The sequence below is a fragment of the Symphalangus syndactylus genome, chromosome 14 (assembly GCF_028878055.3).
Source record: "Symphalangus syndactylus isolate Jambi chromosome 14, NHGRI_mSymSyn1-v2.1_pri, whole genome shotgun sequence".
NCBI lineage: Eukaryota > Metazoa > Chordata > Mammalia > Primates > Hylobatidae > Symphalangus > Symphalangus syndactylus.
The window spans coordinates 40,741,728-40,798,836 of NC_072436.2; the positions used below are offsets into that span (position 1 = coordinate 40,741,728).

The 57,109-nt window shown below is 45.1% G+C and overlaps 1 protein-coding gene across 1 annotated transcript; it reads right to left on the reverse strand.

Moving 5' to 3' along the window:
* Positions 1-30,934: 30,934 nt before the first annotated feature.
* SLC20A1 (solute carrier family 20 member 1) lies at positions 30,935-48,876 on the reverse strand. Its single transcript, XM_055243112.2, has 11 exons — positions 48,657-48,876; positions 47,628-48,227; positions 47,326-47,466; positions 47,052-47,137; positions 41,984-42,080; positions 37,549-37,668; positions 35,665-35,934; positions 34,998-35,556; positions 34,209-34,394; positions 33,553-33,637; positions 30,935-31,893 (listed from the first exon to the last, which is right to left on the reverse strand). The coding sequence occupies exons 2-11, from the start codon at positions 47,959-47,961 to the stop codon at positions 31,732-31,734; spliced, it is 2,040 nt and encodes a 679-aa protein (XP_055099087.1). The 5' UTR covers positions 47,962-48,227; positions 48,657-48,876; the 3' UTR covers positions 30,935-31,731.
* Positions 48,877-57,109: the final 8,233 nt, after the last annotated feature.

The following is a 57,109-nucleotide window of genomic DNA, read 5'->3' on the forward strand; positions in this document are numbered from 1 at the left end:
GTTGCAGTGAGCTGAGCGACCACAGCGTGAGACTCCATCTCAATCGATCAATCAAATAGATAAATAGATAAATAAATAAATGCATTAACCATTTGTTTAAAATCAGTGGAGGCCTTCCAGGAGGAGGAAAGAACCAGTAAACCTTAAAGCTTAGGTGCCTTCTGAACATGACAGCCTAGGGACAGCTGCTCACGCCCAGACCATGGCCATACTCCCCTCACATTCACAACGTGTCCTAGTCCCTGTCAGGGCAGGCACTGAGAGGTGATGATGTGGGGTCTACTGAAGGCCTCACGGGCATTCCAGTGTCTAGAACATGGTTTCATTTGAAAACTTCTGGGTGTACAAAACCCAGCACCACCTCCCGCACCCATCCCACCCCTACTGGCAGCAGCCTAGGGTCTAAAGAGTTCAGAAAGGGCCCAGCATGGGGCTGACCTGAAGCCGGGTGAATTTCCAATGACAGCTGGGCCAGATGGCTTGTTAAATAGGACACCGTGGGCCGGGCACGGTGGCTCATGCCTGTGATCCCAGCACCTAGGGAGGCCAAGGTGGCGGATCACTTGAGGTCAGGAGTTCAAGACCAGCCTGACCAACATAGCGAAACCCTATCTCTACTAAAAATACAAAAATTAGCTGGGCGTGGTAGTGCGTGCCTGTAATCCCAGCTACTCAGGGGGCTGAGGCAGGAGAATTGCTTGAACCCAGGAGACGGAGCTTGCAGTGAGCCGAGATCGCACCGTTGCACCCCACCCTGGGTGACAGAGGGAGATTCCATCTGCAAAAAAAAACAGGACACCCTGTCTGCCCTTTCTGGTCACATGAGTCTTTCAGAGCATGAGCAGTTCTCTCCTGGGACCACCTCATTTATCTATTTACCTACTACCAATTTTATCGCCAGGTTTGCTCTCACTCTGTGCAGCAACTACAGATGCACAGCAACGGGCACCTCAGCACCTGCTCTGTGCTCCTGCCTCGTTTCCATGGAGACATGGCTGGGGGCTTTGGGGACAGGGAGGTGTGTGTAGGGGGTGCCTGGGGAGCGCAGGGAGGAGCAGGGGTGCTGGCACTCCACTCCTTTCCCGCCCCCTCCAGCCTCACTTCTGGGTCATTCCTTCCCTGGCCCACTTCGACCCATTCTCTAGACAGCAGCAGAGACCTGGTATGGATGAGAGAATTGGTGTTTAGAAAAATCAAACATCTTGCTTAAGGTGGCTCAGCAGTAAGTGGGAAACCAGGCCTCAAATTCAGATTTTCTGATTTGTTTTTCTTCTTCTGGAGCCAGCAGGCCGGTGTCTCATCCTCTTACTGCTTGGTCTTTGCTGAGTCTTAGTTATGAACAAATCCAAATGACAGTGCCTGGATTTTAATGGGGTCACGATTTAAATATTTTCATTTTCTCAAGGGATCCAAAGATCCTGTATTAACCCAGACTGGTAAAATAGCTATCGCTAAGTAGGGAGAACTTTCTGGAACTCTCAAATTGCAGCATCTTGGTGTTCAGTAGCTGAGCCATCAAGCCCAGGTCCATGCACTCATTCCCTTCCTTAGCGCCCCTGCCCACTCTGCCAGTGACTCATCCTCCCGCATCTTCCCTCTTCTCTCCTGCACCCATTTGCTCCCCACCCAGCTTTGCCACACCAGGGTTCTCCTGCCTGCCCTCAGAGTGACCAGAGGCAGAAGTCACAGGACTGGGGAGAAACTGACCCCAATTACTCAGGATGAAATGGTTCCAGCATCTCAGTGAGGCATCTGACTGTGGTGAGACAGGGCTTTGGAGGGACAGTGAAGGTATACTTGGGTTGGGAGATGCAGAGCTTTAGCTGGCTCTGGTTGCAGCTCCCAGGTGAGCATGGAAGTGAGGGAGGTATGGGATGGGTCAAGGGGGCCTCTGCCTAACAGGAAGCCAGGATGGTGGAGGGGCTGGGAGGACAGCACAGGAGGAGTGCAGACCACGCTGGACCAAGGCAGGAGAAGCTGGGCAGATATGGGCCCTGAGGAGCGGGCAGGGAGTTGCTGTTGTTACTGTTGCCGCCTGGCTGCAGAAGCCAGAGGTCAAGTTCAGGCATGCTGGTTTCTAGGGAGATGAGCTCATGAGCTCTGACGCTCACTCGCTCACTCTGCAGGAACCTCCAGCATGAGTCAGCATCAGCTAGGTTTCTCTGGTTCTAGCCTCACTCCTCGCAGCAGTCAAAGTCCAGGAGAGAGGATGTGGTTGGCCCAGATAGAGTCACATGCCCTGGCAACCTGGTGGGTGAGGGATGCTTCCCCTGAGGGGGCACCTGACCTGGACAGGTGACTCCCTGGAAGGAGGTGGGGCTGCTGCATCTGGGAAAAGGAGTAAATGCTGGGAGGTGAGATGACTAAAAATCATTCCAGTCCAATAGTGAAAGGACTGGCCTTTGAATCTATCCCTAAACATGAGGATTTGATTTGCTCAGTGGCTTTAAAAATATCTGAAAGATATTGTGTCAAATTGCCAAACAACTCCCAGGCACTTCCTCTACCTTAGCCATTTCTGGGGCTTTCATCAAGTCTACAGCTCCAGGTAATGGTACAGCTGCTGATCCTTGTGGAATGAGACACGCGAAGCTCTGTGTATGAGTTACTGTTTGGGTTGTGACATTTCTCACTGCAGATTTCCTGCCCAGCCTCACTCCCAGGTTCTACATCCACCCACAAGGCATATGGAGACTTCTCTGGAAGCAGGCCCTGGGAGGCCCACCCAGCCCACTGTGACTTCACACCCAGGAGTGTTAAAGACTAGAATTCTCCTCCAGCTGGGCTAAGCAACATCCCTACTTAACACAGACGAGTAATACACATGCACCAGGGTGCAGTACTGTTTCAGTTCCTAAAGGCTGCCAACAACCTAATGTCCATCAGGGGAAGATGTATTAAATAAATCATGCTGAGCCATCTAGCATGCTTCCAGGAAAAAAAAAAAAAAAGAAGAAGAAGAAATCATGGTTCATTCACTGTTCAGCCATCTAAGAGAATAAGGCAGCACTCTGTTTGTATGAAAATGGAATGATCCCTGATCTATGCTGTTCAAAGCAAGGTGCCAAACACTGGGCAGAGTACGACATCCCTTGTGTAAAAACTGCACACATATTTTAGGCCCTCTCATATGCATATGTGGAAGGGACAAAATTATTAAAGCAGAAGCGTTCAGTTTCCGCACCACCCTCTAAGGAATCAGGGAACTCCACAAGGCAGTAGAAAAAGCAGATGGTAGGATGGAGAGTCAAGGAGAGAGGGGACCTGAGAGAAAGAGAGAGGACGACACTTGGGGGTCAGAGAAAAAACAGTTTTTTTAAGCAGCTTTGTAGGGTGGTATCGTAGAAGGCAATTTTCATTCTTTTGAGCCACCCAGCGTCTGATCCTCTGTCTGTTAAAGGAACCCCGTCTTTAAAAGGCAGAATTCCCTTCACAGTAGAAGCTGAAAATGCCAGAGACTCGTGTCCTCAGTTTTCCTTGCAAGGAGGGTTGGGACTCGTTACTCCACCAATCAAATGTACACACCCAGTGTCTGAATCAGAAATTAGTCACATGAGCCTGGGCAACATGGAGAGAAACTGTCTCTACAGTAAAATACAAAAATTAGCTGGGCGTGGTGGTGTGTGCTTGTGGTCCTAACTACTTGGGAGGCTGAGGTGGGAGGATTGCCTGAGCCTGGGAGGTTGAGGATACAGTGAGCCAAGACCCCGTCTCAAAAAAAGAAAGAAAAAGAAATTAGTCACACGAGGCATTCTGCAAAACCCACTCAGTCCATGAGGTGGCAGTAGTGGCAATACCTCCAGTCTCCTGGGTGGCAGTTGGAGCGGTCCACGCAGCCAGCAACCAGGAACCAGAGTGGGTGTCATGGTGTTGCAAGCTGCAGCCACCAGTGCCTATGTCTGTGGTCATATTCTAACCAGACCAACTGCCGCATGATTCTGGGGGTTGGTCTCGTCTGCAGAGCCTCCTAGCTGTGAGTTATCCAGAGATTCTATGAGCACCAGTATTGTCTAACAGAAAACAGTGATTTCTGTTGCTTACAGCTGCAAATCCTGAGACACATATATGTGTATTGTGCGCCTCTGTCCTTAGCACTCTCCATGGATCTTTTTTTTTTTTTTGAGACGGAGTCTCACTCTGTCGCCCAGGCTGGAGTTCAGTGGCACAATCTCGGCTCACTGCAAGCTCCGCCTCCCAGGCTCACGCCATTCTCCTGCCTCAGCCTCCCAGTAGCTGGGACTACAGGCACCCACTACCACGCCCAGCTAATTTTTTGTATTTTTTAGTAGAGACGGGGTTTCACCATGTTAGCCAGGATGGTCTCGATCTCCTGACCTCTCGATCCACCCTCCTTGGCCTCCCAAAGTGCTGAGATTACAGGCGTAAGCCACTGTGCCCAACCACCAGGGATCTTAAGTAAAGAACTAGACTAGTTCAAACATGAGGTCAGATTTGTATTTCTTTTACACAGTCACTGTGCTAAGGCAAGAGCATGGACACTCGGTTTTATTGGGGTGACATCAAACGTGCATATCAGACATTGTGAATGTTGGGAAAGATAGTCACCAATCTGTTCACAGTGGCTGTCCCTGAGAAATGAGAATGCCATGGGGAGGAGGACCTTTTCTTCTCATTTTACATTTTTCCATACTGTTTGAATTTTTTTTACCATATTCATGTATTATCTTTACATTTTTTAAGTTTAAAATAATTATTTTTAAAAGAAAACTAATACGTCTACAAATATATCAGAATGTGTACATGAGAGAAAAGATAAAGTAATATATGCATTCTGGCAAAAGGCAGAGCCTTTGGAAGAAGCAGGTGGTGAGGAACTGGTAGTCTGCTAACGTCAGTTGAGAATCTTAATTTGGTGGGCTGTCAGGACTGCAGACTTTTTTTTAAGTTGTTATTTGGCATATCTTTTCTTTTTTTAAGAGACAGGGTCTCACTCTGTTGCCCAGGCTGGAGTGCAGTGGCAGGGTCAAAATTCACTGCAGTCTCAATCTCCTGGACTCAAGTGATCCTCCCACCTCAGCCTCCCAAGTAGCTAGGACTACAGGTGCATACCACAATGCCCGGGTAATTTTTAAAACTTTTTTTAGGAACAAGATCTTGCTATGTTGTCCAGACAGGTCTCAAACTCCTAGCCTCAAGCCATCCTCCTGCCTTAGCTTCCTGAATTGCTGGTATTACAGGCGTGAGCCACCTTGCCTGGCCTGGTTTAAAAACATAAATAGAAGAGGAGGTTTTGAGTGAAAATTTGATATGTAGGTTATATTTATGTGTGTGTGTGTTTACACATGAGGTCTCACTATGTTGCCCAGGATCTAGGACATGAATCCCTGTTCTCAAGCAATCCTCCTGCCTCTACCTCCAGAGTAACTGGAACTACAGACTCCGGAGTAACTGGGACTACAGGTGTGCAGCAGTGCACCCAGCTACAATTACTTGTGTGTGTATGCTTGGGGGTATTTATGAATGAATGATGGAAGAGTATGACCACCGTTGTTGTCCATTTATATTCGGGACCCTAGAGAAAATCAGACAGCCTCTGTCAGACTCCTCACATCCTCTGTGCCAGCATCAAAGGAGACCAGGTCCAGGTGAGGGGGTGAAGTAGCCTTCCTCTGCCTGCTCCCCCCTGCAGGTCCTGGGCAGGCTCAGAAAAGAAGGGTGACAACAAGCTTGCCTTCATCACTCTGAGGCGGGCCAACTGCCCAGCTCAGGGCATCTTCATCAGGAGGGCACAGGGGTGTGGGCTGGCCGCTGGCTTCATTTTGTTTTCAGAATTTGATGTTCATCCCCACAGGCAAACAGATGAGTAACATCATGAAAAGCAGACTCAAGGACGGAACACCACGATGGCTGTCAGCAGATCCACTTTCCACCTCCAGACGATGCCTCTGGCGAGTGCCCCCCCACTGTGCAGTCAGAGCCCACCAACAGCAGAATCCTGGAGCTCTGGCCTGACCCTACTCTCCTCTGGCAGTGGGGAGAGGGGCCAGTGGGGACCCTGGCCTTTGCTCTCAACTCACTGCCTCTTCACTCTAGGGCAGGAGCCATGAACTCAGTCCCCACCTGTCTTGATCACTGGGGCCTGGGGTGAAAGGCAGGGTGGCCCAGGGAGCAGAGGGCATGGACAGGCATGTGTGGATACATACCCTGACTGTAAAAAAAGGAGCGGTCAAGAGCAAAAGGTCACAGTGAGTCAGTTCCTGCTCCAGCCTGCTCCTGGTTCTTAGGTGCCAGAATGAGAAGATGGGTTCTGGGCTGAGGGCAAAATAAGTATTTTTTATGTAGGAAACTGAAGACTGCAGAGGCTGGCCAGGCATGGTGGCTTATGCTTATAATCCTAGCACTTTCAGAGGGTGAGGTGGCAGAATTGCTTGAGCCTGTAAGTCTGAGACCAGCCTGGGCAACATGGTGAGTCGCTGTCTCTATAAAAAAATACAAAAGTTAGCCAGACATGGTGAGGTGTGCCTGTAGTCCCAGCTACCCAGGAGGCTAAGGCAGGAGGATTGCTTGAGCCAGGGAGGCAGAGGTTGCAGCGAGCTGAGATTGCACCACTGCACTCCCGCCTGGGCGACAGACAGACCCTGTCTCAAAAACTGTTACTGAGGGCCTGGGGGGAAAAAGTTTTTTTAAAAAGACTACAGAGGCTTTTTGATGAGAAGATTCTCACAAAAACTACAAAGATTAATACCAGTTGCAGCTAGGTTAAAGAAAAATTAATGAGGATGATTAATCATAATAACAACCTATATGTATTTGTTGTAACCTCCTGGTTTACAGAGCACTTTCCTTTAAACTAATACAGTTGGTCTTCACAGCAATGTTCAAAGCAGGGAACATATTTTATCCAGGCTCAAGATCATGCTGTAAAATTGTGCATCAATTCAGAAAAGCACTTTAAAGATCTAATTCATTGACTAGTACTGTTTGACATTGTTAGATAGAATTGGCTATAGCACTGAAATTAACTAAAGCATATTTAGATCTTTGTGATATCCACAGAGACATCTTTGAAGTCTCTATGTTGAGTGGTAGGGCCAGGCTCAGACGTTGTCTTTTCATTCTCAGCCCTCCTCCTGGCTTGCTCAGCAGCACAGCCTCCGTGTATAACCCACGCCCATGCTGTCCCTTAGCTTACAAGTTTGTCTGTAGAGCTAAGACTTTGTGATTGGCCAGTATTTGCTTTTCAAAAAAATTTTTCTAGATTTACTTTTATTGTAATAAAACTTTTATTAGAAAAAGCACCTAAATTTATGGATCACATCAAATAATCTCTGAGTTAGCCATTTCCAGGGAAAACCAGCCTGCAGACCCCGAGTAGACAGCAGGACCCTGGCGTGAGGGCAGTCAGTGCTACTCCAAAAGGCCAGCACAGGGCCTGGGGGCAGTGGAGACTAGCCCCCAAAATGGGAAATAATGCATATCCAACCTGCCTCCCGGGGATGCTGGAGAAAGACAGCGCTGTCAATGGTGGAACTACTTTGCCCTGGGTAGACATGCGCTGCTACCGTATTTGTAGGAATGTTATCATTGTTATTTTAATGAATGCCTTCTCTTCTTTCTGCTGGGCACTTTGAGTCTCTCTGGAGGGGCCAAGTCTCATGGAAACATGAAATGCTGTATGCAGATGAACACCATGAGTTAAAGGTATAGAAAGCTAGCAGGTAGGCGGGGCATTGGTGGTTCACACCTGTAATCCCAGCAATTTGGGAGGCAAAGGTGGGAGGACTGCTTGAGCTCAGGAGTTTGAGACCATCCTGGGCAACATAGTAAGACCCTATCTCTAAAAAAAAAGAAATTAAAAATTAGTAGAGCATGCTGGTGTGCGCCTGTAGTCCCAACTACTTGGAAGCTGAGGTAGGTGGACTTGAGCCCAGCCTTGGCAACAGAGTGAGACCCTGTCTTACAAAAAAAAAAGAAAAAGTGCTGGCAGATGGCTCCTCAGGAAGGTCTCAGGAGATCTGTTGCCTGAGCAGCTTGTTGGGGAGCCCTGCCTACACGAAGCTCATAGCCAAAGTCATTCTGTCGCTGAGAGATAACTTGGTCCTGTCTCCTCCCGCCTTCACGGCCCCCTCCCTGCTTGGAAGCCCCGCTCCACTGCAGTCACGGTAGTCATTACACTGGAGCTGAAGTTGGTTCTGCCTCTCCAGTTGCCTGTGAGCTGCAAGGAGGCCAGGACTGTGCTTCGGGCTGTGGAGGGAAGTCAGAGAATGGGAGGAGCTGCCTGTGGGGAGCAGGAAGGCTTGGGCCCTGGGTTCCTGCTCAGCCAAGGAACACCTGTAGGTTTCTGAACCTCTTTTTCCATCTGTAAAAGGGGGAAATAAGCCCTGCCTACCTCGTCGGGCTTAAAGCTGCACTGTCCATTATGGTAAGCACTAACCACTGTGGCTAACGAGCCCGGAAATTGTGGCTAGTCCCAATTCACATGTGCTCTAAGTGGAAAATATGCACCAGATTTCAAGGCTGGTACCAAAAACTGATAGCAAGTCCCTCAATAATTTTTATGTTGCTTATGTGTTGAAATAATATTTTTGATATATTAGGTTAAAGCACATATTATTAAAATTAATTCTGGCCAGGCACAGTGGCTCACGCCTGTAATCCTAACACTTTGGGAGGCCAAGGCAGATGGATCACCTGAGGTCAGGAGTTCAAGACCAGCCTGACCAACATGGTGAAACCCCATCTCTACTAAAAATGCAAAATTAACTGGGCATGGTGGTGCATGCCTGTAATCCCAGCTACTCGGGAGGCTGAGGCAGGAGAATCGCTTGAACCCAGGAGGCGGAGGTTGCAGTGAGCCGAGATGGCACCATTACACTCCAGGCTGGGCAACAAGAGCGAAACTCCATCTCAAATAATAATAATTAATTCCATCTGTTTTGCTTGTTTGTTTGTTTGTTTGTTTTTGAGACAGGGTCTCACTCTGTCGCACAGGCTGGAGTGCAATGACATGATCATAGCTCACTGCAAACTCCAACTCCTGGACTCAAGCGATCCTCCCACCTCAGCCTCCTGAGTAGCTAGGACTAAAGGCATGTCACGGTACTCAGCTAATTTTTCTGTGGAGATGGGGTCTCTCTATGTTGCCCAGGCTGGCTCAAACTCCTGGGCTCGAGCAATCCTCCCGCCTCAGCCTCCAAAAGTGCTAGGATTACAGGCATGAGCCACCTTACCCAGCTTGCCTGTTTCTTTTTAAAATGTGGCTTCTAGAGAAATTACAGTTACATATGGGCTCATATTATGTTTCTACTGGACAGTACTGGTACAGCAATGAGCCACTTGGATGGATGGAGTTATTACAACCCTATTTCTTCTGTTCTCTTCTCCTTGAATCTTGCAGAATGTGGCATAGGCAGAATGAGGGCTTGAAAAATCCCTGTCCAAAATAAAAGTGTTAGGTTTTTCATCTGAAAGAGTCGGATACTCCAGCTACCTCCATTTCCCACCCCTCAAATGCAGATAAACAAATGGGCGTGAGCCACCGTGCTGTTTATGATCTTGACTACTGCACTCCAAAATGTTGTAACCTTCCACCCCTCCAGAGATACATGAGAGTACCCATTTCTTCAACCCTCCCTAATACAATTGGGGTTCTATCATTTTCTTCATCTTTGCCAGTTTAATAGGTAAAACTTCCCCTTCTCTGCTTACTGCAGAAAACTGAACCTTGTTCATGGGTTACTGATCATACATCTTAGTTTTTAATAACTTTCCTCATCCTACCTTTTCTTTGCCCATTTTTCTTCTGAAGTCTATTGTCTTCTTATTCCTATGAGCTCTTTGCATATTAAGGATATTAATTCCTTGTCTCCCATGCTGCAGCTCTTATTAGTCTTTTATATTGTCTGTGTAGTGTTTTTTTATGATTATTGAGTTAAGCCTCTGAGTACTTCCTTTACGTTTGTGCTTTGTGTGGTTAGAAAAATCTTTACACCATAAGGATGAACTTATCTGTGTTTTCTTCTAAATTTATTATGGATCTTATTAATGATTCCACTTATTAAAATTTAGTTTTTACCTAACTTGAAATTATTTAAGTTGTGGTATGATTCAGAATCTAACTTTGTTTTCCTCTCCCAAATGGCTAGCCAACTGTTCCCACTATCTCATGTATCCCAAGACTTCACCACAGTGACACTGTGGTGACATTTTGGGCTGGATAATTCTCTGCTGTGGGAGGCTATTCTTGCACTGTAAGATGTTTAGCAGCACCTCTGACCTCTATCGGATTCCAGTTGCACCCCCTCAGTTGTGACAACCAAAAATGTCTCCAGACATTGCTAAGTGCTCCCAGGGAGACAAAACCACCCACAGTAGAGAACCTTTCCTTTTCCCAGTGATTTAAAATATCACTTTTACCACACAGTAAATTCCCATATATCATATATCTTTGCGTCTATTTCAGGCCTTTCTATTCTGTTCCAATCAGTTGATGTCTATTCTTGGACTAGTAGCACCAAACTATTTGCATTATTGCGGTTTTGTATTAACTTTTAAATCAGTTTATGTTCTTGCTCTCCCCACCTCTTTCTTTTTTTTAATCCACCACAGAGGACAGTTAATCTTTTTGAGCCATCAGGTGAGAATGGAACAAGAGAGAACCACGCAGAATCTGGGGCAAGGGAGAGCCCCACCTTCAAGTCAGGGAGTTGCACATTGGGTGGAGCCAGCAGGCGTATAGCTGCCTGAGGCTGATAGGAGAAAGAGCGCCTGATAGGACCTGGAAGCCTATCTACAGGGTCATCTGGTAAAGCTGGCGGGAAGGAACTACAGAAAACAAAAACAGGAAGTGGGGCAGTGTTTTGAGCTGCTGGTATTACTAAGTCAGGATGGAGAAAGAATGGGGATGGGAGGACAGGATCTTTGTGATTATTTACAGGGTATCTAGGCTTCCATTGTTTCACAAGCAGTTAAATAAAGCCCACTAGGGAATTAACCGTTCAAGCCTCAGTTATGTCTAATGGGCATGACTGATGGTACACTCCCTCAGGACAGGGAATGTAGGTCCCCCTCACATCTGGAAGGGACGGCCCCACCTCTTCCAGCAACTACTGGGATGTACAGCCCAGGGAGGCCTGTCCCGAGGAGCCCCCAGCAAGGGCTGCCAGCATTTCAGTTCTGTCTTCTCGGAAGGGCCTAGCCTTGGCTACCAAGTTGTTTCCCCCATGCCAGGGGCTGGAGCTTTGTCTCTGACCATCCAACAGCTCAGAGAGAAGTAGTGACTGGTATCCCAGGGGTACCAGTTAGGATGGTTTGTTTCAAGAAACGAAAAGCTCAATTCAAACTGGCTTAAACAATAAAAGAAATGTATAGGCCCACATCACAGAAAAGTCCGCAGGAAGGCTTCATCCAACAGCTCAATGATGTTGCCAGGACCTATTGCTTTCCTTGGCTCCATGCTGTCTTCCCCATGGGAGTGGCATCCTGGGTACAGGCCTGGACTCCTGTGTTCTCCAGAGGAACACCGGGGGTTGCATGCTCTCCTTTTAAAAGCAGCAGAACCAGGCGCGGTGGCTCACGCTTGTAATCCCAGCACTTTGGGAGGCCAAGGCGGGTGGATCATGAGTTCAGGAGATCGAGACCATCCTTGATAACATGGTGAAACACCGTCTCTACTAAAAATACAAAAAATTAGCTGGGCGTGGTGGCAGGCACCTGTAATCCTAGCTACTCTGGAGGCTGAGGCAGGAGAATGGCGTGAACCTGGGAGGCGGAGCTTGCAGTGAGCCAAGATTGCGCCACTGCACTCCAGCCTGGGCGACAGAGCGAGATTCCGTCTCAAAAAAAAAAAAAAAAAAAAAAAAAGCAGCTGAAAGTTTTTTGCTCCAAAATCCCCACAAAAGTCCTGAGATTCACCCTGAATGGACTACAGTTGTTCACATGCCCATCCCGGAAGATAGAATTGGCATGCCTTGATGGGCTTAGAGCTGGAATCACTGAAGTCCCCCACTGGAAGTCTGAGCCTGCTGGGAAGGGGAAAAGGAAGAGGGAACGGATGCCAGGATATCCACGAGTGTCCACTGCATCAAACTTCCCAAAGGGATTGACTGTTCGTTCTGGGCTCAGTCTTTTAAAATGTTAATCTGCCTGGGCCGATGCACCTAAATAATAATAATAAATCCTTCTCAACCCCTCGGTCTCTCTGGTTCCTAAATTATCCAGCAACACCCCCACTGGAAGTCTGAGCCTGCTGGGAAGGGGAAAGGGAAGAGGGAACAGATGCCGGGATATCCACAAGTGTCTACTGCATCAAACTTCCCAAAGAGGCACAAAAGGAAGCAGTCTCCAAATCCTGGTGTCATTCAAGAAGCTTTGCTTCCTATGTCTTCAATAGGCTCCTAATATCATCTGCCTCTGTCAGGCAAAGCCAGGTTCTTGCTGCATATGCTGGCCAGTCCCTCAATGAAGTGCACACACAAAGCTTTAAGTGACAGGGTTCCCGTGACAAATGTTTTTTCTGGGAAATAATTGTGGCTATTACAGCAAAAAGTGCCCTGATGAAGCAAGCTGGTCTGCCATAGCCACTGCCTTCCTGAGATGCTTGGCTGCCCCTGGGTGACAGGAGGGCTCCTCAGGAGGAACCCAGCAATGAAGCAAGCCCCAGCCTAGTGCCAGTCCAGTGGCTTTGCAAAGGCAATGCCTGGAACAGCCTCTGCTGCTCTCCAAAACATGTTTCTCAACACAGGTCCCAGCAGTTTTGTGTCACCATCAAGTAGATCAGCGGCTCCTACCCATGACATCTGCTCTGCTTGGCATAAAGTTCTGCAAGGTGCGGTGGAGGCCATAAGGATAGAAGATGAGCCCTCTCTTTCACAGAGGCAGGGGGCAAACCAAGGCTTGACCTGTTATGGTACCAGCATGCCTGAAGATTCCCTCAGCAGTCAGGGTAGACCAAGCTGCTACAGGCAATGGGTTACACTGGGAAAGCCAGCATTGCATGCCAGGCATTCAGAAAATGGCAGCAATATCAATGCCATTTTAACTATGCTTGCAACTCAGACTGTTTTGCTTTGTTTGTTTTTTTGAGACGGGGTTCCACTCTGTCACCCAGGCTGGAGTGCAGTGGTGTGATCTCGGCTCACTGCGGCCTCAAACTCCTGGGCTCAAGTATTCCTCCCTCCTCACTTCCCAAGTAACTGGGACTATAGGCCTGTGCCACCAGGCTGGCCTATCAGACTGTTTTATTTATTTGTTTATTTATTTTATTTTATTTTTTGAGACAGAGTTTTGCTCAGGCTGGAGTGCAATGGTACAGTCTCGGCTCACTGCAACCTCCGCCACCCGGGTTCAAGCAATTCTCTTGCCTAGCCTCCCGAGTAGCTGGGATTACAAGCTCCCACCACCATGCCCAGCTAATTGTTGTATTTTCAGTGGAGACGGGGTTTTACCATGTTGGCCTGGTCTCAAACTTCTGACTTCAAGTGAGCCGCCCACCTCGGCCTCCCAAAGTGCTGGGATTACAGGCGTGAGCCACCGCGCCTGGCCTATCAGACTGTTTTAAATCCAACACTTCACCTTAGGAGATCTCACCAAGAGTATAAGGCTCCAGCAATAAAACCCCAGAAATGGGTAACAGAGGCATTTCTACAAAGCCCCAAATCACCTCCCTTGTGCTTTATTTTCCTTCTCCTTCAATCACCTGCTGATTTTTATTGACTTTGAAGACCCTAGAAGCACAGGTCACAGGTTCTGTGGTAGGGACTCCGGTCTCTGAGCACATGTAGAATCTCAGTCTCTGTGGTATCCAGATCTTCTGCCGGCTGCATGCTTTTCAGGAGGAGCTATTGCTAAAGCACACACCAAAATGGTTTCAATGGTCCTTAAATAATTTTCTATGCACTCAGATTCTCCTTAGGAGGAGCAGTCCGATTGGCATCTAGTAGTCTCATTTGTCTCAGATTTGGAAACGCTCCCACCTTACTGGTTGGAAGTTTTCTCTGTGTGTGGGCACCCGGTAAACTGTCTCCACTTTGCTTTCACTTTCCCCATCACTGTAATGACACATTCCCTAATGTTCTGGCTGTGTGACCTTGGATTGCCTTCTTTACCTCTACAATGCCTTAGTCCTCTCGTCTGTAAGATCAAACTTCCAGAATGAGTTATTGCAAAGAGTAAATAAGTGAAAGCAAATGAGTGTTAAATTAAAGCAGGCCAGGTGAGGTGGCTCATGCCTGTAATCCCAGCACTTTGGGAGGTTGAGGAGGGGGATCACCTGAGGTCAGGAGTTTGAGACTAGCCTGGCAAACATGGTGAAACCCTATCTCTACTAAAAATGAGAAAAGTAGCCAGGCTTGGTGGTACACTCCTGTAATCCCAGCTACTCGGGAGGCTGAGGCAGGAGAACTGCTTGAACCTGGGAGGCAGAGGTTGCAGTGAGCCAAGATCATGCCACTGCACTACAGCCCGGGTGACAAGAGTGAAACTCTGTCTCAAAAAAAAAAAAAAAACAAAAAATTAATTAAGGCAAGCTATGACTAATTTCGTACCACCCTAATTACTGTCTGATTTCCATTGGCCAATCCCATCTAAAACTGACATGACACAAGAAATCTAAATTATATCTATTTCATAATTACATATTTAATTACAAATTAAATATGCACTTAAAGCAAAGACTAGAACGGAACATAGAAAAATAACAAGAGTAGATTGAGATCCGTATGTACTATTTCTATAACAGGAAAAGTAAACTCCAAAGAATTGTATTGGTTAGAATTAAAATTTTGAAATGCATTAAATATACATATTTTGTGATATCCATGAATGATAAAAACATCTTCCCTTCAGCGTCTGCCTTAGCTAGAGCTCTGATATCTATTATTACATAACAATCTATCTCAAAACTTAGTGGCTTAAAACCAGCAATTTATTTTGCCTACATTTGGAGGATCAAGGATTTGAAAAGGGCTCGGTTTGACTGCTCTTCTCGGCTCACATGGCATCAGTTGGAGTGTTTCAGCTGGGGCTGTAGAATCACCTTCCGAGACTGCTTGCTCACACGGCTGGCAGGCTGGGGCTGGCTGCTGGCTCACAGCTCTGCCAAGGATGTTGGCTGGGGAGAGAAGGGGAAAGAGATCTCAATTCCTCTCCATGAATCTGCTTGGACTACCTCACAACACAGCAGTCTTAGGGTAGTCAGGCTTCTTTTATGGAAGCTACTTTTCCCCAGGGCAAGTGTTCCAAGACACAGGAAGTGGAAGCTGCCAGACTCTTAAGACCTGAACCTGGAAACTGGCAGTCGCTTCTACCAAATTCTATGACTCACAGCAGTTAGAGCCCATCCAGTTTTAAGGAGCGGGGACATAGACCCCACCTCTATGGGAAAAGTGTCAAAGAAACTGGCCATTCTTAAATTGTCACAGTTAGCCAGGCACCGTGGCACACCTGTAGCCTCAGCTACTTGGGAGGCTGAAATGGGAGGATTGCTTGAGCCTAGGAGTTGGAGTCTGCAGTAAGCTGTGATTGCACCACTGCACTCTAGTCTGGACAACACAGTGAGACCTCATCTGTTTCAAAAAAATTTTTTTAATTGTCATAATTATTCTTTTCTTTTCTTTTTTTTTTTTTTGAGACACAGTCTGGCTCTGTTGCCCAAGCTGGAGTGCAATGGCGTGATCTCAGCTCACTGCTACCTCCGCCTCTTGGGTTCAGCCTCCCAAGTAGCTGGGATTACAGGCATCCGCCACCACACCCAGTGAATTTTTGTATTTTTAGTAGAGATGGGGTTTCATCATATTGGCCAGGCTGTTCTCCAACTCCTGACCTCAAGCGATCCACCCGCCTCAGCCTCCCAAAGTGCTGGGATTACAGGCGTGAGCCACTGTGCCCGGTCAGTTATCCTTTTCTTGTGCCAGCCTTGCCTGCTGGTGCCACAGACAGGGCATTGCCAGCATTTCTTGCCTTACATACTTCTTTATGTGCTTTCTCCCCCACTCCTATTACTCCTTCCTAACTCCTGGTCCTTGACCCTTCTCTCATACCTGGTGATACTCATCTCCAGCTACAGGTTCAGAGGCTCTACTGTGTTCCAGTGACTTCGTGCAGCTCAAGAGCTTTGGAATCTGGCAGACCTGGGTTAGAACCAACTCTTTTAATTATTTGCTGTGTCCCTGGAAAAGTTGCTTAATATCGGACACTTAGTTTCTTTGCCTGAAATAAGACTACCTCATAGGATTGTTGGGAGAATTTAGAAATAATATATTTGGCAAAAATTTTTAAGTCTGACAATACCAAGTGTTGGTAAAGGCATAGAATTGAATACTCTTACACACCGCTAATGAGAGTTTAAACTGGTTCAATTTTCGGACCTATTTGGCAATATCTGATAAAATTATAAATGAACATATACTATAGTACAGTATATACTATATACACATATAATATATACTAGGTTTTGTTGTTGTTTGTTTGTTTGTTTGTTTTTTGAAACAGGGTCTGGCTCTATCATCCAAGCTGGAGTGCAGTGGCACCATCTCGGCTCACTGCAACCTCTGCCTCCCAGGCTCAAGCCATCCTCCCACCTCAGCCTCCCAAGTAGCTGGGACTACAGGCGTGCACCACCACACCTGGCTAATTTTATGTATTTTTTGTAGAGATAGGGTTTCGCCATGTTGCTCAGACTGGTCTTGAACTTGTGAGCTGAAGTGATCCGCCTGCCTTGGCCTCCCAAAGTGCTGGGATTACTGGCATGAGCCACCGCGCCCAGCCTTACTGTATTATATTACAATATAATACAACAATTCTACTCCTAGATTTAGATTTTAGAGAAACTCTGAAACAGGTGTCCAAGGAACCCCATATAAGAATGCTAAGGAAAGTACTCTTTAATTGAAATTAAAATAATCTCACTACAATGCTAAGCAAAAACAAGTAAATTGTACAACAATACATATAGTGTGAGATCATTTACCTGTGGCTTAAAACATGCAAAACAGTGTGATATTTTATTTAGTTATATGCATATAACCAATATATATTTTATATATAACTATACATAATATGCATATTTATCTTATATATTTAGCTATATATATATGTGTGTGTGTGATAAAAGTAAAAAATAATAAACACCAAATTCAGTCAAAACCAATCTAAGCCCTGGAATTTTTTTTTTTTTTTTTTTTTTTTTTTTGAGATGGAATTTCGCTCTTGTTGCCCAGGTTGGAGTGCAATGGCCTGATGCCGGCTCACCGCAACCTCCGCCTCCCAGGTTCAAGTGATTCTCGTGCCTCAGCCTCCCTAGCATCTGGGATTACAGGCATGCGCCACCACGCCTGGCTCATTTTTTTTGTATTTTTAGTAGAGACAGCGTTTCACCATGTTGGTCAGGCTGGTCTTGAACTCCTAACCTCAAATGATCCATCCACCTCGGCCCCCCAAAGTGCTGGGAGTACAGACGTGAGCCACCACACCCGGCCTAGCTCTAGAATCTTAAGCTGTGTGGTGGGAACCAGAGTGTTCATTATTTTATTCTTTCTTTTTTTTTTTTTTTAAGACGGAGTTTTGCTTTGCCGCCCAGGCTGGAGTGCAGTGGCATGATCTCGGCTCACTGCAACCTCCGCCTCCTGGGTTCAAGCAATTCTTCCGCCTCAGCCTCCACAGTAGCTGGGATTACAGGCGCCCGCCACCACGCCCAGCTAATTTTTGTATTTTTTAGTAGAGATGGGGTTTCACCATGTTAGCCAGGCTGGTCTGGAACCACTGACTTCAGGTGCTCCGCCCACCTCGGCCTCCCAAAGTGCTAGAATTACAGGCATGAGCCACCACACCTGGCCATTATTCTTTATGCCTTTTCCATGTCTGGAATATTTCACAACTTTTAAAAGTTTTAAAGACCTACTTTATATTAAGCATGTGGCACAATGCTGGGACTGTGGCCAAGGTTCAAGGCACAGTAGCAACTGTTGTCATTTCTACTCAGACCACCCCTTGTCACTTCTGCAGCTTCAGAATCCTCTCCTTCACTCCATCCTGAAGATAGAAAAAGTCGTTTCCATTTTTACAACAGCTCAAATGAGCTTGTGACTGAAGTCATGAAAAGCACTCTAAATCTGGTTACCTGGATCGGACCAGCTGAGTTAAATTGAATTTTGAGAACAGTCATTTTTTTTTTTTGAAGGTGAGCAATCTAATCTATAAATATGCCATGTGGTCAAACACTAACGATGGACAGATTTTTGAAAGTGCTGATTTGAAAGCAGGACATGCCGATCTTCCTGGTTCAATCCCTTCATTTCTATCCAATGGATTGAAACAAGGAGCACTAATTTACTCCGTGTGGCCAATTTAGGCTGCCTGTTTCAAGTTTCTCAACTTTGCAAGCATATTGGAATGCTCAAGAGAGCTTTTGAAAATCTCGATGCTCAGGCTGCAACTATACCAATCAAATCACAATGCCCTTGGATGGGACCCAGGCCTAAGCTCCACAGGTAAGTCTAATGTACAGCTGTGTTAGTCCGTTTTGCATTGCTATAAAGGAATACCTGAGGCTGGGTAATTTATAAAGAAGAGAGGTTTATTTGGCTCACAGTTCTGCAGGCTGTACAAACATGGCACCAGCATCTACTCGGCTTCTAGTGAGGCTACAGGAAGCTTTCACTCATAGAGGAAGGCAAAAGGGGAACAGACATGTCACACAATGAGAAAGGGAGCAGAGAGAGAGCAGGGGGTCCCAGATCCTTGTTTGTTTGTTTGTTTTAATTTTTGTAGAGATTAGGTCTCATTATATTGCCTAGGCTGGTCTCAAACTCCTGGGCTCAAGTGATCCTCTCACCTCAGCCTCTTAAAGGGCTGAAATTGCAGGCATGAGCCACCACGCCAAGTCCCCATATTCTCTTTTTTTTTTTTTTTTTTTTTTTTTTGAGATGGAGTTTCCCTCTTGTTACCCAGGCTGGAGTGGAATAGTGCGATCTCGGCTCACCACAACCTCTGCCTCCTGGGTTCAAGCGATTCTCCTGCCTCAGCCTCCTGAGTAGCTGGAATTAAAGGCACGCACCACCACGCCTGGCTAATTTTGTATTTTTAATAGAGATGGGGTTTCTCCATGTTGATCAGGCTGGTCTCTAACTCCCGACCTCAGATAATCCACCTGCCTCAGCCTCCCAAAGTGCTGGGATTATAGGTGTTAGTCAACGCGCCTGGCCTTTTTTTTTTTTTTTTTTTTAAGATGGAGTCTCGCTCTGTCACCCAACCTAGAGTGCAGTGGCTCAGTCTTGGCTCACTGCAACCTCCACCTCCTGAGTTCAAACAATTCTCCTACCTCAGCCTCCTAAGTAGCTGGGATTACAGGCACAGACCATGACGCCTGGCTAATTTTTGTATTTTTAATAGAGACGGGGTTTCATCATGTTGGCCAGGATGGTCTCAAACTCCTGACCTCAGGTAATCCGCCTGCTTCGGCCTCCCAAAGTGCTGGGATTACAGTCATGAGCCACCATGCCCAGCCCCCATATCCTTTTTAACAACCAGCTCTTGATGAACTAATAGAGCAAGAACTAACTCATTACCAAGGGCAGGTCACCCATTCACAAGGGATCTGCTCCCATGACCCAAACACCTCCCACTAGGCCCCACTTCAAACCTTGGGGATCACATTTCCACATGAGATTTGGAGGAGACAAACATCCAAACTATGTCAGCAGCCAAGGTTGAGAACCACTGGCCCAGTTAATCCCCCAGGACAATGACAGTACTGAAACACCAGACACCACCTGTGAATTCAGGTTATCTTTTCCCATCCTTCCATGCGTGAAGCACTAATTCCTTCTTTTTACTTTAAGTTTTTATAATTCAAGTCAATCATGGCTTCAACTGCAGTAGTAAGACTGTTTAGGCTTAGCCCTGTGACAGGGTGCTAGCCATGGACACCAGTACTTGCTCTCCCCCAAGTCCTTATAGATAGAACTCCAAATTTGGCTAGGTATGTGGCCCACCCACTTAACCACATTTCCCAGGGATGGGGGCCAGGGAGAAGGGAAAGCTCTTCTTTACCAAAGAATGCCAACTAACGGTTGTACAAGGAATGAGAGAAATAAAAAATAATTTTACAACCACCTTCATAATAACTGATTCAGGTGAGATTCATTAGTAGATACTAAGGCCATTGGCAGAAAGACTGCGGCAGCATGTGACATTCACACAATCTCAAAGCATCGGCCCCCGCTCCAGAGAATGCATTCATTCCAAGGGGAAAAGACACTTCCACAATGGAGAAACCTGGCAGACACCACCTTTGTGGGCTGTGATCATATCTCAGCTCCAAACCCCACCCTCTCTGCTCTGCTGTGATGCTGGGCTGGGAACCTTCCAACATTTGCTTGCCAGGGGCTCCCCTGTTTCGCTCTGCTGAGAAGGCGAGGCTGGAGAGAGGAAAAGGAACTTCCTCCGGCTCGCCTCCTGTTCCTGCAAAGGGTGACCTCACATTTCTTCACTCTGATAGCAGCAGTTCCTTCCTTTTTTTGTTTGTTTGTTTGTTTGAGATGGAGACTTGCTCTATCGCCCAGGTTGGAGTGCAGTGGCGCAATCTCGGCTCACTGTAACCTCAGCCTCCTGAGTTCAAATGATTCTGCCTCAGCCTCCTGAGTAGCTGGGATTACAGACACCCGCCACCATGCCCAGCTAATTTTGTATTTTTAGTAGTTTCACCATGTTGACCAGGCTGGTCTCAAATTCCTGACCTCAAGCGATCCTCCTACCTTGGCCTCCCAAAGCGCTGGGATTACAGGCATGAGCCAGCACACCCGGCCAGCAGTTCTTTCTGACATAGCAGTTGGGTGCTGTGTGTGGTTCTTCAGCTCTCACCGAACCAACCCCTTCATGCACCTTTTCAAGTCACCAGCTGCCTGCCTGCCCTCCTCAGCAGCCAGGACCCAGATCTACAGGACCCTTCCAAGCCAACACAACAGCTCCAGCCGGGGAGTGTCCCTTCCTCAGGTGCCTGAGTTTCAGCATCACACGGGTTCTCTCTAAGCCTCTAACGTTTTAATCATTCCAACCTCTTCTCTGCTCTTATAGCCTCGGTGATTGCTACCTCCATGACACCTTAATGTTCGTTTCTTGCCACTTCAGTTACCTGGTTAACACTTTATACCTAACTAACAACTCTTATTAAAGGCTCTGTTAAAATAACTCAGATTTCTGTCTCCTGACTGGATCCTGATGCAGAAATTGGAATCAGGAGTGGGATTTATATGCCACCCTCTGGCATGGAAATATATCTTACTAAGGCATCCAAATTCCTTGCTATTAGTGATGTGAACACCTTAATATCATCAATGAGACAACTGATACCTGTGGGTCCTTGGGTCTTGAAGTCACAACCACATGTTGAGGATGGAACAAGATAGAAAGAGTCTGTCTTTCCATCCTGATGACCATGGAGCCACCATAATAGACCTGGGCTTCTTTTATTTATGTAGGAGAGAAATAAACTTTCTCTTCTTTTGTTATTGAAGTTTCCTGTAACTCACAGCTCAATCTAATCCTAATTAATATAGGGCATTTAAAGGCAAATTCACCAAAATTAAATTCACTTTAGACTTAAGAAATGAAGTTACAGTTAAGGAAAATTACTTGTCACGCCACAGTCAGGAAAAGGTACCTTAGAGAATCGATGTCAAGCGGAATATTACCATTTCAAGAAAAATTACATATATTTATATGGAGAATGAGGTCAGTTAATAAACACTATGAAGTGCTTAAGAAGTCAGGCACTACACACATTACAGGCATTATTTTATTTAATCCTCATGAAAATCCTCTGACATAAGGCACCGTTATCATCACCAATCCTTAGACAAGAGGACTGAAGGTTGGAAAGATTAAACAACATCCCATGTCATGCAACTTGTAAGTAGTAGAGATGGAATCACAACTCAGGTAGGCTGAGTTAATCAACTCAACTTAATCAACTGACATTAAGATCTCTGCTACCAGTGGAAACTTAGAATTTAAAGCCTTGCCAGGTGCAGTGACTCACAGCTGTAATCCCAGCACTTTGGGAGATCAATGCGGGCCTATTGTTTAAGCTCAGGAGTTCAAGACCAGCCTGGGCAACACAGAGAAACCCCGTCTCCACAAAAAATACAAAAATTAGCTGGGCATGGTGACGTGCACCTGTGGACCCAGCTACTTGGGAGGCTGAGGTGGGAGGATCACTTGAGCCTGGGAGGCAGAGGCTGCAGTGAGCCAAGATGGTACCACTGCATTCCAGCCTGGGTGACAGAGTAAGACCCCCCCATCTCAATTAAAAAAAAAATTTAAACCCTTTCTCTATGTGAGAAAGTAATTCTACATGAAACAAGACAACCAGTCTAAAAAAAAAGATTCTAAACAGAAGTTACTCTGACCAAATCTCTATTCCCAAGCTGACAGTTTTTCCAAAAAGCTGGCAAGGCCAACCACATTTAGGCTGATGAAGAGCTTGCCAGAAGCCAAGATCTTAGCTAAAAGAAAATTAACCTCCCTTCCAAATCAATAAGGTACACATAAGGTCCATCACAGGACTGTTCAACTAATGGACAATATCGATTATTATTCCCAGAACACGGCCCCCCAAAATTTTCAAATTAAAATTTAATTTAATAAAGGCTTCTAGAAAAAGAGATCAATAGGCACTTATTCTTATGGGCTGACATGAGATCTCTAATGGTCCTTGTATACAGCACAGCTCTCCCCGGGATTTCCAAAGGTCTATTATCCTCAGTGCTAAACTAAAAAGTACTAGTTCACATTAGGAACCAAACTGGCAACTGGGATGCCAACTATTATTTTGCAAAAGAGGACACGGTTAGTTGAAAATTATATTTTTCCAATTAGCACAGCAGGAAACACTGCTGAGACATTCATCCCAAGCCTGCAATTAGAGAACATTTGCTTGCTTCTAGAAATAGAATGAATGGGAAGTAGAGACCTGCTATCTAGGTCTTCGGCAATAATATCCTGGGAGGGGAGATCTTGCTACCATTTCACCAGTGCACCACAGTGTGTTAGGAAGAAACTAAGAAATCCAGCAACAAAAGGGGTTTACACAAAAGCCTTATCATTAGAAAGGTAAGTACAACTGCCAATGAGCAGCTCTAATGTTTTATTTTATAGTTGTTTTAAAAATCTATTAATAGCCAGGCACAGTGGCTCATGCCTGTAATCCCAGCACTTTGGGAGGCCGAGGCGGGCGAATCATTAGGTCAAGAGTTTGAGACCAACCTGGCCAACATGGTGAAACCCCGTTTCTACTAAAAATACAAAAATTAGCCCGGCATGGTGGCACGTGCCTGTAGTCCCAGCTACTCAGGAGGCTGAGGCAGGAGGATCGCTTGAACCTGGGAGGTGGAGGTTGCAGTGAGCCCAGATCATGCCACCGCACTCCAGCCTGGGTGACAGAATGAGACTCTGTCTCAAAAAAAAAAAAAAAAAATCTATTAATAATGTTTCAAAAGTCTCCACCTGTCACAAAAGGAAGTTTAGTCTGAGCACCTCCACAATCTCCAGCTAGCTAGCTGGCCTTCCCTGGCTCTTCAACTACAGTACTTCATTGTATGTGAGGCAAAACAATGGAAGCTTGAAGAATTTAGATCTCTCTCAAGCAGAGGTAAAGAAAAAGACAGAGAACAGTGCTAAAAAGAGAAACAACTTTCACACCATGGGGTATCAGTTCAGTAACCTCATCAAAATTTGGAGCACTAAATTAAGATTTTGGTGTGAGCCAAGAGAAAACCATTGGTTACTAAGATATTTGCTTTATATGTCCCGCACAAACATTACAATGGAGAAAGGGTTTTCATAGACTAGGCATCCCCATACCATTAGATTTTACACAGAACACTATAACTTAGCTTTAATGAGTAAGTCTAACTTTGTACCTTTGGTCTTTAAGCAGCTTTATATTACATGAAGGTGAAAGAGGTATACAGTGAGAACAAATCCTTTTATTTCCCCCAACCAGGAAATGATTTGTTGAAAGCACTAGCTTGGCCCAAAGTTTAGCTCCAGCTTGTAACACTTATGGTAACTTGCAGGTAAACACGTGCACGATTGTGTAACATCTATTTAGGTTGGTGCAAAAGTAATTGCGGTTCTTGCCATTACCTTCAACGGCAAGAACCGCAATTACTTTTGCACCAACCTGACTATCTAGTTCTCAGCGTCTACAGGAGGTTAACCAGATGATTCAACATTGATATTTATTCTGTGAAGTAAACTAATTTCTAGACAATACAGGGGCTTTACTAAGAAATAAACAGCTTCATCTCTCAGAAAGATCATGCAAGTATGTATGTGTGCATATGTACACATATGCATAGACAAAATGCCTGTGAAGGTTTGCCAACTATTGACAGTGGTTTCCTTTGGATAATGAGACTAGGAAAGAGGAAAGCAAGCAAGACTCATTCATTTTTTAATTTCTTTTTGTTTGTTTGTTTGTTTTTGGTTTTTGAGACTGAGTCCCACTTTGTCACCCAGGCTGGAGTGCAGTGGCATGATCTCGGCTTACTGCAAACTCTGCCTCCTGGGTTCAAGCGATTCTCCTGTCTCAGACTCCTGAGTAGCTGGGATTACAGGTGTGCACCACCACACCCAGCTAATTTTTGTATTCTTAGTATTTTGTATTTTGTATTCACCATGTTGGCCAGGCTGGTCTTGAGCTCTTGACCTCAAGCGATCTGCCCTCCTCAGCCTCCCAAAGTGCTGGGATTACAGGCGTGAGCCACTGCGCCCAGCCTGTTCTCAACTTTCTATACCTAAAATTGTTCAAAAAACTTTTCAATGTAAACATTCCAGTAAATGTTTCACTTTAAAAAAAATACTACTAAAGCCGGGCACAGTGGCTCACACCTGTTATCCCAGCACTTTGTGGGGCTGAGGCAGGTGGATCACCTGAGGTCAGGAGTCCAGGTCCAGCCTGGCCAACATGGTGAAACCCTGTCTCTACTAAAAATACAAAAAAAGCCAGGCGGACTCCTGTAATCCCAGCTACTCAGGAGGCTGAGGCAGAATCACTTGAACCTGTGAGTCAGAGGCTGCAATGAGCCAAGATTCCACCTCTGCACTCCAGCCTGGGCAACAGAGCAGGATTCCAACTCAATAAATAAATAAATAAATAAATACTACTAAAATACCAACTAGTCAAGAATTTCCAGGTGAAGACACACCGAAACACTTACCTTCACTCCCTTAGGGCAGTGGGGGAATATTGTAGAGGCATAGTGAACAGGCGAGGAAACAAAACCTCAAAATTGTGGAAGCTTAGATAGCGGATGGAAAGACTCGGCTGACCCCAGAAGGCTGAAGCTAAGCTGGCCACTAAAAGGCTCAGAAGTTGGAGTCTCAAGTAACTTGGAAGAGAAACAAAGGATGGGCTAGAACCAGTAAGACTGAAAGTCTAAGAAGCAGTTTGGCCAGATGGAGTATCAGATGATATTAAAGAATTAGTAGGGCCGGGCGCAATGGCTCACGCCTGTAATCCCAACACTTTGGGAGGCCAAGGTGGGCTGGGCACGTGAGGTCAGAAGTTCAAGACCAACCTGGCCAATATGGTGAAACCCCGTCTCTACTAAAAATACAAAATTAGCCGGGCGTGGTGGTGCATGCCTGTAATCCCAGCTACTCAGGAGGCTGAGGCAGGAGAATCGCTTGAACCCGGGAGGCGGAGGTTGCAGTGAGCCGAGATCGCGCGATTGCACTCCAGCCTGGACAACAAGAGCGAAACTCCGTCTCAAAAACAACAACAAACTGTTAAAAATGTACAGGGAAATTTAAAAATAGCAAAACCACTATTTATTTAGTACCTGTAATTTAAAACATTAGACATATTGGGACTAAGCATTTTTGGATCAGCATCCAGTATTTTGCCCTTTGGGTCTGTTAAGGTGAAGTTTTTGCCAGCATCACCTCCTCTGGGACGCGTATGTTCTCTTTGCCACAATCACTTTCTTCATTTTTGTTGGTAAATTTACCTTCGCTAACTTCCTCTGGTGCCTGTCTAGAATCTCTCACACAGCAGGCTGATCAACCTTCCCATGGTCAAATGTAACTTAATTTACGTGCAATTTGAATTCTGCAAAGTTACTTGCAGCATATAAGTTTCTACCACATTGAATATTACTGTTAATTTCTGCCATGATGCTTTCCATTTCTTCCAAACTTCAGCTAAAGAAATTGCAAGATCTGGCCAGGCGCAGTGGCTCACACCTGTAATCTCAGCACTTTGGGATGCTGAGGCGGGCAGATCACTTGAGGCCAGGAGTTTGAGACCAGCCTGGCCAGCATGGTGAAACCCTGTCTCTACTAAAAATACAACAAATTAGCCAGGCGTGGTGTCACACATCTGTAGTCCCAGCTACTCAGGAGGCTGGAGCAGGAGAATTGCTTGAACTCAGGAGGCAGAGGTTGCAGTGAGCCAAGACAGCCCCAGAGCACTCCAGCCTGGGCGACAGAGTGAGAGTCCATCTCAAAAAAAAAAAAATTGTGAGGTCGAGGTGGGTGGATCACGAGGTCAGGAGATTGAGACCATCCTGGCTAACATGGTGAAACCCCATCTCTATTAAAAACACAATAAATTAGCCCGGCATGGTGGCACACGCCTGTAGTCCCAGCTACTCGGGAGGCTGACGCAGGAGAAGCATTTGAACCTGGGAGGTGGAGGTTGCAGTGAGCCAAGATTGCAGCACTGCACTCCAGCCTGGGCAACAGAGTGAGACTCCATCTCAGAAATAAATAAAAATAAAAATAAAAATGCAAGATCTCTGGATGTAGCATCAATGGCCTATCAAAACTCCATAGAAGATAATGAGCTTTAAAAATCAAAATAATGGCTAGGCACAGTGGCTAACACCTGTAATCCCAGCACTTTGGGAGGCCAAGGCGGGTGGATCACTTGAGGTCAGGAGTTCAAGACCAGCCTGGCCAACATGGTGAAACCCCGTCTCTACTAAAAATATAAAAATTAGCTGGGTGTGGCCAGGCATGGTGGCTCACGCCTGTAATCCCAGCACTGTGATAAGCTGAGGCAGGCAGATCACAAGGTCAGGAGTTTGAGACCAGCCTGGCCCACATGGTGAAACCCCGTCTCTACTAAAAATACAAAAATTAGCCAGGCATGGTGGCGTGCAACTGTAGTCCCAGCTACCTGGGAGGTTGAGACGGGAGAATCACTGGAACCCAGGAGGCAGAGGTTGCAGTGAGCCAAGATCACACCACCGTACTCCAGCCTGGGTGACGGAATAAGACTCTGTCTCGGGAAAAAAAAAAAAAAAAAAAAAAATTTGCCAGGTGTGGTGGTGTTCACTTGGAATCCCAGCTACTTGGGAAGCTGAGGCAGGAGAGTCGCTTGAACCGGGAAGGGGAGGTTGCAGTGAGCCAAGATCGCACCACTGCTCTCCAGCTTGGGTGACAAAGTAAACCACTGTCTCAAAAAAAAAAAAAAAAAAAATCAAAATTATCTGTTTGTGCATTGGCTGGATTAATGGAAGTTGTGTTTGATGGTAAAAAGCAAATTTTCATTTTCATTCAAGCCCCCAAAAGAACTGGAGCATAATCCCACAGTAGCACTGAAAGTTAGCCTATAGTAGTATCTCTCCCGCTGGAAGATAAGAAGGCAACACAACCAAAAGCTTTCTCATCTGGAGTGAACTGAGTAACAGATGTACAGTAGCCAATCACCAACAGACTTTGAAGGAAGTGACATGACAGATCACCCATCATGATGTGCCCGTTATTTTCTAAAGGTGATCTGTGGACTGAAGAGCTAACAGTGAAGGCTTTGCTTTATAGTTACTCAGTTAGTAGACGACGGTAACTGAAATATGAGCTGTGTTGTCAGGGGACTGGTATTTACCTAAACTGTAGTAACTAAACCGGTGCCTATTGAAGCCACCCTAAGGATGGGCTGTCTAGGCTGAAAACAGTGAGGTTAAAATATGTGGTGACCACTTCCCCCTCTGAGCCCTAGAACTTTCATTAGTTAGGCTTTTAGCCTTCTGAAGCTTTTCTGGGGTTCCTCCAAGGAAAGAGCCCAACCAGATCACCCTATGTCAGGGTTTCGCAACCTCAGCACTACTGACATTTCAGCCCAGGTATTTTCTGTTGTGGAGTTGCCCTGTGTACTTGTAGGACGCTTACAGCAGCATCTCTGGTCAGTACCATCCCCCAATTGTGACAACCAAAAATGTCTCCAAATATTACTACCATAAATGGGATAAGGGAGAGTCGCAAATGGGGACTGGGGACAGCAAAAGTCACCCCTGGTGGAGAACTCCTACCCAAGACAAAGGCCCAGTAGTCCCAGAAGTGTCACCCGCACTCAGCCAAAAAATGCGAGAGGGAAATAGTAACACAAGTATATTATTTAGATACACAGAGGCAAAAGCAGTGAAAGTGGTTGCCTCAGGAAAGGGAAATGTTGGCAGACCTGTTTTTGTTAACAAGCCTTGTTGGACCAGCTGGCTCTTCAATTTGCCCATACAACCTTGATTAAAAAAAAACTTTTAGTTAAGAAAAGGCAATGTCAGCTGAGCGTGGTGGCTCACGCCTGTAATCCCAGCACTTTGGGAGGCCAAGGTGGGTGGATCACCTGAAGTCAGGAGTTTGAGACCAGCCTGGCCAACGTGGTGAAACTCCGTCTCTACTAAAAATACGAAAATTAGTTGGGCATGGTGGCGCAAGCCTGTAATCCCAGCTACTCAGGAGGTTGAGGCAGGAGAATCGCTTCAACCCTGGGAGGCAGAGATTGCAGTGAGCCGACCTCGCGCCGTTGCACTCCAACTGGGCGACAAGAGTGAAACTCCATCTCAAAAAAAGAAAAGGCAATGTCTATGCCGAAAAAAAAAAGGGGGGGGGGGCCAGGGTTCTCACCATGTGTCCCTGCCCCATGGCAGACAACTGAAGTAGAAATATAACCTCTCCTCTGGTCCCTTCCCTAGCTCTAGAGGCTCCTCTCCCCCAGGTCTACCTGCTCTGCCTACAGAAACACATCCTTGGTCTAAGTCAGGGGTGTCCAATCTTTTTACTTCCCTGGGCCACACTGGAAACGGTGTCTTTAGCTGGACAAGCTTGGTCTAAGTATTTTCTCAGCTGTTCTATTCTGAGCCAAGTGAAAATGCCAGGGAGGGTCCTCTTCTCCATGTAATCACTGGGCTCTGAAATGATCTGGGCTTATGTGAGGTCATCCAGCACGAAGGGAAGGCAGTGCCAGAACTCTGAGGGTCTCCTCCCAGACCCTCAGTTCAAGGCCTAATGCTCAGTCACCCTTTACAACAGCCCCCTACCCTCCCTTCCCTCAAGTACCAAGTCATAAAGCTAGTTTCACCCAGCCCCAAAGGCTACAACTAACGTGCACCCTCTGCTAACTTACAATACTGGGCAAATACAGATGTTCTCCATGCCAGTTTCATCATGTACAAAATCAGGATAAGATCTACCACAAAAGGCCATGAGGATTAAATGTATGTAAAAAACTTAGTATAAGGCCTGTCACTAAATGGCAAACGTTCACGGAGAAGTCTTCTGCAAGATCATTAAACTGACAACAGGATGCAATGGCATGTACCCAGCCAGTGGCCTAACCTTGCAGGCACAGGTTAGACTAGGCACTGCCTTACCCTGTTAGATTCTTAGCGTTGGTTTCTAGTGAAACGCTCCGAATACACTCAAAATTCAAAAGTATTGTCCCAAACCCTCAGGACAGGAACTATCAATCTAGTTTGCCAAGAAATTTACTTTTCATTAATTTCTGATCAAGGGTAAAAATATAATGGGTCAGAACTGAAGAATCCAATACTGAGAACTTTTAAACGAAACTTAGCTACACATTGCCTCCCACTCATTTTTGCTTTCCTTGTACTGATGTCCTTTGAACACTAGTCTGAACTGCAGAATCCACTTATACGCAGACTTACTTTCACCTCTGCCATCTCTGAGACAGCAAGACCAACTCCTCCTTTCCTCCTCAGTCTACTCAAGATGACAAGGATGAAAACCTTTATGATCCATTTCCACTTAATGAATAGTAAATGTATCCTTATGGTTTTATTTCCTTTTCTCTAGCTTACATTATTGTAATACAGTATATCATACATACATATAACATGTAAAATATGTGTTCACAACTGTTTATGTTATTGCTAAGACTTCTGGTCAACCATAGGCTATTGGTAGTCAAGTTTTTAGTCAAAAGTTGTACACGGTTTTTTGACTGCATGGGGGTTGGTGCCCAACCTCCACACTGTTCAAGGGTTTACCATAATACCAAAGCTAAAAACAATCTACATAAAATAGTAAAATAAAGTTGTCCATTCAACAGTAAATCTTTGGCTGTGAAAAACCATGAGTAGGCCAGACGCAGTGAGTGGCTCATGGCTATAATCCCAGCACTTTGGGAGGCCAACGCAGGTGCATCACTTCAGGTCAGGAGTTTGAGACCAGCCTGGCCAACATGCCAAAAGCTTGTCTCTACTAAAAATTAGCCAGACGTGGTGGCGGGCGCCTGTAGTCCCAGCTACTCAGGAGGCTGAGGCAGGAGAATTGCTTGAACCAAAGAGGCGGAGGTTGCAGTGAGCCGAGATCACACCACTGCACTCCAGCCTGGTGACACAGCGAGACTCTGTCTCAAAAAAAAAAACAAACAAAAAGTATCAAAAGAAAAAATTGGAAAAACAAAACAATACAAAAAAAACACCACATGTGCTAACATGAAAGTGTATAGGCTGTGCTACTAAAAGAGAAAATGCCAAGTTGCTACAACAGTCCCTATGGAGTAATGTCATGCATATTCTGGGCACACAAGAAGCATACAGGGAGGGGTTGGGAGCTTTAAGTTGGACAGTAGCTCTCACTTGTTAAGATATTCACATCACCTATGATATAAGGCTAACTGATCAGGAGCCCAGGTGATTCAAGTATGAAAGAAAACCATGAGAACAAATTTTCTAAAAACTGTAGGCTTTTTTATTCAGTTAAGAGGTAGACAAATGAACATGGAAGGCTGTCCCATTTAACTTGCCCAAAGTTCACATTCCACTTCATTCATCCATCCCACACTGCCAGAAATCTTAAAGAAATAACCAAGATTGCCAAAAGGCTTTTCCTTCTTACTTCTTCTTAGCAATAACAGTCAATAAACTGCTTGCAAAAAAGTTACTAATTTAAATCTTCACTGTGTTCAAAGAATCTCATCCCTCTAAGAAGCTCCCGAATATGCCAACAGATCCTGCCACTACTGACAGGAGGGCAGAGTACCAAGGACTCTACTTATATAAGAGACTACAAGGGAAGTTGTAGTTATATTTTTGTTGTTAAATCCCTGTGCATGTGAGGGCAGAAGCTGGTGAAACCAACAATGCAGAGCATGCTCTGTCAAATGGCTCTGCATGGTTTAAAAAAAAAAAAAAAAAAATCACAAGTCATCTTCAGAGACCACATTAAAACATAATGGAATTGAAGCCTCATACAAAAAGTAGACAAATATGTACAGGAAGTCACAGCCCAGAAGGAAAGGGAACCTCAGCAGGAGCCAGTGGAACCCTGGCTATTTTACATAGCTAATTTTGAGACAATTCATATTTAGCACAAAAGCAGTTATAGCACAAGTAACACTTCCTTCCTCTGGCTCCCACATAAAGACTCTTGTCAGTCTTCTGTTAACACTGTAACATTCTTCAGGGGAGCAGGAATACCTAAGGTGGTCCCAAACATTGACACAAATTTTAATCTCAAACAGCTTCACATTCCGAGGATGACATATCTGAAGATTGCCATGATGGCAGCACTGATAACTCCAGAAATGGGGACCGTGACAAACCAGGCCATAAAAATGTTACGAAAGAGACGCCAGTCAACAGCCTTCTTGGACCGGAGCCAGCCAACAGATACAACAGAGCCCACCTAGAAGAGAAACAGACCAAGGAAACAGGTTATTAAAGTGCCAGTGGTATTTTGGCAAACAGACACCTGAGACTGTTTGGACAAGGAGCCCCAGACCCCAGACCCCAAGACCAAGTCCAAGAAAGCTGGTTTACAACAGGTTAAGAAGATTGGAAAAGGAAGGCAATTTGAAAATCCAATCATAATCTATACTAACGGTAGTAAAAGGACACAAGAACTATTTCTTTTCCCCTTCTAAGCTACTACTAAAATTTAATGAATATATACTGCTTTTATTTATTTATTTATTTAATTTTTTTTTTTTTTTTTTTTTGAGATGGAGTCTCTCACTGTCGCCCAGGCTGGAGTGCAGTGGCGCAATCTCGGCTCACTGCAACCTCTGCCTCCTGGCTTCAAGTGATTCTCCTGCCTCAGCCTCCCAAGTAGCTGGGATTACAGGCACCCACCACCACGCCTAGCTAATTTTTTGTATTTTTAGTAGAGATGGGGTTTCACTATGTTGGCCAGGCTGGTCTCAAAGTCCTGACCTCATGATCCGCCCACCTCGGCCTCCCAAAGTGCTGGTATTACAGGCATGGGCCACTGCGCCCGGTCTATACACTGCTTTTAATAACAAACTGCATTGTAAGTCTTCCTAAGATTATTTACAGAGTGGCTGATATTAAACCTAATAAACGATTGCCTGGAGACACATCCGGGTAGCAAACAGATGACTCAGCAGGATCCATGATGGACCAGCTTAAATGCTCTTAAAGAAACCAGTTTCTTCCTTTTCCTATCATTATTAGATTGTCATCAAACAACCTTAAGATTTGTTTTGTTTCTCAGTATTTCAATCCTGAGAGGCCCTGAAATATGCCTTCTGTAAATAAACTGCCTTGCCAACATTTTGGCAAGCCTCAGACTTATTAGAACCAGGCCTTCACCCACCACAAATGGCAGCAGAAACCCACCTGGCCAGAATTAAAGCACTCGCCAGTTTCTAAGCATACACCTACCCTGCTCTGAATGGCTTCCCCAAAGGCAAAGAACATAATGCTGTCGGCCGAGCGCAATGGCTCACACGTGTAATCCTAGCACTTTGGGAGGATGAGCCAGGTGGATCACCTGAGGTTAGGAGTTCATGACCCGCTTGGCCAACATGGTGAAATCCTGTGTCTACTAAAAATACAAAAATTAGCCAGGCATGGTGGCGGGTGCCTGTAATCCCAGCTACTTGGGAGGCTGAGGCACAAGAATCACTTGAGCCCAGGAGGCGGAGGTTGCAGTGAGCCGAGATTGTGCCACTGCACTCCAGCCCAGGTGACACAGCAAGACTCCGACTCATACATAAACAAAACATAATGGTGCCAAGTAGAAATGACTCTTGAGATTAAAAAAAAAAATTATTATAAAGAGACAACGAGGGAGGATTAAGTAACAAAGGAAGAGGTTAGTAACCAGAAATTACAGTAAGCTCTATATAAAAGAATGTTTCTATTATTTGGGGAGAATATCTATTTAATTGCTTAAATAAGAATAAACACAAGAAATAACTTATGAACTCTTCAGGACTCCAACTGCACAAAACTTTCTAAATCAAAGTATCAGAGAAGTAAAATTAAAAACCCTACATATTAGAAGAACCATTTGAAAGACACACATTGGCATTACACTTACTTTACAATGTGTTGTACTGATGGGAAGGCCAATATTTGATGCAATCACCACAGTGAGGGCAGATGCCAGTTCAATACTGAAGCCACTATAGACACAAAACGATTCGTCAGGAAGTGAGTTTGACTTTTTTGAGAAGGTAACACTACACCTCAAGTTAACACAGTCCTGCTTTGTTCTACTCAGTCACAAAACCTCCACTGACATCTTTATTTGCTATAACCCCTAAGATCTACTTTATTTAAATCAGGCCACAGATGCCCAGTTTCCTTATTCAAAGGTTTCAAGTTTTACGTTTTTCTGGAATCCCACTATTAAATAAAATTTGCACTTTTATTTTGAAGAGTTTGGTAAACATTGAGTCCTAGCTCCCAAGTAAAGACAAATAAAAGGCAAGTATACATAACGATCCGCTCTTAGCACACACAGCTTTCTCAGAAAAGTCCTTTTCTGCAGACCACCAGAGCTGAATGGTAAAATGTCTGACCAAAATATTTAAGGGCCACACAAGTAAAATCTAAAAAGAACACACTGACAATAAGAACATCATGAACTTATAGAAACTTGGTTACTTTAGAGATTTGTGTTAGCACTCGACAGTATTATATCTCTGAAAAAAATGAGTACTGACATTTGTAGAACCTGCTCCACCTACTTACCTAGAGGGTGTGATCGGTGTCAGATCCTTCCCCATGGTCTGGATAACTCTTCTTCCCCAAACCCATAGACCAATACAGATACCAACACCACCATACAGTAGAAGCCATATTGGTGTTGCCACTTTTGAAGAAACATCTCCCGTGTCATAAACCAAATATAAAGCAACCAGAGGCCCAATTGCATTGCTGGAAGAAACAAAGAGGGCAGAAGAGACTTTTCAGGTAGAACTAGATCTTGGCAAGACCCAATCTGCTGAATGACCTACCAGGTTGTCTAAAGTACAGCTTTCAAGCTCATCTGGCAAAAGGGCCTTTCTTTCTAAGGACATAAACATACGCAACAGAAAAATGAACACAGCTCTGACGGAGGGAATGCCATGCAAACGGTGGCCTCTTTCCTCCTATAGGCAGCTTAAAGTAACTCTCGGGTTCCAATAAACAGTTTACAAACCAAACTACAAAATCATTCTATATGAAAAACTTTTAAGTTTTCATCTTACATCCCACAATTCACTACCAAAGAACTGAATCTCATCTTGATAGACAAAAGCCTTCTCTGTGAAGAATATGTTTATATTTATCATCTACAAAAATAAACATTCTTTGTAATTCCTCTGAAGAATAAAACTTTACTGTCTTATTATGTCAATAACTGCTCTTACCTCATCCTATTTGGATTATTTGGGGTCCTGTAAATGCTAGGAGTACCACTACCACAAGCACAGGCCTATGACAAGGATAAATGGTTTAAAAATAGGGTTAGCAACACTAAGATCAATGTCAACTGACCTTACGTCATTGCCACCGTGGGCGAATGACCCAAAGCAGGCTGTAAGGATCTGCAGGAACTGGAAGAGGAGAGAAACTTCAGGCTTATCCTGGTCATACCATTCTTCTAGAGAGCCATTACTTCCTTTTCTGTCACCTAGACCCATCTCTGCCTTGACACTCATGTCTATCTCAGATGCCGAGTGAAGGTCAGACACAGCATTGCAGTAACTGGTGTAACTGTCCATTCGAATTCGCTTCTTGGAGTCTGCATTAGGCCATGTCAGCTTCTCCATTTCTTCGCCCTTCTGTTCACCTTCTTTGGCACGGAATGAATCCAGAGGCATGCCACATATTGCCATGGTATAGGAAGTATAGCTATTATTGCGCCTTAAGGGTTTGTCACCAGAGTCTCCCATGCAATCTCCCACCTTGGCAAGATGTAATTTATGGAGCAGCTCTTTGTACAGGCCAGAATCCTTATGCACGGTGTGATACTGGTAGTGGCCACTGGAGTTTATTTGGTTGCTGACGGCTTGACTGAACTGGACAAGGTTCCCATTAGGCAACTGCACTGCACCTAGTCAAGATCACCAAGGTGACATTCAGTACAAAAAGCATCAAATCCAAAACAGTAAGCCTTCTCACCACTGCAGGTAACAAAGTGAAACCAGGAATTCCAACTCACCATTCACGGTGCTATCTATGCTGGTTTCCTCTTTCAAGTCCACGCTGGGAAGCCTCTCTCGCTCTGGAGCTTCCTCCAAATCTCCAAGTTTGAATGAGACTGTTCTCTCCTCCACCACAGCCTGGAGGGGCACAGTGGCAGGCCCCACCTCAGAAACAGGATTCCTGTTTTCAGTATCACCGACAGACAACTTTGTTTCTTCATGGTCTTCTTTCAAGCTATTCTTTTTTTCCATTAAGGGGCTTTCAGAAGGACTACACTTTATTTCTCCTAGGGAAAAAAAAAGGGTTTTTTTTCGTTTGGTTGTGGCCATACTACTTTGTTCCACATCTCCTTTCCTCCACCCCCAAAAAACTCATCCCAAAACAAGAATGTATGTGAACTTCAATTAACATTCAGGAATATTTTTCCTGCCTGCTTTATCATTTGCCAGCAACACTCACTTGGGAACAACCAGCAATGCAGAACACCCTATGTCAGGGGTCCCAAAGTTTTTCTATTAATATTTTAGGTTTTATGGGCTTCTGTAGCACCATTCTTGTTTTGTTTTCACTTTTACAACCCTTTACAGATATAAGAATCCTTCTTAGCTCCCTGCTAACTCATTCTGTAGTGGAAAGTAGCTCAACCGTGGGGCTGATAATCTGAAACTAAAAATCTGAACTGTACCCAATTCTATTCTTTTTAAAAGAGGATTCTCTCAAATTTCAGTCCAACAATTCAAGCAAAGTGGCACAGCTCAATGCAGGGAACTAAAGACGACAACTTTAATTTCCACCTCGATAAAGCAGAGCTGTGCATCACGGCTCTAAATCCCACAGGCAGACCAGAGTATCTTCTGCCTCTTTCTCATGCCAGTGCTCAGTATGCTGACCTATCCATCCAGGTACCTCAGTCAAACTACAGACTAACTAACATAAAGCAAGACTTGTCTCATCTCCTCTCAGAGAGGGAAAATGAGGTCAGAGAGTCCTGAAAGCCTGGTTCCCACCGTGCACTCGGCACAGCCAGACTGGCACAGAACCTCTCGGAGGCTCCTCGGTTCAGCTGCGGTGACGCAGCATTCTTCCTAACACCACTGCAGTCTGTGCATCCCTCAGCTTCGAAAGGATAAACTTCAAATTGCTAACCCAGCCTTCACATAGATGAAAAGGGCAGAAGGATAAACTTCAAATTGCTAAACCAGCCTTCACATCGATGAAAAGGGCAGAAAATGATTCTGTCAAGGAAAAAAAAAAGTCTGATACTAACCAAAATTTACTCAGTATTTAATTACATGAGTGTGTTGTAATGGCCTAAATGATTCCTTCACATGACACTTGAAAATGTTTACTTCTAGAATCTGTGCTACAATTCTAGCAGACACACAATGTGTGGTTGTATATGTATTTGCATTGTATACTGCAATACAATGTCTACATGTATTCTAGCCCATATACAACATGTACACATTAGACTTAGCTTTGCTTGTCTGAATCTGAAGTTATACACAGAAGTAGTTGGGGTAAATGTTTCCTCTATGAAAATATCTTGTACCTACCCCTTATTTTTCATTAAGGTATCCTTGTACTTCTCAGTAAATATAGGCTACGATTTCTCTATTTATAATCTATCATGTCATTGGCAACTGATCAAGGAACACTAAAAAAAAAAATTCAATGCCCAGACTGTCTCTACAGGACAGGTTGAATACTCTTTATCACTAGGTCTTAGGTCATATAAGTCCATTTTTAAGAACAGTTTGGACAACAAACCCATATCCTCAAATTTTCCTTTAAAATCTCTTATTTTGCCAATCTCTCCTAATAGATTTTTACAGGTGGCCAAATAAAAAATAAACACAACATTAGTAGTTAAACTTTTCTGCTATAAGTTATTACTTACGTTCAATTTTTCTCTTCATCCTGGGACATACAAAGAACCAGACGATAAGGGCACAGAAAACTGCACATCCCACCGAGATGAGGATGGTACCCCACAGAGGAAGTTTGTCAAAGCCCAGCACTAGGAGATAAAATGGTGCATCTTGAAAACCCCAGGGCAACAGCCCCCTGCAATACTGTGTAAACCCTCCTCTGGGGACTGAGGGGTTCCCCATACCAGCCCATCACCCTTGACAGCTGCTGCCAAATTTAAGTGCACAGGATTACTGTGCTAGTGCCTATACAAATTTGGGAGAAAAACTCAATGATCATCTGAAAACCCACACCAGCCTAGCCCACTTGAACACCTGCGGGACTCAAGTGTCCTATGCTTGTCAACATACTAGCCTTTCTCCTTTCCTCACCTTGGAAGATAATAAGGATCACTACATGCTAAGGACCTATGACTAGCTATGAAAAAGACAGAAAGTGTTCCACTCCCCTAGCTCATGCTCATAACTGCCGCATATTCCATTACCACCTACAAACTTATTTTAATGTTAAAAGAATGATGTCTCAGTGGCCACATTTGTCATGCTGACAGAATTCTGTGTAAAAGTGATTACATTCATTATACTGGCCTTTAGTAAAATGCTTTAATGAGATTATCTCCTTGAAAGCAGTATCAAAGCAAGATACAGAAAATAAGGATATTATCTATCAAAAGTTAATAATTTAAGGAATAGTTGTAAAAGTTTTGTCTTTCAGCCAGGCACGGCGGCTCATGCCTGTAATCCCAGCACTTTGGGAGGCCGTGGCAGGCAGATCACTTGAGGTCAGGAGTTCGAGACCAGCCTGGCCAACATGGCAAAACCCTGTCTCTACTAAAAATACAAAAAAAAAATTAGCCGGGCGTGGTGGTGGGCGCCTGTAGTCCCAGCTACTCGGGAGGCTGAGGTGGGAGAATCACTTGAACCTGCGGGGGGGGGGGGGCGGAGGTTGCAGTGAGCTGAGATTGCACCACTGCCCTCCAGCCTGGGTGACAAAGCCAGACTTTGTCTCAAAAAAAAAGTTTTGTCTTTCACACACACACACAAAGTTTAGTGGTAATTTCACTAACAAGTCTTATCTTTTTTAAAAAAAAGACTTGCCTAGCAACACTGTTCACATGGTTTAAGGATGAGTAATATTAGTCATTATCTGATTGTCATGTGCATGCCAGTAGGCTCCAAACCATTAGCCTGTACTAAAGACAGAAGTAAAGCACTGGCCAGGCACAGTGGCTCACGCCTGTAATCCCAGCACTTTGGGAGGCTGAGACGCGTGGAGCACCCGAGATCAGGAGTTCAAGACCAGCCTGGTCAACATGGTGAAACCCCGTTTCCACTGAAAATAAAAAAAAATTAGCTGGATGTGGTGGTGGGCACCTATAATCCCAGCTACTCGGAAGGCTGAGGCAGCAGAATCACTTGAACCCTGGAGATGGAGGTTACAGTGAGCCAAGATCGTGCCACTGCACTCCATCCAGCCTGGGTGACAAGAGCGAAACTCCGTCACAAAAACAAAAAGAAGTAAAGCACTATACAATCCAATTTAAATCTAACAGATGTTATAATGATCTCTAGCTACTCAGGAGACTGAAGTGTGAGAACACCTTGAGCCCAGGAACACAAGGCCAGCCTGGGGAACACAGCAAGACCCCAACTCTGAAAAAAAAAAAAAAGGTAAAAAAAAAAACCATAAAAGATATTACAATGATCTGTAATTGATATCTAGGAATAGCTTAGTTACTTCTGCTTGCTTTATTTTGCTTGTTATGTATGAAATCACAGATGCTCCTCAACTTACAATGAGGTTATGTACCTATAAACCCACCAAAAAGTCAAATAACTGAAGGTTGAACCATGAAGTCGGGGACTGCTTGTACTTATAAACTGGAAATTCTATCATGCCCCCAAATGATTAATCTTTAAAAATCAGATTCAAGGCCAGATGTGGCGGCTCACGCCTGTAATCCCAGCACTTTGGGAGGCTGAGGTCAGTGGATCACCTGAGGTTGGGAGTTCAAGACCAGCCTGACCAACACGGTGAAACCACGTCTCTACTAAAAATACAAAAATTAGCTGGGCGTGGCGATGCACATGTGTAATCCCAGCTACTCGGGAGGCTGAAGCAGAATCGCTCGAACCCGGGAGGTAGTGGTTGCAGTGAGCCAAGTTCATACCACTGCACTCCAACCTGGGTGACAGGGCGACACTCTGCCTCAAAAAAAAAAAAAAAAAAAAAAATCAGATACAAATTGAGTCCCTTCAAAACTAAAATTCTTTTATTGAACTTTTTTTTTTTTTTTTTTTTTTTTTGAGACAGCATCTCACTCTGTCGCCCAGGCTGGAGTACAGTGGCACAATCTTGGCTCACTGCAACCTCTGCTTCCCAGGCTCAAGTGATTCTCCTGCCTCAGCCTCTGAAGTAGCTGGAATTACAGGTGCCTGCCACTGCACCCGGTTAGTTTTTGTAGTTTTTAGTAGAGATGAGGTTTCACCATCTTGGCCAGGCTGGTCTTGAACTCCTGACCTCATGATCCACCCATCTCGGCCTCCCAAAGTGCTGGGATTACAAGCATGAGCCACCGTGCCCTGCCCCAAACTACAATTCTATGGTGACTATGTATCTTTAAATTTTAATTTCTGCTTTGAATTTTGATCATGTGGTCACACAAACTAAAATATACATGAAATTACTGTCTATCACAATTTTAAGTTGGTCTACATTCCAAGTCAAAAAGGAAAGAGACTCGTTTTTCTTACAAATGATCCATAAAGGACAGAACGAAAATATATAAGTTTCTATTTTCAAAATGATTCTAATTTCACTCAACTCTGAGCTTTGCTTCTACCACGTAAACAATGAGTGCTAAGAGCGTCATGGGAGACTTTTTAGTTTATCACAAAGGACTCAGTTTACAATGGAAATCTGGCATACAAGCTTCTCTTCACCTGCACATAACAGTTCAGTATAGTCTAAGTAAGAACAATATTTTCTTAAAGTTGTCTGTTTCATTCCTGATTATTCCAAGAATTAATCAGCAAGATAAAACATACTTAGCTCCATCTAACAAAATGCACATATAATCCCTGAATCTAAAATAAGATAAAAAATTAAAATATTGGCCAGGTGCGGTGATCATGCCTGTAATCCCAGCACATTGGGAGGCTGAGGCAGGCGGATCACCTGAGGTCAGGAGTTGGAGATCAGCCTGACCAACATGGAGAAACCCCATCTCTACTAAAAATACAAAATTAGCCAGGCTTGGTGGGTCCCTGTAATCCCAGTTACTTGGGAGGCTGAAGCAGGAGAATTGCTTGAACCCGGGAGGTAGAGGTTGTGGTAAGCCAAGATCATGCCATTGCACTCCATCTTGGGCAACAAGAGCAAAACTGTCTACAAATAAATAAATAAAAAATAAAAATATTTAGCTAACTCTACTTTGGGTCAGTAACTTACTACTTCAGTGAGGTTTAAGAAGCAAGTCACAACCCATTAGTCAAAACTGAAATCATTTCAGTGGGCCAGAACAAATGTTAAAAAAAAAAGAGAGAATTTGAAAATATGGGTGCATAGCACATAGTAAGCGTTTTAAGTGGCTTCATGACACTATTCCAGTTATCTTTTTCTCTACATACATATGTGTGTGTCCTGTATTTCATCCAGTGGGTCACAGTATAAAGAATAAAAGTCACTGCCTATGTAGTCACAGACCATCAGGCCAAATGAGTCTAGATACCAAAACTGTACTGTCCTGCCAGTTACAAGTTACCAATCTTTTGTTGTTGCTAAATTAAACTTGTAGCACCATAATTTAATCCATGCCTTGCCTTAGTCCCATACATGAAAGTCATCAACATTTCAACCTTTATATTTTCACAAATTATTTTTCCTCTTAGCTGCATGAATTTCTTCTTCCAAGTGCACTTAGAGCAGGTGGTAAACATCCCAACTCTTCTCATTCAAGCAGATTCATGGAAGTTTAGTACTTAGAAACAACAGTATCTCCATTTGGGAGAGAAAAATGAGAATATCCAGCAAACCAGTCCTAAACGACTGATTACTGAAGATCAGATATAACTAATGACTTCAGTAGTTGAGGTCAGTATTATTTCCAGCATTTTTAGCATAGACAGGAGAAAGGGAAGGAGATGATCATATTATCAGTGGATCCTGTGAAGACTAAAGAGGAAAGGTCTGTAGTGATTTAGAATCTGAGCAGGTCTCTTTGGTTGAAAAACTATCTAGGTTAACTCAGCGTACACTAGCCTGCAGCCTTCTGAAATGGGCGCAGGCCAGCCACCTTCTAGAAGATTTCAGCCCTGTAAAGCAAAAAGGGGTAAATTGGGCATTTAATCCAAGTTTTGTAAACAACTTTAAATTCACATTTAAATATTTTGATAGGTACTTACACGGTGCTCCAGTATACATGATGGAAAAGAGGTTTATTCCAACTGTGCAGGCATAGAAAACTGGCAAAGCTCGCAAACCATTAGGAACTGGATCTGCCTGTAAAACATCATTAAGATCAATATCTTAAAAGGTATAAAGGTTAACCCATTTCCACAGAATCTTTTAACAGGGTAGGTTTGGGAATTATAGTGCCAATAACTGTCTCTCCAGAGTAGTTTCCAAGGACAACAGGGTTTTTCCTGCATTTGCGCCTGAAATTCTTCCTATGAAGGCTAATTCCAACTTCTACCTGTTTTTTTTTTCTTTTTTCTATTTTAAATAACAAGACTAACTGTACCAGTGACTGATAACATCCTGAATAAAGATTGCAATACCCACATTCTAAGGTATCCAAAAGCCCTAATATAAACTTGAGCACACACCTGAGGATAGGCTATACTCTACGTTTGTAAGAGATGTCAAGAAACAGACTATGTTAGGATGTTGCTTACCTGACTTCGTATCTTCAAAGACTAAAACAACATGCAGACTATGCGTACGGCAACCATCTTATCTACATCTGACAAAGATGCCACAATTAATGCTTTACCAAAGTTCAATGATAGTAACTGATTGCACACAAGGTCATCCACTCACTCAACAGACTGTGTGCCAAGCATTATTCTGGGCACTGAAATATAGGAGGGAATAAGACCAACAAGTTCCTGTTCTAATAGAACTGACACTCACCTTCTAGTATGAAATAATGTAAAGTACTGACAAATGCTGTGAAGAGAAATAAAGAAGGGTAAGAGGACAGTGATGGAAGGGGGGGCACCATTCGGGTGGGGAGGGTCAAGGAATAAGCATGACATAAATGTAGTAAGCTAGCAAGCTGTGTACATTAACTAGGAGTACAGAAGGGGCAAACCACCTGATTATTTGGGTACTGAATGTTCCAGACAGAGATATCAGCAAGTGCAAAGGCCCTGAGGCAAAAACTTAAAATATTTAAGGAACAGTAAGGCCACTGACTAAAAATAAGAATTCTACCATACCTAGTACGTATTAATTCTATAGGAGAATACCCAAGTCAAACACCAAAAGAATGGGAGGAGGCTGGGCGCGGTGGCTCACACCTGTAATCCCAGCACTTTGGGAGGCCGAGGCAGGAGAATCATGAGGTCAGGAGATCGAAACTATCCTGGGTAATAATATGGTGAAACTCTGTCTCTACTAAAAATACCGAAAAAATTAGCCCAACGTGGTGGCAAGCATCTGTAGTCCCAGCTACTCAAGAGGCTGAGTCAGGAGAATCACTTGGACCTGGGAGACAGAGGTTGCAGTGAGCGGAGATTGGGCCACCTCACTCCAGCCTGGGCAACAGAGTAAGACTCCATCTCAGAAAAAAAAAAAAAAAAAAATTGGGAGCAAAGATCTGAATACATATATGGGAAGGCTAAAAACTTTATAAAGACCTAGCCTAAAAGGTTTAATGCTATCTTGATCACAATTCCAGTGGAAAGTCTTGGGGAGGAAAAACAGAGAGTAAAACTCTACAGCTTCTAACAATAATCAATACACTGGAAAGTTAGTAGCTTAAGACCAGTGAAACAAGGGAAAGCTCAGACCCATGTGTAAAGGTACCATTTCAAATTAGCAGAGATGGACGCCCATTGAAAACCACTCTAAAATTTAACTTTTATCTATAGTTTAATAGAGAATGTTAACAGAGAGTGAAATAGCCAAAACAAAAACAGCAGCATACAGAAATCAAGAACTGTTAAGCATCCTTGAATAACTAACTCAACAGTGGTCAAACTCTGAGGGCAGTCAACAAGATTAGGAAACTAAGGTGTATATTTTTATTCTAAAGACTAGTTATAAGAAAATGCAGGTCAGGTGTGGTGGTGGCTCATGTCTGTCTGTAATCCCAGCACTCTGGGAGGATGAGACAGGGGATGGCTTGAGCCCAGAAGTTCAAGACCAACTTGAGCAACAGAGCAAGACCTCACCTCTATAAAATATAAAAAGTTAGCCAGATGTGGTGGCACACACCCACAGTCCCAGCTACTCTGGAGGCTGAGGCAGGAGGATCGCTTGAGCCTGGGAGGTCAAGGCTGCAGTGAGCTTCAATTAAGTCACCGTACTCCAGCCTGGGGGACAGGGCGAGACTTCGCTTCTTAAGAAAAAAAAAAAAAAAGGCCAGGTGCGGTGGCTCAAGCCTGTAATCCCAGCATTGGGAGGCCAAGGCGGACAGAGCACCTGAGGTCAGGAGTTCAAGACCAGCTTGACCAACATGATGAAACCCCGTCTCTACCAAAAGTACAAAAATTCAAAAATACTAGCCGGGTGTGGTGGCGGGCACCCATTACCCCAGCTACTCAGGAGGCTGAGGCAGGAGAATTTCTTGAGCCCGAGAGGCGGAGGTTGCAGTAAGCCCAGATCGTGCCATTGCATTCCAGCCTGGGCAAGAGTGAGACTCCGTCTCAAAAAAAAAGACTCCAAAAAACCCAACCCAAGACTCCCACCCCCAAAAATTTCCTGGGTTTTAAAGACATTATGTGGGGACTTCTCAATAGATTTTCAAAGATATTTCGTAATATGGTTATCCATAAATCAAATTGTAATTGACTAGTCTGAAGTAGCAGCCTGTGTATTTATTATAGCATAGCCCAATTAAGTATTCCCTGAGGTAAACAAATCTGAGGTATTCTCTACACAAAGTTGTTGGGGATGGGGTAGGGTATGAATGACATTACTATACCGATAGTTTATTATGAAATACAGGTTCATGGTCAAAAAAAATATCAAAAGTTCCAGAGAGTCTAGGAAGAAGGTAAAACAAGAAAGGTCTCTCATCATTGTAGAGATCCACCTAACACACAAGTAAAACTTCACCTGGAAATAATGTGAATGCCTCATCGTCTAGTCGTGTGGGATAGGAAAGGTCTTCACAAAACCCCCCATCTTCACCAGAATAGTTCACTCTTACATATTGGATATTCTGGTTTTGTCTAAAGAAAAGGGAAGACATCCTAGATATATTTCTAACAAATGAGAATGCCAAAAGCCCTATTTTCTTTGACTAGAATTTAAAAATACTCCACAGGAGCACTGAAGTGTATTCCTTCTGTGCGATGCCAGTCCTAAACAGAGTACCTCACCTCCATTCTGTCTGTTCCCACTAGATCCCCAACATGCTTGGAACAAACATTCAGAGAATAGAAAATGTTTAAAAGCAATTTTTTGAAATAAAAAAAAAATCATTTTAATCTTAATTTTCAAGATAGACATTTAAGAGTTGGAATATATCTTAATGGTCAAATATTCCGATTTTAGCAGTTAAGATACCCAAAGCTTACCAGTCTAAGGATATTTTCTTGAAATTTAACTCCTAAAAGGAAGCAGAAATATTCATACTCATCTGAAAACTCCTGTTACTGAGGGACTGGCCTGCAAGAGTGTGTGTGTGCGCATGCACAGAGTGGGGGAAGATCCTCAAAGTCAATATTGTTTTAAACACTATGCCAATCATTCATCATCATTTGATCATGCCCATTCCCATACCCATATAAGAAATATACAATTAAGAAATCAGTTACTGTAACTAACTTCAGCTCTCAGTAACACCGTGGGGGTATGCATTCCTCAAATGAGAGGTTCTGGGCACCTGAGAATCCCTCTTTGCACCTCAGAGCACCACCATTCCCCCTCCGGGGAATAAGTGTTTTGTGGAAGTGAAACACACAAACCCTCTCCAAAAACAAAATGACCTGCTACTCAATAATCAACACAGGGCCAGTATAAACCTTTACCAAGCAGGAATTCACAACAGGAGATCCTACTAATGCTTTTGACTCTCTGCTAAGTAGCAAGATATAGGGTTCTAACGAAAACACTAAAAAAAAAATCTGCTCCATGACTACTGGTGAGCCTCTAATTTAAGCATCCCAGTATCATACAATACAGTTGTAAGGAGTGGGAAGGTAGATGCTTATCGTACCTGTCTGCTGAATAAACCAGTACCAAACCTAAGAGTCCATAAATATCAATGAACTATTTACTCTCATATTATACCAGGCTAAAGATATTTCAAGTTTTCAAAGTGTTAAACTGCTATACTCTGCCAGATTCTGGCTATGGAAAACAGTGATTAGTGAATCACTTTACTAGTCATAGAATTTCTAGAGAGAAGAGACAAATCTTTCCCTAGAGAAGCTTACAATTAGACCAGACAAGTGGGTCTGAATACATTCTTACCTGCTGGGATTTATGCTATCTCACTCAGATTTCTACAGTTTAGGAACACTTTTAAGAACTTACAATGGATTGTTAAGAGCCATTCACCTTAGAAAAAGGACAACTTTGTTTCCTGAGAAAAATGCATTTATCCTCACTGTAACTCAGTCCTATGCCAACATAATCCCTTGTCAACATTTATTTTGGAGCCAGCATGACTTCTTGATAAAAGAAATGCAAACTGTGTCACTTAAAAGGGATTTTCAAATGGACAGGAAATTAAATGGCTGCCTGAATTTTTTTTTTTTTTTTTTTTTTGGCCAAAAACTACCTTTAACTGGTTCTTTTCAACTATTCTGAGAAATTGGAGTCAAGTCACTATGGGAGGCAGAGTCCTCATCTAGAAGCTTATAAACTGGTTATGATAATCAGCAGGCAGAGACCCATTTAACTGGCAGCTTAGTAAAAAAGCCACAGGGGACACTGTCTTGAACTCCAAGCTTACGCATTATATTAGCCTGAATATAATGGTGATTTAAACAAATAATCTGTATACAGCTACACAAAGCCACCCAAAATAAATTTCCTTATTTTTTTGCTCCCAGTTTCTCCTATTTCTTGGCACATCATAGTATTCAATTTTTCCTTCCTGACTGCCCTCTTGAGTATTAAAAACTCGCTTTCAGAGAACTCCACAACATACAAGAAATGCACAGAACAAAGAACTTTTTTTAATTTTCCAAGGCCGCATACCTATACACCAATCACATCTGCAAAAGTACCACTGGGTTTGAAATGGATTGGGTGTGCTCCATGAAAGGTCTTCATACGGGGGAGAAAGGTTACCTTATGGAGGATGAATGCACGAACTAGGAAGAATAAAATTCCAGACATAATTCCAGAAAGCAGTGGGGACACGAACCAAGACATCACTGGAATAGAACACATTAAGAAAAAATATCAAATAACGAAAATCAGAAACCAAAAACCACTTTAAATGTTTACGAGTTCAAAATTCTTTGGTCTGTCCCTCCACATTAGAACACATCCTCCCATACCTAATGCCATGGTAACATACGAAGAAAACGAAAATTAAGAAGCCATTTGGAATTAAACATACCAATTTTTATCAGTTCAGACCACTTGACACCCTCCTGCCCCTTTGCCACGAGGGAGAAACCAATGGTTGCACCAACAATACAATGGGTTCCAGAAATGGGGAGCTTCAAAAACGAAGCCACTAGTTGCCACACAGCAGAACCTGAAACATAGTGAAGTTTTATTAAGTAAATAGCAAAATTCCATTATGTAAGTGGCGCATTCAGAAAGGTTAATCGGAAAGGTTAAGCACAAAAATGGAACCACCCATGATACAAATTTGCTCACCCACCACGAAGAGGACAAAACATAAAAAGAACTTACCAAACATAGCACTGACTGAGCCGGCCATCAGCAGCCCTTGAGTCGAGTTGTACATCTCCACGTCAATCAAGCCCTTCCGGATGGTTTCGCTCACTTTGGCCCCCAGTAAGACAGAGCCCACTGTTTCAAAGATGCTAGCTAGGATGCAGGCTTGCTTCAGGGTCACTACACCTGAGCCCACAGCTGTACCAAAAGAATTTGCTACATCATTGGCTCCCACGGAGAATGCCAAGACAAATGCAATAATGAAGCCCAGGATGAGCATCCATAGGTAGTCCACCAAAGGACCAGAAGCGGCGGTAGCAGCTGTAGTACTGGTAATCAGCGTTGCCATTCTCTAGAGTAGTGGTTATTTAGTAAGAGAACTACTGAGCCGCTTTCAAGATGTGTAAACAGAATATGAGGTATCAAAAATGCTATAATAAATAATATATATTATATAAAATTAAATACTGTAAACTACGGCACAGAAACCGAGCTGGGGAGTTACTGCTATACGCTGCGTATGGGCATCTGTTGTCTGGGGTTTCTTTGGCTCAGGAGGGCTAAAAGCACGGAGCAGAATTCCATGGCGGAGAAGAGAAAGGACGCAAATTCATCCTGCGGGGGACGGGGGGAAATAACAATAGCTGCGTGCCCCTGGGGGGCCAGTGGGGCACCCCGCTCTGCCCACGCGCCTGGGGCCCCGCAGTGGCCTCTGCCGGCTACTCCAGACCCCCATCCCCAGTAGGACGCGCGAGATGGCGAGGCACGTGGCTCCGGGTCCTCCGCGGCCCGCGTGCGCCCAGCCCAGCCCCTGCGCTGCCAGCCCGCGCGCGCCCTCCGCGCGAAAACCGGAAAAGGGCCGTTCCCGCGCGCGCCGCCCGGGGACCGCCAAAAAGGCCCGCGGGCGGACGGGCGGAGTGGAGGCGGCCAGCGGCGAAGAGAGAAGCCAGCCGCGCCGCCCACGCCGGCCGCCTCTAGCGCCACCGCGTCCGCGCCGGCCCCGGGGAGAAGAAAGAGCCTTTACCAGGCGGCGCCACTACTCACCAGGGAAAAGGGAGGGCGGAGTGGGAGACGAGGAGATCGAGGCGGCGGCGGCGGCTGGAGCCACAGGCACACGCGCCTGCGAACGGCGAGCACGCGGCCCGGGTCGGCGGCACCGGGGACAGGTCCGCGGGACTCACGACTTTCCCAGGAAGCAGCCGCGGGGGCCTCAGCAGCCGAGAAGAAGAAACACGCAGCGAGCGCCGGCAGCCATCACTCCAGCGGAGCACGCCGCCGGCCCCTACTTATAGCCCGCGCCGCGACCCGCGTGACCCGCCGCGCCTCGCGCCGGCCCCGGAGCCCCGCCCCCGGCATGACGCAGCCCTCCTCAGCTCAGCGTGCCCAGCCGGGTGAGCCCGACAGTGGCGCTCATTGGCCCGGCCCGCGTCGGCGGCCACGCCCCCAGCGGGGAGCCGGTCCACGTGGGGCGGAACAGCCCCCTCCCTGCGGCCTCGCCCTGGAGTCTCTGCACTGTCTGGCCCCGCCGGCTGATTACCCCAGAGATCAAGGGGGACCTCGCCGTCCCCCTGGAGGCTGTCATGCGGGGTTACAGAGGCTGCCACCAAAGTCATTCCTAGCTCCTCTCTCGGGGCTCCAGAAAGCCGTCCGCGCCTCCAGCCGCACTTTCAGCGCACGCATGACCTGCCGCGCCCGGTGGCCACACCCGTCCCGTCTGCCGGGTGACGCTGCGGGAGATCTTGCGCCCTGGGGCTCCGGATCCAGTTCTGGCACGTTGTTGCACCTGTGACTTGTCCTTGGCCTGGCACTGTCCCTCGCCTGGGGGAAGGGGGGGAGATGCTCACGTGGCCGCTTTGCTCCCGCAGTCATGCACTTGGGTGAAAACAGACTGAAGAGTCACGGGAACCAGCTTGTCTCCCCAGTTATGGCGCAGAGCTGCAAGGATGGCTGTGGGTCATTAATTTCTCCGTGGCTGACCTGTGTTTGTAACGCCGCAGTTGTTGCGAGGGGGAAGGACACTGCTTCGGATTCAAATTCTGACTCCTTGCTGCAGTGTGTCACCTTGAGCAAGTCCCAGATCTCTGCCTTCTCACAATTGTAAAATGTTAACAGTGGCTGCCTACCTTGTGGCTGGAATTAAATGAATTAACGTGTGTGAATGCTACTAGAATTCAGTACATGTTCAGGAAAAGCTGATTTCCGCTTTGCTGTTACCGTGAATATTCCTGTTTTAGGATGTAGAAAAGGGTGGAAGGGGATGTTATTGCATCCTGGAAGCTTATCCTTTTGAGGTAAAGATTGATTTCTGGTCCCCTGCGTGGTATATAGTGTAGTCTTGACATTATTTAGATGTGTTATGCACATTTGGGTGTTGATGATATGGCTTAAGATCAAGACTAACCAGTCATGCCATGGGAGATTAAGGTCGTGGTCTCTTGTCAGGATTGTAGTGAGATTTAAAAATTCCAGCCAGAAATACCAGGCTTAGAATGCTCTGAAGCCCTTCCCACATTTTTGCCATCTCTAGCAGGAGGGCACTGCATAGCAGAAACAAAGACGTTGTAAATTGTTGCTGCCTGAGTCATTTATAGAGGCTTAAACAACCTGAATGTCCTCTGACCTACCTATAACATTCGATGGAGTTGTATGAGTAGCTTAAAAAGTTGTAGGTCCCAAGGTCGGTATGCAAAAGAAAGTTCATATCTGGGAGCACTGACCCTGTAGTGTAATCCTGGCACCTTAAAACGTACTGCTCCCTCCACCTTCACTTCAAGGTTACGAAAACATTGAGTAAAAAGGATGATCTGTTCAAAGTCCTTAGTGTTCTGCCAATTTAAAACAGTAATTTTCGAAGCAGTTATTTGCAAGGAAATTGCCTAGAACTTCTCCCAGTGTGCGGTTGTTTTGTGTGTGTGTGTGTTTTGTTTGTTTGTTTGTTTTCAGTCTGTCCACAGGCGTCCTTTTATAGGTCTGTGATAGTAGGTAGCTCTTCAAGTTGGCAAACACCTGCTGGACAACCTCTGAGAGATTCATCTGAGTGAGAGAGCACTCTCCAGCCCCATCTGAGTGGGTTTGCAGGAAAATCATAAGGTAGAAATTCAAAGGAATTCCCTTGCGTTGCAAATGAAAACTGTCTGTATCTTCAGACTCTGATATAGTGTAATCCTTCCTTTTTTAGGAAGAAATCCTTATCTTTCCAACACCGAAATGCCTCTGTAGAAAGGGAGGTGAGGAATTGGGGTGGGCCCTCACTGCTTTGCCTCAGGATCAGCACGGTACAGCCCTTGAAGACCAGGACCTTCCTTGCAGGCACACCTTCATCCTCCCCTAAGGGAGGAGAGGTCGGGATCTGCCTGTGGAAAGAAGTTACAGTGCCTTTTAAATAGAAATAGGAGGTAGGAGGACTGTCAGTTGTCAGTTCGTGCACAAATGGCATTGTTTCTGGCCTTATCTCTGAATGCTGGGGAAACAGGTCAGAGATCCTAAAGAGAATCTAATCTCTTAGAATCCAGGCATTGGCACAAACACCCTCTAGCATGTTAGGGGGTGGTTTGGTGTAGTGGTTAAACACATAGACTGTAAGACCAAACCACCTGCTCTGTTACTCGCTAGTCCTGTGACCATAGGCAAATAAATTATCTGCCTCAGTTTCCTGATTTGTAAAGGGGAGAGATTGAGAGTTCTAACTCACTGTGCTGTTGTGAGGACCAAATGAATTAATATATGTAAAGCCCTTCTAAAAGGGCTCTTATTCTCTTTGTTCAATAACTAGCTTAAGGCCTGTCATACATAGCCCGTGTTTAAAATGAAGTGTGTGTCAGATGTCAGGACCACCCTCTTCTCCCTGCCCTCTGATCCAAGCCCTTTCAAATTTCTCCCACGGCTCATAGTGAGGGGACACGCAAAACGGGCTGCTGCTGGAGGAAGAGGAACAGGGTTGCGGCTCATGCCATGTGAATGGGCTCACTGGCCTGGCCCAGACCCTGACTGCCCACAGGATCATTGGTGAGTCACTGTCACTGAGCCTGTGAGCCTAGGGTCCCTCCCCAACCTCACCCTCAGGGAGGACAGAACAAGATGACCTGTGGCATGCTGCAGAACACCATGCCGGGCACTGTGGGTTTGGAGTCTTCTCGGGGACATGTCCATCGTTCACTAATTCGCTAGAGTTGAGCTGCTGAGAGCTAGGAAAGCTACTGTCCCCCCGATCCCAACATAGCCCTGCGGAAGACTAGACAAAAGAATGAAGCAACGCCATTTCTGCACTTTTTAGTTCAGAGAGGCACAGTCAAGGAAATGCATTTGAGGTCACTGTTCAATGTACTTGGAGTACTCATCCTGGAAATAGTCTACTTGGAGCAGGGGGAACTCAAGTGTGCATGGGAACGTTGTGGAGCCAGACCAGGAACAAAGGCGGCTTCAGAGGCCATCTATGAGGACTTGGATGGGAGCAGGGGCAAGAACATCCACGGAAGAGAAGGAAGGAGCCTTGGTGTAAAGGAGAACCAGTTCCTCTCCACCCACCAATGCCCTCCCCATCCCCAGATGAATGGGGTAATAATACCTGTAGCTGGATGTGGTGGCTCAAGCTTGTAATCCCAGCATTTTGGGAGGCCAAGGCAGGTGGATCACCTGAGGACGGGAGTTCGAGACCAGCCTATCAACATGGAGAAACCCTGTCTCTACTAAAAATACAAAAATTAGTTGGGTGTAGTGGTGCATGCCTGTAATCCCAGCTACTTGGGAGGCTGAGGCAGGAGAATCACTTGAACCCGGGAGGCAGAGGTTGCGGTGAGCCAAGATCGTGCCATTGCACTCCAGCCTGGGCAACAAGAGCAAAACTCCATCTCAAAATAATAATAATAGTAATAATATCTGTGATGCAGTTGAATGCTTACTGTGTGCCAGGCACTATTTCAGGTGCTCTGCATGGATTATCTCAGGTGATGCTCTCAATAAATCCTGGATGAGGTATTTTCCCCTTACTTTATAGACAGAGAAACGGAGGCACAGAGAAGGAAGCAACAGTTAAAGCTGCGAAGAACCTAACAAATTTCAAGATTGTAAGTGCCTTTTCCCAGGATGCCAGCAAGTACTGAGGCAAGTATGATTGCCCTAGGTGCCAACTCTTATTTGCACTTAAGTTAACACATTTACTTCCTCCTTCTTTCCCCCTCATTTTTATTAACTCTGTTGCTTTTACAGCCTGTATTTTGAGCTGCGTCAAACCTTGTTGGAATAAAAAAGGACATTTCTAGGAGATCAGTCTTCAAGATTGGCCCCAGTTTCCCCAGAGTAGGAAGAGGCAGGAAGCCAGAGCACATGTTCTCTCCAGAAATAAAGTTGTTGCAGTGGCCTAACCATGTCTTAGAGTTACTGAAAACTCTGTTCTCTTGAGATTTCTCAAGAAAGGAAACCTATCTTGCAAGACAAAATCCACCTGTAGTCAATTCCTACAGGAAATAAATTCAAAATAATGTTCAAGCAAGGGCCACATGTCACCACCACCACTTTCCCACCGGCCTTGAATGTGGCTGTCCTCTCTGTCTCCAGACATTTCTCATTTCCCCCGACATCTGTGGCTCTGTCCTGGCAGGGTCCAAGGGATGCTTGGGATCCAGGTGGGGGAAGGGTGCTTTCAAGCACCCAGACAGCCAAGCCCTGATGCGGAGACTGGTTGAGACTGGTTGTGACTGGTCTCAGGCCAGCATCCCATGGCAAGAAAGCTGAGTTTTGGTTGTGCCAGACAAACTGGTGGGTCTATTTCCCCGCCAACACAGGAGTATGGGAGGTTGGTCCACCCTCTCTAGATTTTACATGCCTCTGTCCTGGCTGCACAGGGCCTGGTCTCTTCCCTTTGGCTTTGAGTTCACACATGTGGGCGTGATATGGCACAGGAGCCAGACAGAGGGAACAGAAGCACAGTTCTTAGAGCTTGAAATGGTCCAGGTGTCTCTGGAGCCAGCTTCTGGATAGCACAGCATCCCGAATACTTCTTTAGGAAGACGTCTCTGGTGAACTGGGACTTCTCGTTTTCCCCAAGGCCTGGTTTTCTCAGCTCTTAAACAGGGAAGAAAGGCAACTTGCTGGAAACTCAGGAACTGTGTGTAATGAAGATCCTGCAGCAGAAAAGGAAGGGTCAGCTCGCTGCCCGCACAGTCCAGGATGTGTGGTTTTAGGCTGAGAAAGTGAGGGGGCAGCAGGACGTGAGTCATCCCCACAGTCATCCCAGGAGGAGGTGGAGGGTAACAGCATCTGGCTTTGTATGGCTTCCCTAGCCTTTCATTCATTCGTCTGTTCAGTCAACAAATAGCCTGCTATGGATCTAGTGGATCAACAAGATTGACCAGCCCATGCCTTTATGGGGCACAAACTCCTTCTTGCATTGAGTTTCACACTGAGGACTGGCCAAGAATACAACAGCCAAGGAGGCAAAGTTAATCTCTCCCTTCCCCCAACAGACCTGCCACTTCTGGACATGAACCACACACCTCATCTTCCAGTAGATCCTTATTTATCATTTGCTCTCTCTGCAGACCAGAGCACAGGAGACTGTGCCAGGCCACTCACTGCACAGTCCACTCCACCACTGCAGAGCCTCCTGCTCCCCAGCATTCCTCTTCCAGGGTCAGTACCCCTCACTTGTCTGATCCCTTCAGCAAGAGAAAGCTCCCCAACAAGACCCCCACAGAGCTTGCTGGGCACAAAAAGCTGAGTTTTCAGGGAGGGAGTAGGGCCTGGGGCTGTACCTCAGCTTTCCTGGTCCAGAAATTCAGGTGTTTGGGGCACTCAAAGACAGGCTTCTGCTATTGGGAACTGCCTCATGGGAGACAGGTTCTGAGCAGAACCCAGTTTCTTCATTTTCAGTGGGGAAGTCTATCTCCAATGATGGGACCCTCTTGCCACCACTTTTTTCTATTTTAAGCCCTGTTTTTCTGAGCAAGCATTCCTACTGTTCTAGGTAAGGGATAGTTTAGCACATGGGACCTGGGGCCAGACTATTAGAAATTAGAATCTTGTCTACCATTTACATGCTATGAGGTTGGGCAAATTGCTTAACTTCTCTGTGCCTCCCATTCCTCTGTAAAGTGGAGATAATAGGGTTGTTATGAGACTTAAATAAGTAAAATGCATAGCACTATCCCTGGCATTTAACAAGCATTTATTTGAATATTAATTGGGTTTGGGTATCCCCCAGTTTTGTTATTTTGTTTTTATTTATTTATTTATTTTTTGAGACGGAGTCTTGCTCCATCATCCAGGCTGGAGTGCAGTGGCACAATCTCAGCTCAATGCAACCTCTGCCTCCTAGGTTCAAGCAATTCTGCCACCTCAGCCTCCTGAGTAGCTGGCACTACGGGCTCCTGCCACCATGCCCGGCTAATTTTTGTAATTTTAGTAGAGACAGGGTTTCACCATGTTGTCCAGGCTGGTCTCAAACTCCTGACGTCAAGTGATCCACCCGCCTCAGCCTCCCAGGGTGTTCAGATTACAGGCTTGAGCCACCCTGCCCAACCCAAGTTGGTTGGGTGTTTTGTTTTGTTTTGTTTTGTCACAAGGCCTCACTCTGTTGCCCAGGCTGGAGTACAGTGGTGCAATCTCAGCTCGCTGCAGCCTTGACCTCCCAGGTTCAGGTGATCCTCCTTCCTCAGCCTCCCCAGCACCTGGTACTACAGTTGCATCCCACCACGAATGGCTAATTTTTGTATTTTTTGTAGAGACTGGGTTTCACCATGTTGCCCAGGCTGGTCTCGAACTCCAGGGCTCAAGCAATCCACCCACCTAGGCCTCACAAAGTGCTGAGATTACAGCCATAACCCACTGCACCCGGTCTAATTTTGTATATACCACCTTTACCATCTTTTAGGATGAACTGCTTCTGTGGCTGGTCTCATCCATTTAGCACAGATTCTTGCCAGTTTTATTTTCCGAAAGTGATTTTCTTCCTGGGGGCAACTTACTGTTGCCCCAAAATATATCCATTTTAGGACTGTTCATTTATTCAACCATTCAGCACCTGCCACCTGCAGGGAATATGAAATTTTTAACTGTGCCCTTGAATACTGCCTCTACCTTTTGTTTTGTTTTTTCACTCCTCCCTCTCCACCCATTTACCTCTCCCTTTTTAATGATGGTTATAAAATCAAATGTTAATGCTGATTTGTAAAAACCATATATATATATATGGTTATATATATGACTCACTCTCCTGTTTCCAGATACCTTCAAAGGCATTGTTTCATTTTATCTTCACATCTGTGTGATGTAGGCAGAGCAAGTATTTTTTTACTCTATCACAAGGAAATGAGGGTCTGAGAGCCTGCAGTCAGGCAAGTAGCAAGTTTTAGAGTAGGGCCTGGGTCCTGCACGAGGGGCCCTGGCGGGCAATGCATGAGAGACTCCAAGTCTACTGTACTTCTCACCACCCTGTGTTAACTCCCCATTTAAGCCAGAGGAGTGACTTACAGGTATGGGGATAGGGATGGGACATTCAGGCCAGAGAAGAGAGAGAAAGGGACAAGGGAGAGAGTACTTCATGCAGTGACTTCAATTGCAAATACCCTATTCCATTTTCCCCACTAGAATTCATATTTATCAGACTTGTATTCTGATTATTTCACAATATATGGGCACAGAAACAACCAGACTAATAGGGGAAATAGTTTAGGGCAAGAGAAGCTCAAGATTTTTAAAAATTATTATAAAAATAATACATGCTTGCTGGGTGCAGTGGCTCATGCCTGTAATCCCAGCACTTTGGGAGGCCGAGGCAAGTGGATCACCTGAGGTCAGCAGTTCAAGACCAGTCTGGCCAACATGGAGAAACCCCGTCTCTACTAAAAATACAAAAAATTAGCCAGACATGGTGGAGCATGCCTGTAATCTCAGCTACTCAGGGAGTCTGAGGCAGGAGAATTGCTTGAACTCAGGAGGCGGAGGTTGCATTGAGCCAAGACCGCACCATTGCACTCTAGCCTGGGTAACAAAAGCGAAACTCAGTATCAAAAAAAAATTAGAAGAGCATGCCTGTAATCCCAACTACTCAGGAAGCTGAGGCATGAAAATCTCTTGAACCCGGGAAATGGAAGTTGCAGTGAGCCGAGATCACATCATTGCACTCCAGCCTGGGAGACAAAATGAGACTCCATCTAAAAAAAAAAAAAAAAAAAAGTGCTCATGTAAAAACTATACCATAGAGAAGAATATCAAGTGAAAAGTGCTCCTCCTTAGAATCTCAACTTTCTAGTCTAACCCCCCGACATAAGTACTTTTAATCATTACTTGTAATATACACACACACATAGGTATTTTTACTATAATATATAGTATATACCTTTTTTCTTTTAATCAGATGAAATCATACCATGGGATTTCACAGCTTGTTCACATCACTGCATATAGATCTTCTTGCATGCCTTCTTTTCTTATCTGCAGTGGAATAGACCATTATAAAGCATGTCCTTATGCAAGTGGACTCTCTGGGTCATGGGCTCTGC

Excerpts from the sequence above, each read along its gene's own strand:
- SLC20A1 (XM_055243112.2), bottom strand. The coding sequence starts at position 47,961 with ATGGCAACGCTGATTACCAGTACTACAGCTGCTACCGCCGCTTCTGGT. Across the intron at positions 35,935-37,548 it reads GATGAAGAGAAAAATTGAAC|GAGAAATAAAGTGTAGTCCT; the intron begins GTAAGTAATAAC and ends TTTTTTCCCTAG. Across the intron at positions 35,557-35,664 it reads CATAGATAGCACCGTGAATG|GTGCAGTGCAGTTGCCTAAT; the intron begins GTGAGTTGGAAT and ends GATCTTGACTAG.